The 69956-nt window shown below is 34.1% G+C and overlaps 7 protein-coding genes, 1 long non-coding RNA gene and 1 pseudogene across 10 annotated transcripts in view; 7 read left to right on the forward strand and 2 right to left on the reverse strand.

Annotated features, from left to right (window-relative positions):
- The first annotated feature begins 589 nt into the window (after positions 1 to 589).
- On the forward strand, positions 590 to 5637 carry LOC118051178 (homeobox protein knotted-1-like 3). 3 transcript variants are annotated; one of them, XM_035061745.2, is made up of 6 exons: positions 590 to 1641; positions 3563 to 3683; positions 4101 to 4294; positions 4367 to 4498; positions 4949 to 5085; positions 5169 to 5637. In XM_035061745.2, the coding sequence occupies exons 1-6, from the start codon at positions 979 to 981 to the stop codon at positions 5206 to 5208; spliced, it is 1287 nt and encodes a 428-aa protein (XP_034917636.1). In that variant the 5' UTR covers positions 590 to 978; the 3' UTR covers positions 5209 to 5637. The 3 variants fall into 3 exon arrangements, with proteins under 3 accessions (XP_034917636.1, XP_034917637.1, XP_034917638.1); XM_035061746.2 differs by having other exon boundaries at positions 5172 to 5637; XM_035061747.2 differs by having other exon boundaries at positions 5180 to 5637.
- Positions 5638 to 9269: 3632 nt separating this feature from the next.
- LOC118051272 (uncharacterized) lies at positions 9270 to 16311 on the forward strand. The gene is made up of 18 exons (XM_035061906.2): positions 9270 to 9464; positions 9532 to 9718; positions 9841 to 9997; positions 10224 to 10360; positions 10615 to 10718; positions 10876 to 10971; positions 11628 to 11721; positions 12412 to 12532; positions 12618 to 12817; positions 13151 to 13242; positions 13315 to 13370; positions 13818 to 13907; positions 14001 to 14100; positions 14878 to 14982; positions 15075 to 15147; positions 15364 to 15527; positions 15743 to 15797; positions 15943 to 16311. The coding sequence occupies exons 1-18, from the start codon at positions 9462 to 9464 to the stop codon at positions 15999 to 16001; spliced, it is 1893 nt and encodes a 630-aa protein (XP_034917797.1). The 5' UTR covers positions 9270 to 9461; the 3' UTR covers positions 16002 to 16311.
- A 2738-nt stretch (positions 16312 to 19049) lies between these two features.
- LOC118051273 (flotillin-like protein 4) lies at positions 19050 to 21070 on the forward strand. Its single transcript, XM_035061907.2, has 2 exons — positions 19050 to 20244; positions 20383 to 21070. Exons 1-2 carry the CDS (start codon positions 19318 to 19320, stop codon positions 20905 to 20907), a joined length of 1452 nt encoding a protein of 483 aa, XP_034917798.1. The 5' UTR covers positions 19050 to 19317; the 3' UTR covers positions 20908 to 21070.
- Positions 21071 to 23999: 2929 nt separating this feature from the next.
- On the forward strand, positions 24000 to 36144 carry LOC118051271 (uncharacterized). Its single transcript, XM_035061905.2, has 19 exons — positions 24000 to 24452; positions 25137 to 25803; positions 25897 to 25985; positions 26114 to 26212; positions 27225 to 27936; positions 28064 to 29107; positions 29246 to 29366; positions 29880 to 31714; positions 32008 to 32146; positions 32292 to 32412; positions 32500 to 32583; positions 33014 to 33481; positions 33873 to 33968; positions 34244 to 34408; positions 34505 to 34681; positions 35238 to 35351; positions 35428 to 35604; positions 35707 to 35751; positions 35946 to 36144. The coding sequence occupies exons 1-19, from the start codon at positions 24351 to 24353 to the stop codon at positions 36078 to 36080; spliced, it is 6390 nt and encodes a 2129-aa protein (XP_034917796.1). The 5' UTR covers positions 24000 to 24350; the 3' UTR covers positions 36081 to 36144.
- Positions 30057 to 34247, reverse strand: LOC140954972 (uncharacterized). The gene is made up of 2 exons (XR_012168669.1): positions 33634 to 34247; positions 30057 to 33523 (listed from the first exon to the last, which is right to left on the reverse strand). It is a non-coding gene; the product is annotated as an uncharacterized lncRNA (long non-coding RNA).
- Positions 36145 to 36998: 854 nt separating the features above from the next.
- LOC118051274 (hydroxyproline O-arabinosyltransferase 1-like) lies at positions 36999 to 40238 on the reverse strand (annotated as a pseudogene).
- Positions 40239 to 41701: 1463 nt separating this feature from the next.
- Positions 41702 to 46934, forward strand: LOC118051179 (uncharacterized). Its single transcript, XM_035061748.2, has 9 exons — positions 41702 to 42383; positions 42735 to 42940; positions 43797 to 43978; positions 44105 to 44389; positions 44468 to 44526; positions 44633 to 44669; positions 44782 to 44853; positions 45747 to 46071; positions 46303 to 46934. Exons 1-9 carry the CDS (start codon positions 42251 to 42253, stop codon positions 46678 to 46680), a joined length of 1677 nt encoding a protein of 558 aa, XP_034917639.1. The 5' UTR covers positions 41702 to 42250; the 3' UTR covers positions 46681 to 46934.
- An 8833-nt stretch (positions 46935 to 55767) lies between these two features.
- On the forward strand, positions 55768 to 56791 carry LOC118051184 (uncharacterized). The gene has a single exon (XM_035061752.2). The coding sequence runs from the start codon at positions 55901 to 55903 to the stop codon at positions 56522 to 56524; it is 624 nt and encodes a 207-aa protein (XP_034917643.1). The 5' UTR covers positions 55768 to 55900; the 3' UTR covers positions 56525 to 56791.
- A 9028-nt stretch (positions 56792 to 65819) lies between these two features.
- LOC118051177 (calcium uptake protein, mitochondrial) overlaps positions 65820 to 69956 on the forward strand; it is a 4220-nt gene continuing 83 nt past the window's right edge. The window contains exons 1-7 of the mRNA XM_035061744.2: positions 65820 to 66284; positions 66372 to 66439; positions 66538 to 66761; positions 66908 to 66991; positions 67212 to 67425; positions 68398 to 68694; positions 69497 to 69956. The exon at positions 69497 to 69956 is cut by the window's right edge and continues 83 nt beyond it. Of these exons, the coding sequence (XP_034917635.1) occupies positions 65921 to 66284; positions 66372 to 66439; positions 66538 to 66761; positions 66908 to 66991; positions 67212 to 67425; positions 68398 to 68694; positions 69497 to 69712 (1467 nt within the window). The 5' untranslated portion in view covers positions 65820 to 65920 and the 3' untranslated portion in view covers positions 69713 to 69956. The remainder of the gene's footprint in view (positions 66285 to 66371; positions 66440 to 66537; positions 66762 to 66907; positions 66992 to 67211; positions 67426 to 68397; positions 68695 to 69496) is intronic.

Genomic DNA, 69956 nt, shown 5'->3' on the forward strand with positions numbered 1-69956 from the left:
TTCTAGCCCATTCCACAAGGTATTTGATATTATCTATCATGCAATTGTAGCCACACTTGCGTTGAGAAAGGTCAAGACAAGAAATAATACAAAAACAAAAACCAGACCAATTTTGTTTGAATTGTATTAATTATTTACAGTAATAAAATTATTGATCTCATGACCAATCAAAAACTATTTCCATATATAAAAATCCAATCTACACAAAATTTTACACAGCAAATCCACAAACAACCAGAGGAGAATTATTTTTCTTTTGAAACCCAATGTGATATATTTCTTCATCTCATGGAAAAAAACATTAAAATGCCAAAAATTCTAGCCATGGCACTAGTAATATCAACCATCCTTGTTTTTAATTCTCTGAAACATTTGCCAGTGACAAATAGAAATAATAACGAATGCATCAATTTAGACGTGGGTAAATGTCTTTAAAATCGTAACTAGATTGAAGAAATCGAAGGAAAAAAGGTTTAATATATAGAAAATTATAGCATAAATACCGTGAACATTGAAATAATAATAATAATAATAATAATCTCCAGATATAAAGTCCCATTTCTTTGATTGCAAGCAGTTTTCTTCACCTGAAAACCACTACAAACAAACCCAAAATCACTCTCACCTACAGCCTCTCTTGACACTCCCATCTCCCTCTTCTTCAACTTGGACGTTTATAGTAACCCCACATATCATCACCATCATCTCTCATCACCTTCCCTCCCTCCCTCTCTCTCTCAAAGACCACAATCTCTCTGTCTCTACACTTTCAAAATTCACCGTGTTCTCGCTTCTCCTTAGAGTACTTGCATCACACCTGCCTCTGCATCTCTCTCTTTCTTTCTTGCACATATACACATATCCCATGTTGTAATAAGACTCTTTCTTTCCTGCACATGTACACATCCCATGTTGTAATAGACTCACAATCTTCTCTTCTCTTCTCTTCTGGCTGTCTCCAAGACTTGCGCAAAGAACATGGCCTTTCACCATAACTTGTCATCACAAGACCTCCCTCTTCACCACTTCACAGACCAACAAGCAACAGAGAACCACACAGCACCACCGAATTGGCTGAACACTGCCCTCCTCCGCTCTCAACAACCACCACAACAACAAACTCACCACCACTTCACTGATAACAACAACACAAACAATTTCTTGAACCTCCACACCACCACCACTACCGCCACCGCCACCACTTCTGACTCAGCCTCTCATAACCCAGTTCAATGGCTCTCCCGGTCCTCCTCCTCCCTCCTAAACCGCAACCACAGTGACGTCATCGACGACGTCGCCGCCGGCGGGGACCACGCCATCATAACTAGTCTATCGCAAGAATCGTCGGAATTGAAGAATATGAATAAGAGTGAAGGTGAAGCCATGGTGGCGGATAGTGGTGGAGGAGAGGCGGTGGTGAATTGGCAAAATGCAAGGTATAAAGCGGACATATTGACGCATCCGTTGTACGATCAATTGCTGTCGGCACACGTGGCGTGTTTAAGGATTGCCACGCCAGTTGATCAGTTGCCGAGGATTGATGCACAGTTGGCTCAGTCACAACAAGTAGTAACTAAGTACTCTGCTCTTGGAAGTCACCAAGGATTGGTTCCTGATGATAAAGAGCTTGATCAGTTTATGGTATGCTACCATGTTAGTTAATCATGTTTGTGTTTCTTTGAAATCTGAAAAAAAGCTCCTTTTTTTTCAATTTGGACCAATTTTTTGCTTTCTCTATGTTGTTTTTGGTGCAAAGATTATGTTTTTGAATGCCTTGGATTGTGATTTGAAATGGGTGTGATTCATTTTGGTGTGTTTTTGGTTTGATTCACAAACATGTTTCTTAGACCACTTGTGTTTTCCCGTGCAAAAAAGTTTGAATTTTTCAATATCTTGGATCATGAACTGAAATGGGCTTGATTAATTATTATTTTTTGAATGAATTTGGTTTGATTAATTATGACCACAGGCATTATTCAAATCACCCCAAAGTTTATAGTTTTTAATTAAATTGGCTTAGTTTTTGTTAATTGGAATGAATTTTGGTTTGGTTGATTATAGTTAGGGGGGTTTGTTGAGTTAGTGATTTTATGTGGGTTTCTTTTTTGAGATTGAAGGGTGGTGGATGCACCGACAGGGGTTTTATTTGGTGGGATAATTATAAGAGGAAGTTTGGTGGTGGCCTTTTTGGATGGCTGTTAGGTGCTTAGTTAGCAGATATATTGTTGATGATTTAGGGAAAGGTGTTAGCTCATTGTGACAATAAAAGAGGAGGAGATCTATCTTTGGTTGCAAGCGAGTTTGTTTACAGCCAAAACTAGCAGGGCTTTTGTGGCAAGAAGCTGGAATTTGAATTTGAATGGGATCGGACGTATGTAATGGTATAGGACGAATGGTTATAATGCCATAACTGTAAGTTTCTGAATTTGGAGTGCCACTGGTAGACTGTAGTTACAGCTGTAATCTTCAATTCTTGACGTGTAAAGACTGGAAAATTTGGATACTAACTGTGCTTGCAAAACTCAAGCGGCCAAGTCCAACATGAAGAACGATAGTGGTTCACAGTGCAGCAGAGCTTTATGAGGGACCGATCTGAGTTTGATCGCCAGTCTTGGAGATTGAAGTGATTGAGGTCATTTGAAGTTAATTCAATGAAATATCAGACAGGGGGGAAGATGAGAAGAGATTAAGAGATGTGCATGGTAAAGTACTGTATGACAGACTCTTTTAACGATCTCGGGGCCCCTTAATTTCTCAACAACTCTAATGTCAGGGATGAAATGAAATTAAATGTGGTTAGGAATAATTTCTATCTAGGTCTAATAGCTTTCCTGCCATGGCTGATGGCATGTTTTCAGAAACAAAGAATCTGATTTAGCTTATTCTGAAATTTGATTTTTCAAGTGGGTATAGGGTAGATACCAAGCCATTAAATTGAGTTTTTGGATACTTTGATTTTAGTCATGATCTTCAAGTTCTGTGACAAACTCTTTGAGATATCGTCCTTGACCTAAATTCTTTGCACTGCTTGATTGAATGGAAATACGTTCTTCATCCCACAAGTTTTTGGATCTGTCTCGGCTATTGATGCTTTCAGGTCTGATTGCCCCAAGCATAGATGCTTGCTTGAAATTCTATTAGTTAGTTTTTAAGTGAAGTGTGCAACTAGAATATTTTTCACTATGGTGTTTGATATGTTATAACCTAATACTACAACGAGTATGTGCATATTTGGTAACCTATAGTTCCAGAGTTAAGTTCTGTAGGAGAAATTTTCAGTGAAAATGACTTCAAAGCGTGTACAATCCACACATTCTAAAAGAAAATATCACTAAGTCATAGTGAATTTCTCTTGATTTGGTGTTGCTAAGAGATTGCTGTAGTTTCTGATTCTTTTGATTCTGCCAGGACTAGCAGACAATTAATTCAGATCGTTTGTCTTATTTTCCCTATGTAATTGGAATACATAGTGCGTGTTCAATGACAATTTTCGGAGTTGCTTTGAAGCTGAAGCATGAAAAAAGAATCAAAATGTTGATCCTTTCATTTTTTGATGCCGCAGACACATTATTTTCTATTGCTCTGTTCCTTCAAAGAACAATTGCAACAACATGTTCGAGTTCATGCAATGGAAGCAGTGATGGCATGCTGGGAGATAGAGCAATCCCTACAAAGTTTAACGGGTAATACTTCATTATCTTATATCACCTAAATCTGTTTATAAGCCTCTAAGCTGCTAGATTCTTGCAGAGGCATGATTCTTGTTGTTTTTCTGTGCAATGGTTCATCCGGTGGAGGAAGCAGGGCAAAAGCTAAAGAATTAAGGGAATTTTATTGCCTTTTTTACAAGACTCTCTCCTGCTCTTTGGAGAGTTTTGGGATCTTATGCTTTCCCATTTGTAACCTGTTGAAACTAGCAAACCATAAACACGACTGACATTATAGGCTGATTTTGTTTCAAGTTTTTCTTGCCTTCCCTGATAAATGTTTATGTCTCTGCCGCATTAGAATTCTATCACTTTCATACTTTGAGCAAAAAGATACCGGGACAAGTATTCATGACGTGAAGCTTTAATATTTTCCTTTTGCTACATGAACAGGAGTTTCTCCAGGTGAAGGTACAGGTGCAACAATGTCCGATGACGACGACGACCAAGTTGACAGTGATGCCAATTTGTTCGTTGGAAGTTTGGAGGGTGCAGATACACTAGGGTTTGGTCCCTTGGTCCCTACAGAGAGTGAGAGATCTTTGATGGAGCGTGTGAGACAAGAATTGAAGCATGAATTAAAACAGGTAATGGCCAAAGTTATCTAATCTGAAGGATTCGACATTTTCATTGCAACCAATTTTCTTTACGTTTTGCAGGGTTACAAAGAAAAAATTGTTGACATTAGAGAGGAAATTCTGCGAAAGAGAAGAGCAGGAAAGCTTCCTGGGGACACAACCTCAGTCTTAAAAGCTTGGTGGCAATCACATTCCAAGTGGCCATATCCTACCGTAAGTGTTACTGTTACTGCTCCATCTCTTTAACAAGATTCGATGCTGTCATTTAGCAGCATCCAATGAGTTCTAGTTTGAAATGAGATTGATTTAAGCTACGGTTACCCCCATATGCATGCATTAGTCCTGTTCATTGGAACCCCACCTGCTGGCACGCTGTGTTAGGACAAGTCAAAAAACGTGTGCTTTTAGTTTTGTACAGCCTTGAGCCTTGAGGGTCCAAGAATGACAAAACCAGCGAAATTTCCTTCCTTAAAGGACTGAAAAGATGTCGATACACCCTCACACACTACGCAAACGAGCAGAATTTGGAGGCAACAGGCTGATACTTCTTCTGACATGACGTTAGTGGGTGACCAGATTGGGGGGCAGTTTAAGCCCAAATCATCAGTCTCTCTGATTTGGCTGTTTATTAACTGTAGAAATTGAACCTCCATGACTTTTCAGGAGGAAGACAAGGCAAGATTGGTGCAGGAAACGGGCTTGCAATTAAAGCAGATAAATAACTGGTTCATCAATCAAAGGAAGAGGAACTGGCACAGTAATCCTTCGACCTCAACAGTCTTGAAAAGCAAACGCAAAAGGTATTTTTATTGTTTCATTAAACCACATATCTTCACATAATTCAGTGCCTTGCGAGCTTTGAACCAACCTTGATTTTGAAAAGAAGCAATGCAGGTGATAACAATGGCGATCGATTTGTGTAAATTCCAATATAAAGTTTCCACCCTAGCAAGTATATTGAACATACTACTACATAGCAATGGAGCTGCAAAGGGTTTGACGATGGTCCACAGATATATATATGACCACAGTTTGCTTCTAGAGGAAAGAAAGACTAACATAGACGATGATCGTGGGTTGTCCAGGGCACGCAGATGGTAGAATGAATGCAGTACAGTCTTATTCAGAGTTTCAAATTAGTTACGAATTCTATTAGCAAAAATAGCAGTGTGGATTAGCATGTTTTATGAATTTTTGTCTACTTCTCTCTATATATGAATAATAATGGCGAGGGGTGATGGATGTACAGTGAAATAATATTTGCTTGGTTTCCTTACAGTCACTGTAGATTATACCTTCTCTTGTTCCTCTCGTTGCTTTGTGATATATGATAAAGGATTAAATTTGCAGCAGATATTCAATTTAATATGAAATATTTCAGAAAAACATACTGAACCTGGGCAAGGAAAAAGAAGCCCTAACGATCAATACAGAAGTTGAAGCAGCCAGCCCCCTTGAAGAGGCTTTGAACCTTTTCGTTTCTTGAAAGATCAACACAGAGATGGGTTTTCATATCCATTATTAGCCGAGGCTGAATCAAGTTCTTAACAAGAACAAAATTGGAACTCAATGAGAATGGCAATCAGACAGCAAGCCATCATCGTTTTTATCATGATGGAGATTTAACAAGTAGTCAATCTGTTTTAAGAAAACGGAAATCGATTCAAAAAGCTTTTGGAGCAGCTGGAAATCTTGTACAAAATGGAAGAAAAATCAAGAAAAAAGATTAAAACAAAAACTAGCAGGATCGTATGTTAACTCTCCTTTGTTAATTCCACCTGGGGTTGCCCCAGCAACGATTCAAGGCTGACTTTTTATTTTCTTTTTCTTTTCTTTTAATTATGTGATGATTAAAATAAACATGACTCAACTATAGTACAGGACTTGGAAACTTGGGTGTCATTTGAAATTCCAATCAAAATGATATTTTTAAGAAAATTGAAAATTATTTTTTATTAAAATCATTTTTTTGTTTATATATTTAGATTGTTTTATGATGTTATAAATAATTTTAAAAACATAATTAAAAAATTATTATTTTAATATATTTTTAAATAAAAAATACTTAAAAAAAATATCTATTACAACACTCTCAGATGCTCTCATATGGCTATTTTTTAAAATAAACTAAAAGCTTGCAAATATGGTTGATAGGTGCAATTGATGTCATAATTTTTATAAACATAGATATTTAGACTAGTTTATGCGTACCTCGATTAATTTTACGGGCTCTAAAATTACTAACCATATAAACTTTTAATAATTTTAAAATTTATAAAACTCGAACCAATAATTTTTAAAAAATAAATCTAGAACCAAGTTAAATTATACTCGTAATTTGACGTAACCTTTCTTGCCATTATTCGGCAGTAAAACTATCTACTATTAGACAAATGATTGACAAACAATGTTTTTTGTCTTGAATTTTTTATCTGAGTGTATTTTAGTAACACGAGTAATAATGACATTCTGGGGTGAAACTGGGGATGGGAAAGATATTCTCGCACATTCTGAGTGCTTCACTTGCGATATTTTGGATGAACTAGATATTGGTTGTTGCATGTTACATAATTTTGTTCAGATAAAAAATAGAACGGACCGATTATTTATATAATATAGTAGAAAAGGATTGAAATTTCTAGATGCTAGAAGACATTCAAGTAAATGTACCTAAATAACAACAAATTAGCTTGGTTAGGGAAGCCCTTGAAGATATTTTGTATAATGATTTAAATATACCTAGATTTATTGTATAACTTTATGGCATGATTAATTAGTCAAGATGTGTGGAAACTAGTTTGAAAACTGACATTAATAAAATAAATATATATATATATTCAACCACCAGCTGGAAGATACCTCCTCAAACAAGTGATCATGGAGAGCAGTGCAGTGAGTTTCTTGCTTTCAACAATGAGGTTTCTTACAGCTCACCCATGGTAAATAAAATTATTTACCAGGTAGCTCGTAAACCTTTCACCTGGTCACGCTTCAACTGAATTATGTGTCGGTACTGGTCGCCATCCAAGTACTGTATCTCCTAGAGACTCCGCAACCTTCACCGTAAGAAACAAATACATCAAAAAACAAAAAATCAATGAAATTCAACTTGAATTTCAATCCAGACAAACGGGGCTCAAAATTACAGAATAATATTGTTATAATCTGAATATACAGAATTTAAATAAAATTCAGTAAAAAAAATCCATTCAAAATTCAATAAAGATATTAAATTTAGAGGGGGTTTAGAAATATAGTAGTGGTTAGTTTATAAATTATTTTTTACTTAATATTTTTTATTTTTAAAAAATTATTTTTGATATTATAATATTAAAATAATTTAAAAATAAAATTAATTTTAATTTTAATAAAATAAAATTTAAATTCTAAAACACTATTCAACCACGTACTGAAACACACGCGTGTTTGGAAGTATAATAACATTTACTTTTTAAAGTGTTTTTTTACTAAAAAATTATATTAAAATAATATTTTTAAAAATTATTTTTAATATTAGTATCTTAAAGTGTTTAAAAATATTAAAAATAAATAAAAATTAATTTTTTTATATAAACACTTCTATGTAAAAAAAAATTAGATAACACTTGCTTCAGAAAACACGCTTCTCCTCTCGTTTAGTGTTTAATGATTCTTTTTAGCAAAACTATCCTTATACTTTTCAACTAATACCGGGCATATCCTATATAGACGCACTTCTTTCTCATCGGTTTCATTCTACACAAAAGAGAAAGCAGTTGAGAAGCTGCTAGTTGTTGTTCATCAAAAGGAGAAGAGATCAAAGGTGTGCCCAACTTCTTATTATCTCTTACTTGCCAATGGTAAATCACTCACCTCATGTTTTGAATACTACCTGTAAAATAATGCTGTAAGTAAAATTATGAATATATAATATTATAGAGAAATACAAAATTATTAAAAACTGAAAAAGATTAGATCTTTAAGTAATAAATCTTTAAATAAATTTAAATCAATTTAACAGAATCCTGAAGACTACCAAGCAATTTTATTTTATAATTTTTGGTACGTATATGGTGCTTGGAAACCCAACCGTTAGATAGCCTAACATTCTTGATTGTTTAGCTCCATGTCATTATAATCGCTGTCATTTTAATAAATTTTGTTATCAAAGTGGAAGAATAGAAAGAAAATATGAATATTTTTTTTATATTAACGTTGGTATATGAACTAATTTGCACATAACTTAACTAGTACACAAGCTCTGAAATTAATAATTATATAAAACTTCAATGCCCCTGAGATTTGTGAAATTCGAATTAATAATATCCGTGGAGTAAATTCAGGATCTAATCATTTGAGATATATCCCTCGTGATTAAAAATATGAACTTTTTAATGTTATTGGAAAGTGTTTTGGTGTATATTTAACATTTTAAATGTTATTTCAAGTTATCCACTATAAATATAAAATTAATTTCAATTTATTGTTGCATTTTACATTATTTTATTCTAATAAAAGATAGAGTAAATCATTTATTTACATAATATAATAGAGAAATACTGAAATTTCTAAACGAGGACGATACTAATATGATTCATGGGTTTAAAAATTTTTGTATTTTAATTTAATTAATATTCTTCATGGGTTTAAAAATTTATTATTAATATACTCGGGAAAATATTATATTATTATTTTTTATTTCTGTATCTCAAAAAATTTCTCTCAAATTAATAATAATAATAATAATGGATATTTGTGTATGTTAAAATGTTAGGAATATCATAATAAATAGGTTTAAATTTAACACAATTTTTCTCATTTTTCTCGAAATGGAAAAGAGTATAACATGGACCTATTTTTTTAAAAAAAATTCCAGGCTGAAAAAATGTTTTTAAATTTTAAAAAATTAACATATTTTCTGTTTTTTTATTGGTGAAGAAAATTTGGGGGGGAAAAAAGGAAAATTATTTTGTTTTACTGAAAAGGGACTGAGGAGAATTCCTGGAGTGAACTCGTAATTTTATTCAAAGCTTTAGAGAGTCTGTTAGTATGGAGTAAGGACCCCTCTAGAAAGAAGCCTCCGACCAACTCTCATTAGTCATTCCTGCTTTGATTTTGAAGGCCTCTCTCTAAGCATTTGAGCAGCGCGACTCCTCAAGTCAAGCAGCTAATCAATCTAAAAATTTCCGAATACCTAATGGTAAAAATCTCCCTCACTCACAAAATCTTGCAAAATTTCCGAGTCTCTAACTCTTCTCTTATCGCAGGAACAACAGCAGCAGCAAACCCCGTCTTTGGACGATTGCTTGAAGCTATTGAAAGGTGAAAGAGATGAGCAACGCCTTGCCGGTTTACTCCTAGTTACCAAATTTTGTAATGGAGACGACCTCGTTTCTCTCCGAAAAGTTTACAACGCAGTCGGTGTCCACTTTCTTGACCGACTCTTAAGAACCGGTAACGCTTCTTCTTCGTCTTTTTTAATAATTTAATTACTGGTTTTTTTCTTTATTATGCTGAAATTAAAAGTGTTAATTTAGGAGTTTTTACCTTGTATGTTTTTTTATTTACTTGGTTAGGTACGGGTAAAGGAAGTGTTACTGGAGGAGATAATAGGGATATGTATCTGCAGTTATCAGTTACAGTTCTGGCTGCATTCTGTCGCGTGCCGGATATTGCTGAATCGAAAGAAATGGTTTCGAAGATTCCTTTGATTTTGGAAATAATGCCGGAAGTGTAAGCTTCATTTCCTTAACTTAATTGGAAACAGTGCTGGAAAATCTGCCCCATTTCCTGATTTTGCTAATGATTTGTTCTACGTTCTCACAAACTACCTATCTTACAATGGCCTCTCATGAAATATTGCCCAGGATTTTGTTTTTTCGGTTGCCTTAATTATCACTAATTTTGCGATTTTGATTATTTTCGGTTGCTGACCGAGTGCTTGTTTTTCGAATCATAGATCAGGTTCACCTGTTCTTGAAGAGTGCTATGAATTTTTATATCTGGTAACAACTTCATATGAAGATGGAGCCACAGCGTTTTATGAATCTGGAGGCATGAAAGTGCTAGCTTCTCAGATGAGTTCTTTGCCTGATGGTAATTAATTTTATTCTTTAATGTCTTTCATTGGCAAGCCTTTGAGATATCGTAGTTGTTAATTTTGAATGAAAAAAAATTATGCGATTCCTTTAGCTGCAACCTGGTTATGTGGGTAAACTGTTGTTCCTCGGTTTAAATTGTTATAGCATCTTTGCTTCTATTCTAATGAAAGTAGAGGTATTTTTTCATGTGAAATAGAGGATTTTCTTCCAAAATTTCTTATTCTGAATGAGTCATGCGAAATCCTGCAGGCTCTCATATGATGGAGCTGGCGATGAAAATTGTACAGTCTATACTAAGCAGGCTATCTCAGGATGTTGTTACCAATACCTATGTGTCAGAGCTATCAATGATGGTAAGCTAAAGGCTAATATTGGCATCTGGTATATCCTTTTCATGACTTTAAGTTCTTTATCTGCTAAATTTTCTTAGTCTTTGAAGACTGGACCTTAACCTCCAGCTATTTTGTTTTAGATTCAAATGTGTAAAGATTGTTTGCCTTTCTCTTGCAGGTGGCCACAGTAGCAAGACAATTTGCTTTGTTGCACAATTCTCTTAAATTTGAAGCACTTCATCTACTATCCGAGATTTTCTCATCAAAGTATTCAGTAAGTTATCATGTTTCGTAATTGTTAATGTTTCAGGAAGGAGTCATTTAGCCAAACTGTATAATTGATACTAGATAGTTACCAATGCAGCTAATTTTTCATGCTTGGATGGGGAAAAAATTAGTAGAGGAAACTAGAGCCTAGATTGAATGGCCAAACTCAACATGCAAACAACTTTAAAAAATGGCCAAACTCAACATGCAAACAACTCTCAATAATCTGTCTTGGCATTCAAATTTATGTGACTCTTAGAAATCCTTATCAAAATAGGATTAGCAAATATTTTTTAGAACTAAAGATTGAATGGCAGAATGTTGATGACAGTGGTAATTGACAGGTTGGAGTTCATATCATAGATGGTGTCTTACTTCATTGTTTTGTCTGTTGGTCCCTTGTTTCTGCATTATTTGTTCTTTGAAGGTCCAAATTTCCTTTTGTCTTGTAGAAACTTTGGAGAATTCTTGGTTTGATTAGTGCACTCTGGAATTGAAATAACTAATGTCTGCTGTTGATATTTGAAACTCAATCATTTTCAATCACCAACATGCATTGAGATTTTCTGTTTTGGTGTTTGGCTGGTTTGGAGAAAGTTGGGGGGGTTGATAGTTCCTTATTCCAATTCTAAAGCTGTTTGTGTCATTTTCTTGCTGTTTCAGAAACCACTTTGTGATGCATTGTGTGCAATGGCTGGCAACAAATGGCCAGATCATATGCGTGCTGGGATTGTGGCTATTTTACAGAATCGTGTAGGTACTGTACTTGTTCTCCTTTTACATGATTTCTCTTTTAAATTACCAACTATCTTACATTCTAGGTGACTTGAAAACTTATCTGTGCTTGGACAAATGTGAAGGGGCATAGCTTTCTCTTTGAGTGACCTTTTCCTTTAACCAGCTTGGCATGTATTTTTGGAATGGGATTTATTTCATCTGCTAACTTTTTGTGAGGGATCTCTAACATTGGCATTTTTGTTTCCCTTTGATTCTCCCTTTTCTCTTTGGACTAGAAATGGTATACCTGAATCTATGGGTGTATTTTAAATAATCACCTGATGCATGGGTGGGTTTGGCATCAGTGACAAATTGCTAGGGAACACCTTGAAACTTGTCGTGGAGTTTTTGGGAACATCTTTGAGCATTTGAAATGGGATTGTAAATTAAAATAATCATTGCTAAGCTCATGACCACTCTGCTTTCAATCTTTTATAAGGGAATTGTGCATAATACCCTCTTTACAGTGATACTCTATAGTTTAGATAGGATCTAGATATTGTATGAACTCTGCTCAAGTTAAATGGGCCTTTTCCCCCATGTATCTTATGATCGTTGATTGATGAGTGAGCATAATGAAAAATTGAATTCAATTTTTTCTATTCAATATGCTTAGAACATGCAATTTTAATTTTAGATTATAAATTCACTTGTGCCATTTAATGTGCAGAACCTGCTGAAAAGCTCCATGCCCTTATTTTGGCTGAATCTGTGATATCTATAATGGGGGAAGGCTGGCTGCTTGGTCAGCCAAACTTACCTGATTTACCAGATTCCATACCCGCTGACCGGTATGTTATGTTTAAATTGCATTGCTTCTTTTACAAGTAATTTGTTATGGAATATGCCATAATACTTCAACCATTTTGTTTTTAGGTGTTTTCTGCTTGTCTTGGAGTCTGCAAGGGTTGAGGTTGCTGTTTTGCTGAATGATCTGGCCTATTTGAAATATGAAGCTTCCAAGGATACGTCAACAACTGTTGAAACTATTCTCTTAAAGCAAAGAAATGTGGCTATTGCCTTTTCCTTGGTTGAGAGGGTAATCAAATTGACGTCAACCATGGATGAAGTTGAAGGTAAACAAAAGTTAATATGCTAGCATGTGAGTTATAATGCTCTAATTGACGTGGAGAGTTTGCAAATATCAAGTATATTTGGCATATGCTTAGCGGGTTGGGAAATCATAACAAATACAAGTGAATTTTGCATCAGCTTCTCATTGATGGATGTTATTTTTGCTTTGACTACATTATTTTTGAACAGCATGTATGCTTATTTGATGACACTCTCATATTCCCATTCCTAAACTCGCATTAGCTTTTGTCGGTCATCTTATTCCAAGAGTCATATTTTCACCATGTGCTTTTTGTCCATGTGGAATTTAATCTTCTTGCTTTAACTTTGTCTAGGTAGTGTTATTGGTGAAAGAACTTTAATAAAGGTGATCAATGGGCTTAACGAGACAATTAATGTAGTTCTAGAGTATCTAGAAGATGCCAAGGTAATGATTTTTTTGGTTCTTAAAACCTGTCATCTTCATCCTACCCTTGCTTTAACAATTGTTATTCTTCAGGAGCATGGGCTAAAGAAAGGAAATGATCTTCTTGCATCTGTACGGGTAGTTGGGAGGTATGTTGTATGCCACTAACTTTCTGGCATCAGAAACATGGACAATGTTAGTTTTGTTGCAATTGGTGGTGTGAAGAATAAAATGCAATAGTAAGAAATGATTGCTACCATTATTAATGCTTTAATTAATGTCCTGCTACACTGATACCATGAACTGGTGAACTGATAATATCCATGTTAAAATAATCCTCAACCGTCCTAGTGGTGTCAACACACTGTTTTCCATGAATATTGAATGTGAGATAGTTCCAGAGCTAGGTGGTACTGCCTTGTCTCCAATCACAACTCCAAGTTATCATTCAATTATATGGATGCTAAATACTTGTGGACAGGTTTTCTTAATACATGATGTTCAGTACCTATTTTCTGATGACAAATTCTGCTAGTGCATTTACTAAAGGAGCTGTTTTTATGCTATATGTGGACTAATGTTTTTGTTTGTTATAGCTATCTTGCAGAAACACCCAATGCATGCAAAGAGAAAGTTAGAGAGCTTTTGGACTATATGCTGACAATTGAAGGTGAAGATGAACCAAGGTTTGTGAATATATTTTTGTAGTAGGCTGTGAGATTACTTTTCTCAATATTGTACTCTGATAATAACTTTGCCCACATTATTTTGAATGACAGCCCTTTTCACTCTATATCTTTTCTACTTCCAATGATGTGTCAAATTACAATGGATATTGAAGGGTGTGAAGCTTTGATTTCTTCTGGAGGTTACAAAGCTGTAAGTTGGTCTAGTTTTCAGCTAAATGTATTTTCTTGGTCAACTTTTTGTTGGAATATATAATGACATTGATTAATGTAGCTGCTCTTTCTTCCATTAATAATTTGTTCTTAGTTCCTTATATAAAGACCATTTGGAGGGTATGATTTCTTGGACATGTATCATTGAGCAATGTAATGTATTCACTAATACCCTACTCCATTCTAAACCATTTTATTAACCTGTAATATTCTCTACCCCTTCTCCATTCAATTGGATGCACCATCCAGTCGTACAGCAGCATTCCTTGAGTTGATGAATTTTTTTTTTTTTTTTTGTAAATAAGCCTCTTACAAAATTTTCTTCCTGTAGTCTTATCCCATTGTCTTTCCATTCTTGGATGTATGGTCAAGGGAACAAACAATGGCACAACACGCAAAAGCCCGTTTGCATTAGCTTGGAGTTTTTTTCTCGTCCTACTTTCCACTTTAAAACAAAGTCAGCGCTGGGACAAGGGTGATAGAGGGCAGCAAGTGAGGGTGGCAGTTCCTTTAGTGGCTAGTCCTTGGCAAAACTGGTCCAATCTGTGGTGTACTAAAAACAAATATGAAAGCTTGAGTTTAGCCTTTCGCCCCTCTCTTAAGCAAATAACATTTTTTGTGGGTTGAATAGTCATTCATAACAGGCTTCAAGCTGCTGTCCATGATTCAACCATAACTTTTCACCTGCAGACAATTTCTTTTTCTCGTGGAAAAAGAGTTGTAAGTTCAAAAATAACATTATTGATTCATTTTTCAGGTTGCAGAATGCCTTGTAAAGTTGATTGGACCACGTGGCAACATGGTTGGAGATGATGGCTGCACCTTCTTGGCATGTGATACAGTATTGAATTTGCTGTTGAAGGTAGTGCTATCTTTATAGCAACCTGAGTTTTTTTATTGTTGTTGTGCATTATTGGCAACTTTTTTCTGACCTTATGTTTTTTTCATTAATAGAAAGAACAAATGCGATTTCGAATGGATGAATCAACCTTCATTGATCTTTTGAAGGCCATAGGATATTGGGCAGGTAAATAATAAAGCTTTGATTAGAAATTGTCATCTTCTTGTATTTAATGAAAGTCAGAATTTCATTCTTTCACGTGTTTGCATGCATGCATGTGTGCATGTAGATGACTTGGGAGGGGGGGGGTCATATATCCTTTGGTGTGCTCTCTTTTCACAAGTATTATGATCTCGATGCATCATTATTCCTTGACCTGAGGTTCTGATCTTGATTGTTCAGGGAATGCAAATGACCTTTCTGTTATTATCATGGCTTCAAGCATTTGTGCTCTGATATTTGATTATACATCAGAGGAAGCTCTTCTAAATCATCCCAACTTCGACAACAGCTCCCTCCATAATCTATATAAAATCATTGCAAGAAGTTTGGCTTCTTGTAAGCAGGTAAAATCGATGTTTAAAAGCGTTACAGTGTATTTTTAATGCTTCTTGAAGGGCTTAATTAGGCTCGCATTTTCCTTCCTAGAGGAAACACCTTTCATTATATCAGTGTTCAGGTGGCCTTGGCCCCACCCGCTCCTCTCCGAAAAGCAACACCTTTCACTATATCACTGCTTGATGAGACTAACCTACAAGTTTGTCAATTGAATTCATTTCAGGATATGTCTGATATAGTTAGAGAAGAAACAGATCTTCTCGAGATTGTTACTTCAGGTCTGTCTTTGAAACTTGAAAGCATCAGATAGTTTCAACCATTTGCTTGTTATGCCTTCCTGCCTTTAACTCGTTGCAGATTTCATTTTTCCGAACTTGTTCATAGTTAAATTTTCAGATTTCATATGTTGAACCTTTTTTGCAGGATTTACACGGTGGGCACATCGGTTCCCTCGTCTACGAGAGGCGGTTGAGAGTGCTTAACAGCCAGGTGTTGATTTTTGATGTAATTATGTGAATGTGTTCCCGCTGGCTTATGTATGATCTTTTGTAGTCGATTTTGTTTTGTAAAGAATTTCAGTTTCTCCTTGAAAGTTTCCCATCTACTGGGAATCCTTTTCAATTTTGGAAAGTTTAGTTATTAAACCTGACTTGTCTAATGACTTGCTGTCATGGAACTTAGCCAATTTGAACTGATTTACACATTGACTGGCTGGTTAGTCTATAATCTGGTTTATCTTGTCCAACCCAGATTAACCTAGTTAAGGGATTTCTTGTTTAATTTTTGTCCAAAGTATTATTTCAAATTTTTTAATATATATATGAATAATGTCATTTGATTTTAAAAAAAAGCACTGTATTGAGGTTGACTTTCCAACCTAATGATTTGGGCTTTTAACCAAGTTATTTTGTCGCCTTTTTAGCATCTTAGTGGCTGGTTGTTCTTCTCGTTCGTAGTCTTTTGTTCTCTTTAATCAAGAAATATCCTTCACAGATGATTTTTTGAGCAGCATCGTTCATTCTTGAATGGTATCAATCATTTGAAAATGTGGTTATAATTATTTTTTATATGAAAATGTGTTTTTAATTTTTAAAAATTATTTTAAGATTAGCTTATTAAAATTAAAATGATCTAAAACATATAAAAAATAATGAATTTTTTATATAAAAAAAAATTAATGGAATGTCAATAAATTTTTCATACAAAAATCAATCATTGATGGAGTCTCCTTGTAAATGAAATGGTTGGCTAAGATTAGCCAAGCTCCAGCCCTTTTGAGAAGAAATATTAAACCATGTGGGTACTGGGCGTGGTTTTATTTGCATGGCTTCTGCCCATTGGAGGAATGATTTCTCGTGAAAAACTATAGTCACCACCGAGGTTTTTTTATTTGGCACTCTCTAGTCTTGTGTTTGCTTTCTGTCATCGCATCTACTCGTTTAAATTATGGGCCTGCTCGTTTTGTTTCATGATGGGCCTTCTTTGGGCTGGTAGGCCAGGCTTTTAGCTTTCTAGGCATGACCCAGAATATATTTTAGGGCTTCAAAGACGCGATCAAACTACTTGTATCGCTTTCTTTGATTAGGGCTTCGAGAAAGATTGTGTTGCGTGTAGCTTTATTTTTTTTTTTTTTTAAATAGAACACTAAAAGCCAGAAGTCAATTATTGTTAAGAGATAGATTACTTTGAATTACAATAGTAGAACGGTCATTTTTCCTTTCTCAGACAAAATCACAATCCTCGCTAGCAGGGGTGAAATTAGTGTGACTGATTGATCATTTCAACAAAGGCTTTGACAATTATGTCCTATCATTTTTTATTTGGTGCGACTGATTGATCATTTCAATAAAGGCTTTGACAATTATTTTCTATCTTTTTTTTTTGTTTTCACTGTAAAAAAATAATTTAAATATTTTTAAAAACAAAATAAATTAAATTTTATTATTTTAACAACCAACATAACAATTATTATTGTCGTTGTTATCGATAATATTATTATTCTCACCATTGTTTTAATAATTTTTTTTTGTTGTTGTTATTGTCGTTATTACCATTGCTATTTCAATGTTGCTGTTTTGTAACTAGTATTACAATTATTATTATTTTTATTAGTATTATCATTATTATTAATATTATCATGATTGTTATTACAATTATTATTGTTATTATAATCACTATTATTATTATTGTTGTTGTTGTTATTAAAAAAAAAACGAACTTCATTTGAAAAATAGAATTAAAAATAATCAAAACTTAGATAAAAGAACCAAGAAAAACAATAAAAAATATTAAAAAAATAGATTAAATTAAAATCATTATTATTATTAAAAAACAAAAATCATAAATTTGATTTAAGAATGAAATTGAAAGTCATAAAAACTTTAACAAAAAAAAAAACAAAGGAAAAAAAATACAAAATTAAAAGTAAAAGACTGGATTAAAATACTTTATGTATATAAATTAATAACCAAAAAAGAATGTCAACAAAAGAGAAAATGACTAAAAACCAATGATTAAAAGTTTGAATTAAAATAACAAGAAAAATAAGAACCATAGTGTCTTTTAGAGATTAATGAGGACTACAATGATTTATTATTTATTTATTTATTTAATATATTAATATTAAAAATAAATTATCTTAATATATATATTTTTTAAATAATATCCGGTGAACTGGCAAACACTATCAAACAAAGGTTGATGATATATAATATGGTTGATGATATATAATAGAGGCTGGTTCTTTAAGTGGATTGATAGCGTGAGATGACAAGACAAGAAAAAGGAGAACATGGCCAAAGTACAAGTGGAATTCATGAAGAAATAAATGTATCTCTACCGTGTGGGCCCCTCCAGAGCCTGTGCTCTGTCCTGGAAACAATTCTATCTTATCCTCGATACACCTGGAATCAAATCCCATGGACTATTTCTTTGATATAACCCCAATCATTATTATTATTTTTTTTCCCCATCATGCATCATTTATTATTGGTTTTTTCATGCCTGTAGAACCTCGATATCGATTTGGTCAACATAACTGTAGTTTTTAGAGGAAATTTACTTGTAATATAATAATTTATTTATATTTTTCTATATTAATTGCTTCATGCTACTTTAATTATTAGAATTAAAAAAAATATTACACAGTATGAATATTTTTACAAATTTTATAAAATTAATACAGAAAATCAAGATGAGAAAAAAAAAAAAAAAAAAGAACTATATTCTTTTAATAAAAAAAACTTCTTATTTTTATATGAGTTATGTACTTATATATATATAATTTTTTTTTAAGAACCTCTTTAAATATTTGAACTCATCTCTCATGACGGAAGAAACCTAACCTAATAACCAATAACCAATAACCAGAAATTTCAATTGTATTATTTTTTCCCAAGTAAGCTCGTTGATCTACTGTGACAAATTGCTTGCAGGCTGGCTAAAAGTCAACAAGACGAAAAACAAGATGATGAAAATGGTGTGCAACTACGTGGAATCATACACCAACCAGAAAATATATACAAAACTATTCAAACAACGATAACAATTGAGAAGTCTATGGCTTGATGCCTCGCAAAACTATGGAAACCGCTTTGTAAATTCCATGTTAATGTCAATAATATTCGTTGTGCGGGAAAAATATTTCTCAATGATATTCTTTCTCCACTGATCATATGATATTATTCACTTGTATATATTCATCTTTCTGAAGTTCATCACAGCATTCTCTTTCACCCCTTTCCTTCCCTGATTGTTTGCCTACTTCTGTGCTTATTCGAGTTCATACACTTGACAACCATGTATAAAGTTGCTAGCCCGTCCGAGTTTTTGGTGATAACCGGGGTTGGTATCTCAGATATTAAGCTAGCCAAAAAGGGATGGATCCTTCCCGGCCAGTCATGTACTGTCTTCGACGTTTCACCGGTCAACTACACCTTCGAAGTCCAAGCCATGAGTGCAGAGAAGCTCCCTTTTGTTCTTCCTGCTGTCTTCACTATTGGCCCTCGTGTGGACGACGAACAAAGCCTCCTTAAATATGCAAAGCTCATCTCTCGACATGACAAGCTCTCTAACCATGTTAAAGAGCTTGTTCAGGGTATCATCGAGGGTGAGACCAGAGTACTCGCTGCTTCCATGACCATGGAAGAGGTTTTTAAAGGAACTAAAGAGTTTAAACAGGAAGTTTTTGAGAAAGTCCAGCTTGAACTTAATCAATTTGGATTGTTAATATACAATGCTAATGTTAAACAACTTGTCGATGTTCCTGGGCACGAGTACTTCTCTTACTTGGGTCAAAAGACTCAGATGGAGGCTGCAAATCAAGCCAGAGTTGATGTAGCAGAAGCGAAAATGAAGGGAGAGGTAGGATCAAAGCAAAGGGAGGGTCAAACTCTGCAAAATGCGGCGAGAATCGATGCTGAAACGAAGATTATTGCGACGCAAAGGCAAGGAGATGGGAAGAAGGAGGAGATAAAGGTGAAGACTGAGGTTAAGATTTATGAGAACCATAGAGAGGCAGAGGTGGCAGAGGCCAATGCTGATTTGGCAAAGAAGAAGGCTGGCTGGTCCAAAGAAGCGCAGGTGGCAGAGGTGGAAGCAACAAAGGCCGTGTCCCTGAGGGAGGCTGAGCTGCAAAGGGAGGTGGAGAGAATGAACGCTTTGACCAGAACTGAGAAGCTCAAGGCTGAGTTTCTGAGTCAGGCTAGCGTGGAGTACGAAACCAAGGTAATTAATTAATATACTATTCGTTACCATATAATTAATTTCTGAAAAGATAACTTGTAACTAAACCAATTTAAACTTATATTTATACGTAAATCAAACTCAGAAACGATTTCCAATCCAATTTGTTTGACTTGACAGGTTCAAGAAGCAAACTGGGAGCTGTATAAGAAACAGAAAGCAGCAGAGGCAATTCTCTATGAAAAGCAGAAAGATGCTGATGCACAAAAAGCAACAGCAGATGCAACATTTTATGCTCGCCAACAAGTTGCTGATGGGGAGCTATACGCAAAGCAAAAGGAAGCTGAAGGACTCGTGGCACTTGCACAGGCACAGGGAGTCTATATACGCACCGTTTTAGACGCATTAGGCGGCAATTATGCAGCGTTAAGAGATTACTTAATGATCAACAGCGGAATGTTTCAAGAGATTGCTAGGATTAACGCGGATGCAGTTCATGGGTTGCAGCCTAAAATCAGCATCTGGACTAATGGAAGCAGCGGCGAGGCTAACGACGGAGCTGGGGGAGGCAATGCAATGAAGGAGGTTGCCGGGGTTTATAAGATGTTACCACCTTTGTTCAAGACTGTTCAAGACCAAACTGGAATGCTACCGCCGGCATGGATGGGCACATTGACAGACTCTAGCCACTCTAATGTGAACTGAGTCACGGTGAGCTTGTGTGGTTCTGTTGCTCGAGTTTGCTGATATGAATACTCCCTGTGGTCTCCCGTTGATTGTGCGTGTGCGTGTGTTCTTTTTTTCTTGTATCGCAAGTAATTTCGTAATAATAAGATGAATGGAACACTCATATTTCCTTTATTTTCTTCGAAGATCAAGCCTGATTTAAATGTAAACGCAAGCTATAAATTGGTGGAAGGGGAGAAGATCTTGAATTATCAAATTTTGGCACTCTTCTGGTGTGTTTGTTTAAGCTGCGTGTCCCCGCATTTTAAAAAATTAAATTTTTTTTGTTTTAAATTATTTTTTTAATACATTAATATCAAAAATAAATTTTAAAAAATAAAAAATATATTATATTAATATATTTCAAAGTTAAAAATATTTTAAAATATAATAATTATAACAATAATAAATTCTACCTTCACGCCACCAAGTAACCATGATAGTTGGTGTATTTTAGTGCGTGTGTTTGGAGTGTATAATGTTTTTTAAAATTAATTTTTGTATGCAAATGTTTTAAAATGAGTTTTTACAATTTTTTTAATATTAGCATGACAAACATTTTAAAAAAATTGATTTAATATTTTGTAAAAAATAAATATATTTTTTGAAAACATATTAAAAGTAAAAGTTCGGACACCCGAGATGATTTCGTAAGCCCGCTTTTGCTAGTGGTTTAGATTCCCACCCTGTTTGATTCTGCCACTATCAGATGCTCGATGCCCAATTGACTAAAAAAACTGTGCTGTGATCCTTTCCGACATAAGCACAAATACCACACCCTTGCCCTTGCCCTGAAAAAAAAAAAGAAAAAAGAGTAGAGGTGAAATTGGGTAAAAAAATCCCATCCATTTTTTAAATTTTAAGATAATTTACCATGCAATAAAAAAAATCCATCTAATTATTATTGACTCTTAAAATATCAAGATTTATTTATTTATTTTTATTTATTTATTAACATGGGTGTTCGGATCAGTTTGAGCGTACCTCGACTAATCCCACGAGCTCTGAAGTTAACGACCATATAAGTTTTCAGTGGCTATTATATTAGCAACCATGTAGCTCAAATCTAAAATCACATGGGGAGCAAACCCGTTAGTCCCAGACTCTCATCAAATATCAAGATTTTATTAATATTACCAATTCAAGCATGAGCATTCCATATTGGACTGAGGTTTTATTAATTAATTAAAGTTTTTATAATTAAAGTTGATTTGGATTGGTTGATATCTCCTCCCAATCAAGCATGAAAAAAAAAAACCAATCAATCATCAAAGTAACAGTTAATTAATTGTCAAAGTCCAAAATTGGCTACTGTAATTGTATTCAGTTGGAAATGATATTTTTTTAAAAAAATCTCAATTTCCTTTATTAGTTTACACATGAATTGATAATAAAATTACACAACTACCAATGCAGAATTTTTTTTTTAATTAATTATAAAAAAGACAAATTCATAAGCTAAATTACTTCATAAAATTTTATAAATTAAAAATTCTCAATAAATATAATTTCTTAACACAAAATTTACATATATCGTTCATATAATATATATATACTGCATAAAAACAATATTAAAAATCATGACTTTGAATACCAATGTAGATCGGAAATGGAAACTTACTTATGAGAATTTTTTTTTATTTTCGAATCAATTATTTTAGTGTCATTTCAATTACTATAACTAAAGTGATATTTTACTGTACGGATATTTTTGTAAATCTTGTCAAGTTAATACATAAAGAATTCAAGATGAGAGGAGAATAAAAAACTATGCTCTTTCAATAATGAAAAGCTAACATTCTATAGGTTATGTCTCTTTATATATAATTAAAAATATAATTATTTTTTTATTAACTTCTTTAAAATCTTAGATACGTCCATTCATTGTAGATAAATCATACTTAATCCAATAACCAACAGTAGGCATGGAATATTAGAATATACTAAAATATTTGCACTTACTCCCAATTTTACTTTTAACTGCTCCCAATTTTACTTTTAACTGCGAACTTCCTCCTCTTTTCTTTTATTCAATGATGAGCTTCTACTGATCCTGAAGGGCCCAGGTCCCAGACAATCATAAAGGTCAATTAACTATCCGGGACGAGGATAGTTCCTCCTCCTCAATTGTGGGGATAAACCTCACCGTACTTGGAATAGAACCATGCCTCCCATTATCCAAACACAAACTTTAGGTGGAGCCCACCCCTTTCCTACCATCACTGTCTCGCTAATAATCTCCCAACACGTGTCCTACTCATATTCATCCCTGTCGTTTTTGCCCCACGCCAATTTTCGCGCTCGCGTGCCCTGACCATCTTGGAGCCTCGTGAGAGTTCTTCCAGGTGTTCCAGTTATTTAATTGAGTGATCCGTGAAGTACATCTTAATACCTACAGTTTACTGCGTGTTTCACTTTGCTACTGAATTGTAACACCTCCAGACCGTTTTGGTACATGTTTAAGGTGGTGTGGTTTAATTGTGTTTTTAAAAAAATTTAATTTTTTTTTAGTTTTAATTTTTTTATATATTTTTAGATTGTTTTGATGTGTTGATATTAAAAATAAAATTTAAAAAATAAAAAAAAATATTATTTTGATGCATTTTAAAATTAAAAACACTTTAAAAAACAATCTTTATGTAGTTTATAAAAATTAAATTTAATACAAATAAACACATAAAATAAAAAATTTGAAAATTGAATATAATTTCAACAATGGACATTAATTTTTTTTAATATAAAATTCATTAAATTTTGTTCATGCTTCTAGCTCTATCCCATTTACAATAAAAATATATAAATTAAATTATTCCATCTTAAACATTTTCAACACTAATTATAAACAACTCAATCAATGGTGAACTACAAGGTGTCAACATCACAGCAATGTCAAGAATGTTATCTTGATAATGAGAAATTCAATTCAATAGAAACTGAAACGAACAAGTTTATAAACTACAAGGATTAAAATACACTTTACCATAGTTCCTTATCCCTTTACACCCTTAAAAACCAAAGAGTGAAAGAACACAGCTGTATCCACAATCAACGGTCCAAACTCACCCCATCAGAAAATCCAACTCCAAATCCCAAAATCCAACAGCCCATATTTACTTAAACTGTCCAGTCAACCCTGCCTTGAAATAATAACTGCACATCAGATGACACAGTCATCTCTCCGCCCCCCCGTCCCTCTGTGCTAAAGCTTCACCCCCCCTTTTTCTTTTCAGCTCCTTCACTTTTCTAGAAAAAGAAGAATAAGAAAAATCGTCTCTAGTTTAGTGTTTTCTCAGCTGGATTTTGATGTTATTCTATCTATAGAAGCTTCCTGTAATGGAGGTTTGAGAGGACATTTTGGTAATTAGTTACCGTTGAGAGGCGTTGTTGATGGTTTTGAGGAAGGAGAGTTAGGGTTTTGAGAGATGGATGACTCTTCGTGGAAGGTCAAATGTAGCTCTGCTACACTGCAGCAGCCTTTAATGGCTACTCCTTCTTCAACAACGCCTCAAGAAGCTCGAAATCAGGTTTGTTTTTTGTATTGCGTGAGGGCTTTGTAGTCTTCTTGTAGTTTAGGGTTTCACGCATTGATTATTTCTTGCTTGTTACAGTTCTCTTTCACTGCTCTTCGTGTTTGTGTGCTAGTTCCTTCACTGCACTCTTGAAGTTTTTTTTCTTTTTATATCTTAATTTTTTGTATTTGATTTTGTGAATTATTTTCTGTCTCGAAGAAATTGTGATACAGATTGTAAATATATTTGACATTTGCTACTGCTTAGTGCTGAGAAAGATAATTTTGAATTTGTTTGAAATGTTGGAGGTGATATGCTTAGGTTGGCAAATGGCCGCTGAGGTTTGGTGATGAGAGGGTTGAGTGTTTTTCAGCAGAGGGCGAGTGTAAAAGGAGAATGAGGGAGGACGAGGAGAGAGTTTTTTGGGGTGAGAGATGTTGGAATGCTATGAACATTCAAATCGCAGAAGGAGAGTTAGACTACAGCAGTGAATTGTGTGACCTTGTTGTTTTTGTTAATATTATTAGTGGGTTTCTGTGTTTATGTTTTTTTTTCCCTGTTGGTTGCTAGGAATTTACATGTGAATGATGTGATCTTTTTATTGTTTGAAATTTTGATTCAAGGTCCTGCATGCTAGAAGGTGTGGTTTTGATTATTGTTGTTATTCTTATTTAACGTTTCTCTTCTGGTTAAATGCAGCTGGAGGTTAACTCAGGTCAATATTTTTATCCTCATGCTGGACATGATTTGAGATCACAAGGGTGTGGAAGGATGCCGGATTCCATGGTTTCCAATATTCCCAATTTAAGTTCCTATTCAGGCAATTGTGACCTTGGAAATTCATTTCTGGCTCTCCTATCTGGCCCAGCATCATTTTCCCCATGTGATTTCCATGAATTACCACATCCTAAACAATTTAGTGCCTCTAGTAGGGTTCCTTCTGAAGACACTGGTTCATTGTTTAATGCTTTTGGAAGTCAGGCTCCATTGATGTCAAGTAGGATACCATCAGAAAATTTAAGCTATCAAAACCAGAGAAATGGAGCAAATCCAGTTGTTTCATCCAAGTGTGCATCTACTTCCAAATCTGTTCTGCAACATTGTCTCCAGGGTGCGAACTTTGCTATGCATAGCTCAGACCTGGCTAAGGCAGTCATCCATTATAAGGTTTCTGATAATGAGAAGGTAAAAGATTCCTCTTCTCTGAGAGGGGAGTGGCGGAGTACTAACCCTGCAAATGCTGTAAAGCTCCCAGATACAAACTGTCAAATGCCAGGAAAATTAGCATTAGAACCAGAGCTTTCTGTTTCTAAGAATTCATCTGCTCTTTCTAACCAGAACCCTCGTGTATTTTGTTTGGGTAAAAGTGAGTGCTAGATACATGTTGCTCCTTGTTTTTAGTTGATTAATATTATGTTGCAAGCTTTCACCTGGAATCTAATTTCAATCAACCTGAAAGGTGGAGAGCTACTTCTGAGCAGTACAGGACTCCTAGGCATTCTTTGCTCATGTCACTGCTTCCACATGTCTGTATCCAAGTTTTGTGAGGTAGGTTCTTTCAACCTTGTATCACGTTCATGTTTTGTACATTATGTTATGTATTGCTGTCTTGTCAACCACATTTGATAGCTTTTGGCATTTATTCCTGCTTTGATCTAACTGCTTTTATTACACAGCATTCAGGATTATGGAATGTTAACCCTGGAATTGCTGTTCATATGGAGAATGGAGAGACCATTGCTCAGTGGCGAAAGCTCTACTTCCAGAAATTTGGGGTATGATGTTTATGCTGCTTTTAATTATTGTTTCTTGTAAGGAATTGATTTTTTGCCTAAATTGTCCACACACACTTGTGTCCCTGTATCTCTCCGGACATGTGCTGTGTATAAAATGCAGGGAAATGCTAAATTTGTATGAATAGAAAATTAGGCTTGTGATTGCATTAAACCTACTATGTTAGTGCATTTGTTCTGGAACTTATCATCTTAAATCTGCCAGTCAATTAGACCAATACTGCACTGCAAGTTTGCCACAAGTACCATATATGAGAATTTTGATGGTTAGTGTAGATATGAAATCAATAACATTCTCTTAGGAGTGTCTAATTTCTTTGTCTACAAGTTCTGTAGGAGGATTCCTCTCTATGTGCTCAGTGTTGATATCGAGTTCATTCCTTTTCACAAAAGAAGATTTTTTATAATGCAATTGGTGGAAATATGAATTCTTAAAATATCAGTGATTTTAAATAAAAAAAAAATCATGTTTTTGCCTGACTGCCAACAACCTGGTCATGGAAAAGAAGCCTAGGTGAATGTCATAGACTGAACAGGCTTGGTATTGCTGGAGTGATTATTAAATATTTCAAGGACAATAACATGCTTGGGAAAAAAACTGTTTTACCATTAAAAGTGATCTATGGGGGGTTTGGACCCTTTTGATATCAAGGTAGGTGAAAACAGCATGTAAAGATGGTTTGGCCTTTCGTGATTCCAGTGTCATGATGCAGACTGTTGTCATGAGATGCGTTTGCAATTGCCCTTGAACGTTGCCATAATTGCTTTAATTCATGTTGCCATACATACATACATACATACATATATATATTTATACATATTTATATATATTACAGACACAAGTGCAGGTTGGCTTCCCATTATATTGATGCCTTTCAACCATAATGTTTATTCTAACATTGTAGTTTGTCATAGACTGGATGGTGATATTTCTTATTGGCATGTGTTTGAAGCAACGAGAACACTGGATGGTGATGTTTTTATGGTGCTTTAGATCAGGGTTCCAGAAGATCAGAGTGGGTGGGACTGGCCTGAAGGATTACCCTTGACTGCTAGTTTGGTGCAATCCAGTGTGCCTCTTCCTCTGTCCAAGCATTCTGACTGCAATCATCTGGTTGGGTCTTCTGAAGGTTTAGTGAGGTCTGGACAGCCTATTGACAGTGTTGTTTTTCCAAAGAATCCCCTTGCAGACCATAACTTAAACCAGAATCCAGTTTTTGACGTTTTAGACAAACAAAAGAGAAATGGTCAAGGTGGTAACAATTTTCTTGGGTTGGCTGGCACCTTGCTCAGCAATTTACATGGTGTGGGGAATAACACACCACATGGTGTGACAGATAGCACTATCTCTAGGTGTACACTTATGCCTACTTTTGTTGGCAAAGGACCTGAGAATGGTAGCCAGTCCATATCTGCATATATTGACAATGTTGTGAAGAGTGGGAGTTTTTCAACTTCCAATTCTGCGCCGCAAAATGCAAGAACTCTTTTTAGATGTTCTGATGTCAGCAGAGCTAAAGATGAAAAGGATTGTGTAATTATAGACAAGGATGCTGCTTCTTCAAGCATAGAGTTGAGGCTTGGGCAACCAAATGAGCAGAATTGGTCTTCAGGAAATCCAGTTCTATCAGCAGTTGGGCCACCATCATGCAACTCTCTTGTGAATTCACATAAGCCAAGTACCAGAGAGCAGATGATTCATTATGGTGTGTTGTAACAATCTTTCTACTTAACTCGTTATCTATAGTGTATGTGTTAGTCCATTATTGTCATACATCATTTTTACCATTATGGATTAGTAACCGATTCACTATTATTCACTGAATTATACAGTGACCAGTTGTGGGGGAGATGGGGGATCCAGACAAGGTCTTCCTCATGTAGCTGGCTTGTTAAATTCTGCAAGGGAACAAGACCAGTTGAACTATGGACGCTGTGCAATCAAGAATACGATTAATGTTGGAAAAATAGAAAATTTTAAAGGCGAGGTGGCTAAGAGCGGAGTGTTTTTACCATTTAAATACTTTAATAGTCCACTCGAGGGTACCTCATACTCCAGATCTACTAGTAATGTTGTCAATAGCACTGAGCATATTGTGCATGAAACATTACATAGTGAATCTCATGCTGTCAAGTACCCAGGCAATGTCCCCTTGAATGGTGGAAATGGTATAGAAAGGCAAAGGACTGACCCTGAGTTTGGTTTCTCCAGACCTAGAGACAAGGGTAAAGGCGTGGGGTGTCTTGCTGGTAACTCTTTCGATGAAACAAATTTGGTGTCTAAAATGCATAATTGGAAGAAAAATCCAAGCTCTTTTTCTGAAGTCATAAATGGAAACATTTGTGCTGCTTTTCCCATGATGCATGAAAAGAATCACTTTCCAAATCACTTGTCTAGCATACCACTGGAAGCATCTGATGCTGGGAGCTTGTCTAACTATCTTGATAGGGTTCCTTCCTTTGGTACTGTTGATCGTGTCTTCCCTGGATCCTTGGGTTCGTCTATGGTTTCTGGGCAAAGTTTTCCATCACAAGCAGTTCCAATGGGTTCAGGGCTGACTCCGGCCATGTTGAAACAAGATGGAGTTGGTGCAAGCCCTTATTTGCTTGATGATAATCTAAGATTGCTTGCATTTAGGCAGATATTGGAATTATCCAAGCAGCAACATGAGATGTCTCCCCTTGGAAAGAACCCAGAACAAGATAGATGTGTCAAACTACAGCATTCTCTGTTTGAACCAGCAGCATCTGGATTAAAACGACATGAGACTAATTTTATCAGTAAACAGAATGTTTCAGAAGTTTACATGAAATCAACCCAATCTACTCCTGCTGTTAAGATGGGTGATGATGTTGCTAAATTTGCTCATGTGACAGGCAAGTGTGAAACTTTGGTGTGTATTCATGTAACATGTTTGTATTATCTGCCTCTAATTCTTCAATATTGTTGTAACGTTGAAGTTTTTCTGCCATGATGGGGACTCTTGATGCTAAAAAGCTTTTCTGCTCATATAGGTTTGAGCAACTGGTGCAATTTCTCAACATTGACACAAGGAAGGCCATTTTATAGTCAAGAAAATGACAAGCAGTGTCAACTTTCTCATGGTCATCTTCAAAATGAACAGCCCTCATTGAGGTTAGTTTATGTTTTTGTTGTAGGGATTAAAGTTGCAAGTAACCATTTTATTCTTTAAGATTGCCATTCATTTGATTATCAAGATTTTGAACGTTCTAGCAACTTTTAATGTCTTTTTGGGGTTTTAGTCTCATCCACAGATATTACTCTCCCACAGTTTGCTGGCAATATCAATAATTTTTTTGTTGTCAGTGTTTAGTGAACATTTCAAGTGACAAGGTGGATCAAATATTTGATATCATAGTAGTAAGGATCATTACTAGGGTGTGATTGTTGGGTCTGGTGATTGACCAAAAAACTTGCTCCAAATGTGTTACCCCCATTCTTTCACATCAGTTCTGCTCTCATCAATTTTGTCTTGCTGCTCTAACTTCACATATAGCTCAGTAGTTGTGACTTCACGCAGTTTTTTGTGTGCACTTGCTGGCTTTTCTATATCTGCTGTGCGGATTTCACTGGTATCTTTGATTTAATGCCAGGATACTAATAGTACTATGTATTCAAATGTCACAGACTTGGCAGGAATGAACACAACATCACTGATTCAAATGAGCCTGAAAGCTGCTGTCAGATAAAGCAATATTTTCAAACTTGCTGCAGATGTGCAGCGCATACAAAATGTTTAGGAGGGAAATGTGGAGGTGGTAATCATCCTAATTCCTTCAGAGAACCTATGCGAGGTGTTGGTGGAAAAATCCCTACTTTGATGGCTTCACAAATTGCTAAAGATAACTTCATTCCACGTGAAAATACTATTTCCTTAGATCACTGTGGAAAATTGAAGGGGCAAGCACCGAAGAATATCAGTTGCACCTCTCAGTGGAAGGATGTGCCAAGCAAGAAAAAAAAAGCCTGCCAGGAGGCTCGTGTAGACCAATCAGCTGGCAACTTGGACAGACGACAACATGAACCAGGTCATCTTGGAGACACAGCTGCTAAGTGTTCCAGTGGAGCAGTGCACATGGTTGACTCCTTCAGAGAGCAAGAAATATCTAATATATCTTCTGGATGTTCTACCCCTGCTGTTACTCAGGCATCAAATGAGGTTAACAAAGTGGATTCTTCAATTGCTGTTACTGGAAATGCTAGCTGCATGAAACATGTTATAGTTGATGAAGGATCAGGCATTGATAAATGCTGGTCATCAGACGATGCTGTTGAAAGTGACAGAAGTGCTGGCTTCTGTGGCTCTACTTGTAAGACAAGACTGTGGAAAGATGGATCTTCAAAAGTCGTTAACAATCAATCATCTCGAAGTCTTCTTGATGAGGTTAAGCTCATGGATTCCTTGACATGGAAGAGAGGCCGAAATCAAATCCAGGCTGAGGTTGCTGTTCTTGAGAAAACTAATCATCCTCCTGAACCTGATAGGGGCTTTAAAACTGCAAAGAGGAAGAGAGAAACAAAACCAGAGATGCTGGATGCATCACGAGGCACCACTGGTCATGCAGTGCAGGATAAATATCCTGAGTGCGATGAAACTGCCAATCAGCGCTGTTTATCCAAAGATGCCCACATTGTTTCGTCTGGCCTAGAAATGCCTTACACTTCTCGTGTATCCTCTATAAAACCTAATTCCAATGGAAAGTCTATAACGTCCCTATCCAAACCAATTTCTCGTAAGAGAGATTTACAAGAACTTTATAATGGAAGGGATGGAGAGGATGAGGACGGGGAAGAATTAATTGATAATGCTTCTTCATGTAAAATCATTGAGGTTTCAGGCAGAAATAAATTCAGAAAAAGCAGGACTTCTGATGGTTGCGCAGAGTCTCAGACAATAGAGCCAGCTTGTGCTGTTGGTGAAAAACCTTTGAGGTGTGCTCCAGTGAGTCATCTGAAGGTGTCTTTGAGTCAACAGTCGAGTGTTTGTTACAGGAAGCCAAGGCCAGTGGTGTGTGGGAAGTATGGTGAGATATCTAATGGAGAAATGGTTGGAGATCTACCAAAATCAGCCAAAATTGTTTCTCTTGATACGATACTTGGAACTGCAAAAAAATGCACACCTCCCAAAAACAAAAAACCTACAATAACTTCCACGAGGGAGTTGAAAAAGACAAGCTTTGGTTGGACTAATGCATGCAGATCCTCCCATATGAAGAAAGAAAGTGGAGGCAATGATGCTTCAGGTTTTGACGAGATGATTTTTTGCAATTCTGTCAAAAAGAGGGAGACTGCATCTGTTGGACAGGACAAGCGTTTTGCTGATGAGTTGTTGGTGTTAGAGAAAGAGGGAGACGGCAAAACTGAGGGAGGTTGTGGTATTTTAGGCAGTAGTGCTCACACTCAGTCAAAGCCAAAGTTCAAGGAAATTCGTAGACGCAGCCTTAATGAACTTACTTTGAAAGGTAATTTTGATTTTTTTTTTTCCTTTATAACGTTCAACTGATATATGTTTCCATCTATTCAATGGAAGAATAAGTAGACTAGAAGTAAGAAGGATTACTGTACTCTGAAAATTAAGCCACGAACCAGAAATTTCAATGGCTGTCTTAGAGTAGAAATCCAGTTCATGTGTCTTGCGAGCATGCATGTTTGTTGGTATTCAATCTAGAGTTGTATTTTAGTCCATGTTTGAGAGCTCCTTTCAGTAAACAAAATCTCCTGTTTTTTTTACTCCATTGATGTTGTTCTTTTCCAGGAATGAGTTCCTGTTCTGTGAAGATTTCACATAAGAAGATTTTGAAATGTGGACAAAAGATGAAAGATGGGAAAATTATAAAGAGTTCTGAAGATTCTAATAGTCGCACACATGAATCAGGCGAAGTCAATGCCAAAAGGTGAGCAAGTAAATTAATACTCAGAGTTAATAAATCTAACCTTTCTTCTATTTAGTGCAGCTTCAGATTTTAGTAATATTTAATTTGGGACATTGCTTAGAAACTATAACTCTTTTATTTTTTATGTTAATTGGTTGTGTTTCAGAAATATTCTAGAGCGAGAGCACTTGTCTGCTACGGATTCAGATTCATTCTGCTGTGTCTGTGGGAGCTCAAATAAAGATGAAGTTAATTGCTTACTAGAGTGTGACCAATGTTTAATCAAAGTATGTAGCTGTTAAATTATTTCAGATCAATTTCTTCTGTGTTTCTCCTAACTATTCTGTCACACTTATGAGTTTCTTGATATGTAGGTACACCAGGCTTGCTATGGCATTTCCAGAGTGCCTAAAGGTCACTGGTATTGCAGACCTTGCCGAACTGGTGCAAAATATACTGTAAGAAATATGGTTCTTGGTTAAACTCTCAATTAACTATCAGCTACGCTTTTATGTTCGTTGTTCTGTCCAAAGTTTTCCTTATCCTTGCCATTTTCTGCACTCTACACTTCTTCCTTGTTTCATGTGTTGCTTCCCAGTTTTTCACATGTTATGTTAATGATAAATGAGATTTTGCTCTTGCCCGCTTTCCCCTTTCAACCATCTGTTGAGAGCATCTGAGAACAATGATTTAGTCCCTGTTGCTTTTGTTTGTTAGTGAATGACATTATAATAAAAAAACCTTTTAAATTATATTTGTCATGGAGTTTTGTACTCATGCACCCCATTTTCTCTAGCCAGTTTTATTACTTATTGTGTGTTTATCAGCATTGTTCTTCTATGTTGTATCTTGTGATTTTCTAATGCCTTCTAATTTGTTATAATCCAGGTTTGTGTTCTTTGTGGTTATGGAGGTGGGGCTTTGACCCAGGCACTTCGGAGTCATGCAATAGCGAAGAGCCTTTTGAAAGCTTGGAGCTTTGAAACAGAAAGCAGGCCTAAGAATTCAGATTCTTCTGCCATAACATTGCAGGATGAATTTAGCAAGTTGCACGCCTCGGGATTTGTGCATGGAAATAACTCTTATCCAGTTTTAAGACCTGAAAATATCGAGTCATCCACTCCATCTGTTTGGAGTATTGATATGCAGAAGCAATTGAATAATTTACGGAATTCCTTGTCTTGTGTTAGTAATCTGAAGGTACATAACAGCATTACAGCTGGAGTACTTGATTCCACTGTTAAGCAGTGGGTTCACATGGTTTGTGGCCTTTGGACTCCTGGGACACGATGCCCAAATGTTGATACCATGAGTGCTTTTGATGTGTCAGGTGCTTCACACCCTAGAGCAAACACGGTAAACATTGAAATTGAACTTGTAGGATGTATGTTTAATAGCCTGCAGTTCCAAAGTTGCAATTGTTAGGATAAATTGTACAGATAATCACACTTTGAACCATATTTTTCCTAACTGGGAAATTTAAGCTCGTAAAAATGCAAGCTCATTACCTCCTGAGATAGAGCCCATGGTGATGCCACATGGTTATCAAATGAGCCAGTGGGCTTGTTAAGTTCCTTGGTATATGAATACACTTTGCTTACCTGCATCTTTTTTTCATAATGATTCAAGTTTATTTAGATGCGAGAAAACAAACTCCATATGTAGGATTAAAAAATTTCCACCACATTCTATTCATTTAAAATATCAATTGATGTATTCATTTCCATGTTTATCATTTCTTTCCTAGGTTTGCTCCATGTGTAATCGACCTGGTGGCTCATGCATACAATGCAGGGTTGCGAACTGCTCTGTTCAATTTCATCCTTGGTGTGCTCATCAGAAGGTACTCTACTTTATTCGGTTTATGCATTAAAAATTATTGCCCATTATATATAATTGGCTAGGGTTGTGATCCCATGGGGGAGCTGAACCCCAAAAATCCATCCTTGGCTTGGATTGCGGGCTTGGTCCTGCCAGTGGTCATTTTCTTTCTTGCATTTAGTTGTATTCCCATTCAAATTTCCTTGAATTTAGCAGTTTCCATTTAAAACTGCTATGGCCTGTTTTTTTGCTGTTGGAGGTTCTATGTGCTCTTTAAAATTTCTTTATGGACCACAGGGCCTGTTGCAAAGTGAGGTTGAAGGTGTAGACAATGAAAATGTTGGCTTTTATGGGAGATGTGCACTTCATGCCAGGTACGCAGCAGATGAATATGCATGTGATGCTGCCAACAATAAAACAGGTTGTGTCGGAGAAAAGGAAGAGAGTTGTGCCAGGACTGAGGTATTTTTTCTTTTCTTTCTTTGTGGGTGTAGGTGGGTGTTCCACAGGACTCTTTTGACTCTCAATGATTTTATTCCTTTCTGTCTGTCATTCAAGGGCTACAAGGGACGGAAACGAGATGGCTTTTGGCATAATCTTCATGGTCATTCAAAAGGGAAGGGTGGATGCCTTGTTCCCCAGGAGCAGCTTAATGCTTGGTTGCACATTAATGGACAGAAGTCATGCACTGGGCTTTCCAAGTTGCCAATGTCAGATGTGGAGCATGATTGTCGGGTATGTTCCATCTGCTGACAACCAAATATTTTTTTTCCAGTTATTTCACCTAAAGTTTTTAACTGCATTAACATACAGTTGGCATTTGAATCAAAACTGATTCACTCTGTTATCAAACCCATGTTGCTTCTTTCAATGATAAGCATGCAAGGCTCAGAAAATATTATATATATGAAGTTTGTGATGTTTCCAAGTTATTTGCAAATCAGGGATGTACACAAGATGCTCATCCCTACAAAGGAGGTTTTGCAGTTGAGCATGATCTTGCTGACTTTTCATGTTTTCTCGAGTTAAAGTATACCATGTTATTCTGCTAAACATAAATGATTTTTGCATTACTGCGGTGCTAAAAATCTTACCCCTCACATTTGCATCACCGGGAATTATTTAATGGCCCATCCTCTAGTTTTCTCCCTTGTTTCCTCCTTTCTATATCTCTTCAATTCTTTCTTCTTTGCTTGTTAATTGATCTTATATCATTTGGAGTTTTGCAACATTATTAGACAATTGTGGTGCAACGTATGTGATATTATATGTGTTATCCCCATGCTTGCAGAAAGAATATGCTCGTTATAAACAAGCTGAGGGTTGGAAATATTTGATTGTTTATAAGTCTGGCATTCATGCCCTTGGACTTTACACATCCAGATTCATCTATCGCGGTGCAATGGTTTGACTCTTTACCCTAAAGTAATGGAACCCCACTCTGTCAATCGCACAACATGATGCATTGTGATGATTCTTAGGTGGTGGAGTATGTGGGTGAGATTGTTGGGCAACGTGTGGCTGATAAAAGAGAGTACGAGTATGGAAGAAAGCTGCAATACAAGAGTGCTTGCTACTTCTTCAGGATTGACAAAGAGCATATAATTGATGCAACACGTAAAGGGGGCATTGCTCGTTTTGTCAACCATTCGTGTCTGGTAAATGTCTAGTTTTTTGATATTATATATATATATATATATATATTTTTTTTTCTACTGTTTGCTTTCTCTTAGATTTTCTTTTTTAATTTGCATGACCAGCCAAATTGTGTCGCCAAAGTGATTTCTGTGAGGAATGAAAAGAAGGTAAAGCAAAATGCCGTTCTAGTATCATTCTTCATGATCATTATTTACTTGTATTAGCTTGGACAAGATGAGATTCTGAATTACACAACTTAGCCACTTTCATCCAAATCATACATTGTAAATTCATTACATTGTGCTCAGAAAACTTGGTATAGTTAGGGCACGAGCTTCACTGTTTATTTCTGGATTTGCAGGTGGTTTTTTTCGCTGAGAGAGATATATGTCCAGGAGAAGAGATAACATATGACTACCATTTTAACAATGAAGATGAAGGTAAGAAGATCCCTTGTTTTTGCAATTCAAAAAACTGCAGACGATATTTGAATTGATAATCAATTCTTGTAAATACAACATTTTTCTAACCCCCTCAATGAAGCCAGTTGTTAATATCTAGCCTCTGAAAATGAAAGCATTGCCATTCTCTGGTGGTCACCATGATAATCTCCATAAAAGTATCTTATGTATGCCCTGATATGCTTGGAGAGAGCAAGGCTTTCCTACCTGAACATAATTGGATGATGTGGAATTTTATGGTTTTGAAAACGAAAGCAACATTGTTGTTCTGGTTTTTTTTTTTTTTTTTGGGTTCATCCGGAGTTCCAGTGAGTCTGATTTACACAATGAGATGTAATCCTCCCTTGTTCTTAAATCCCAACCTATCCATTCCCATTTAGGATTTTAACTTCTATGCATGGCAAGTTGGAGCACATTATGTTTTACATTCAAAAGCCAACTCTTTTTTTCTCCCTTATTTTTCATGTTTTGGTACCGCCTTTTAAATCCGATCTGTCCCTCGTTGTGTTTGAACTTGTACCAAGCTTTTAGGTCTCAATCTTCCCTACCAAACTTCTATGGCTACTTGAGCACACACTCAAAGCTCAGGCATGGTATACATGGTCCCTAGTTATCAATGGTGAGGAAAACGAGTGACCACAAGCCAGCCTTGACATCTATGGTGCTGCTGACCATGGATGTCAAGAGCGGGCCTTACATACTAGCTTGGCCACCGTTCTGTACTGTAATTGAGAGTTTAACATTTATGGTAGTGTTAGAACAGCATTATTAACCAGTTGTCTTGGCAAATGTTTTGCTCCGAAATCCTGCGCGTTATATCTGCTTTTGCCAACTGCATCAATAAAAAATATGTGCAATCGACGGAAGCAGTGTTACAGAGCCTTTTTTAGAATTACAATATTACTGTTTTTTTTTTTTTTTTTTCCCGTTCTCCATGCGAGGAGACTATCCTCTGTTTAAAAGTAATAAAAAATTACGGAAAAAAGAATCATGCCTGTAACAATAGATAATAATACATAAAACTAATCAGGTGCAGATGAAGGCTAGTGTTTAGGAATACTCAGGTAATACTGTAAGTGTACATCGACCAATAGTGTTAGCCTGATCTGAATTTATTCGTGTAGGTTACTATTACATCGAGCACATTGCAGTCTGCTAGCTCCCAACGATTGCCAAGGGTTGCATGAGATTCAAATGCTCACAATCTTTTTCGCATAACATATATATCCTCTTTAGGATCCCCAATTTGGAATGTTTGCAGTAGCTTCATTCACCATTTTCACCAGAGTAACCTGCCATGTTATATTTGCTTAAATAACATGAACTTGAACTGATGACGGGACATCACTCTACAGCAAAGCTTCGATCTTAGAGCTTAATAGTGATTACTCTCCGGGGGGTGTCAATTTCATAGTTTACCCCAAAGTCTCCTTCCATAAAGACTGGCAATATGCTCAGATGGGTAAAGAGAACCAAGAATTTGTCTAAACTTGGTTGCTATACCTAAAGCTGACTATTGCAGTAGCTTAATTTCAATACATCCAACAATTTACTAAACATTTTTAACGTGCCCATTTGACCTTTCAGCATGACCAAGATATTAATTACCAAAAACTTAAATGTACTCTTTAATCCAGCACTGAATATGATACTTGAAGGGAGCTTGAGTTTATTCTGCATGGGTATGCTCCCAGGAAATTGCTGTTCACACCTGGGATGTTGGGTTGCATAAATTTCCCGTGCTCTACTTAATGGTAAAAGTAGCAAAATCTTGAATTTTAGGACAGAATTAGTTCCCCGTGTGAAATGAGAAAAAAATGAGCAAGAACGGAAAACTCCAAGGGCCAAAAAGCTTGTTAAATTGTTTGTTAAAGCTTTTCGTGCATCATAATCATGCAGCAACAAGTTAGGACTATAAGGTGAAATGAAACATACCACACTCTCTGGAACACCCGGTGGAGGCAAGGGAAGGTTTCTTGGGGGTATAGCGTTATCATAAGATCTCTTGTCAAACCTCCATTCTCCAATCTTTCCGTAGGTTAATTTACCCTGCAATCAAAGAAACAAAAACCAAAATCTTGTTGAACCAGCCTTGATAATAGCAAATGAATGTAATTACAATAAACCAAGAAGTCAGAAGCTGTTCCTCTTTATCTTTTCTTCATACTTGAACAGCTCAGAACATAAAATTGTATCAGTCTATATCAACAGTAGACTACCTTCATATCATAGTCACATCCGTAAGTGTAATGAATTATGAACTTCTTGCCAACTTCTGTATCCCAAGGAGGCTGTTAAAAGATGCAAAATGGGCAACTACTAGTAAAAGGCAAGCCCTAAAATTTGAAATAAAAAAAAATGGCACATCGTTATGATTTCAGGAAATGAGAGATTTTGCAATGAACTCGAGGGAATTTTCTACATTTTCTACATTTTTTCAGACTGGTGTATGACAGCAAGGAAGTGCTACTCTAATCAAACCTGGATCATGAAGTCCTTGTACAGGATGTTGCCAACACCATGTAGAGCAGATGAAACAGCATAACCATACCTGTATTTAGCAAAGAGCAAGGGGAAACAGAAAAGGTCAGTTGCCTACAATAAGGTCTTCGCAAAAATGGAGTTAACCACGAAAGTCTCACATTTCAAGCACCCAGCCAAAAGCTTTATCTGTTTCGGGATCCTTTTTCATTGCCAAGGAGACATTCATCCAAGTGGGAGCAATCTTCTTAAGAGATTCCTAACAATGTTGCACAGACAATCAAGAAAAGGCCACTTTTTGGAAGAATAATACAGTCAGAAAGAGCATATTAAAACACAAACCTTCCCAATAATGACAGAAGAATTTCCTATGGGGTCGATGTTTGTTATTGGTCCCTTGTCCTCAGGGAAGTACTTTCGGAGGACAGACTCATACTTTCTTGGTTCAATGTAAAAGAAAGGAAATGCAGCTCCAAGGCCATCTTTAGATAGGTTCGGGATGGGCTTGACAATAATATGATCTGGCTCTGCCATCAATATGTAACTGAGTACAAAGTAAAACAACATGGATAAAGTCAAATCTACTGAAATAAAGATCAAACTCGTCACAGAAGCTGGGGATTTTAACGTTTCGTACTCTTCTTTTATGTCTGCTTTCTGAAGCCATTGCACAAATGCCCAAGGTCTGTTGAGAACTATATAGCCCTGTGATTGTGTAAGATTTGAGATAAGCAAATAATGGAAATTTAACCAATAGTAACGCCGAAAACAAGGAAAATCTTCAAATACGACCAGTTTCTCCCAATTTTCCCCATTGAAGCATGAGGGGAACATCATTCGGATTTTTTTTTTGGCTGGGTTGACTTGTCATTCTCAAAAAGAAGCCAGCAGGAAGCCATCTGCTTCAAGCCAGAGTCTCTATACAATCAACAACTTCTACTATAACAACATCAATCAATTTACATCGAGACAATTTATATCCAAATTCAGGCCTGAATCGTGACAATGTTCAATAATCCAGATTTTAACAATCATGATACTCTCAAATTCAGTTAACCAAGCTAAAGACTTTGACCAACTCTCAAAGTGAGTGCAACTTCAACTAATTCTAAAAGTAAACTACCTAAATCAAAAAACTAAAACAGACCCAAATTTCAAAAGAACACAAACCTGATCCATCCCAGCAGGCAAGGGCTGTGCTATAAAAGTTGGGATTTCCTCCATAAACTTATCAGGCTTTCCAGAATGCAAGATCCTAGTGAACCCTCCCATCTCACTATTGGGTCCATCTTTATGCTTCTTGTACCAATAATACATTACCCTACATTGCCAAGTATTATACACAGAATCAGAAGCTGTCACAGCTGTATGAAACAGTCTCTTTTTTACCAAAACTCGATCTTCTTGATCTTTCTAATGGCATCTTGATTACTGGGTCAACCAAAAGTGTTGATCTTGATGATGGACCTGGTAAGTCTTGTTTAAGTGGTGCGTTTGCAGATATAAGGATGTTGTATGTTATAAGGGCTACTGAGAAGGTTATTAGTACTATAAAGAAGAAATTCCCACAACCCATTTTTTGTTTCTCTCTCTAAAGTCTAAAGATCTCTCTCTGTGTTATATAAGCGTCTATGGCTGCTAGAAAGGGAGGGAAGGAGGCTGTGGCCGTTGCAGGGGAAAAAAAAAAAAAAAAAAAAAAAAAAAAAACAGTTTTCTTGGTAGTGGCTGGAAGAAGTCACTGACAAACTGAGCTGTTACTGTTATTTTAGAATTTTTTTACCTAGGCGACATGTCAGTTGTGCGTCACCTCTTACCATGATTTTTTTTATCTGTACAGGTTTGAGTATTGTGATGCATGGAGTATTTCTAAAGTGATTTTTTATTGAAATATTTAAATCATAAAAAGAAAAATTAAAAAAATAATTTAATATTTTTTCTTATAAAGCATGTTTTTAAAATACATAAAAAAATTGAAATTATGGTACCCTGAAATACTTGAAACAATTCCATCAATCTTAAAGAGAGATATGAACAATTTTTAAATTTAAAAAGGGTTTAGAAATATGATTGTATTAGTATTTTTAAAAAATTTAAAAAAAAATTAAAATTATTTTTTTTATATTTGTTTTGGATTATTTTGATGCGCTGGTCTTTAAAATAATTTTAAAAAAATAAAAAAAATATATTATTTTAATATATTTTAGCACAAAAAATACTTTAAAAAACAACTATAAGCACTTTAAAAATAATTGTAAGTTGGGTCTCCTTATTCCTGTTATTTAAAAAGAATATTTCTTGTTGTACATTAGACTTATTTTGATCATTTAGTTATCTAATTCTATCTTCTTATAATTCTCAAAATAATAATTCTCAAAATAAAATGTGAAGCATTGTATTATTTGTTCTAAGTGTGCGACATTCTAATCATGGTATAGGACATAATAAGCTATATGTATATAATGTAATGTTTGTTATCATAGAGACATATTTGTTATCATGAAAATGGTGGCTCTTTTTTAAAACATTTTTGTTTAAATTTTTTTTATTATTGTTTAAAATTTATTTTTAATATTATCTTATTAAACAAATAAAAAAATATATTATAGTGCCTCGATACTACACACTATAATTTTGATTGGCTTGGAACCTTCGGAGATAATCAACGAAAAGGGACATTTTGCTTCATCTCTAGCAACTCTAAACTGTAGAGATGCAAATACTTATGTCTGTGAAGTTTCGGTAGAGAGTACTTCACTCTTAAAACATGAAAAAAAAAAAAAAACTTAAGGCTGTGTTCATTTTTACAAAATATTTTTTTGTTTGTATTTCTAGTTTTATTTATTTATTATGAAAATATTTCTCGATGGATTATTGTTTCTTACGGTGGAAATTTTGAGAGATAATTATTTTGATTTTCTTTAATTTTCTAGATGATCGGAGAAACAGAAAAAATCCATTTAAAACAAAAAAAAAATTCAATTAATAAACTCGTTTTCTCTGATTTTATACGAAAATACCTCGAACAATTCTTTTTGCACACGCATCAATAATTGCTGATGATGGATTTTAAAAATCGAGTTGAAAACCATGTGGTAAAGGCCCGCACAGGATGCCTGGAGAGCCCAGTTACCCATCTCTCTGCTCTAGCCATAGGCTGCGAGGCGGGAAGGCAAGAAAACATTGAAAGCCATGAAAATGGCCGGAAATTGTGGACCTCAGAAAACAATTTCCGGTTTCGAAGACAAAAAAGGGACGACAAAGGTCGTAATTTTTTGGGAAACTCGCCCCCTCCGGGACCCATCCAGTTGGTTTCCATTTTGCATTGGAACCCTTTTCCCATCATTGCACCCCATAATACATAAGCTCTCCACCTCCCTACTTTTCCACTCCATCTGCTACTGAACAATTAATCGTTTATTATTTTGAGTTTTATTAATATAAAAATACCATATTCCGTTGTAGTTTTAAATTTTTTAATATTTTTTAAGTTTTAGATTAATTAATTCACTCACCTTATGAAGCTGGGATTAATTAAGAATAATAGGGAAAGGAAAGATAGAAAGAAGAAAATTAAGATTGTTTACATGTCCAATGGGAAAGGAAGAAAAGAACCAACAGATTTTCTGTGTCTTTATCTGAAAAGCTTGCATCAAACAACCCAGTAAAGAAAAACAGAGAGCCTCTTTCTTTCCCTCCCTCCCCCTCTCTGTGACCGTGTGCCATCATGTTATGTCACGGGTTACTGTCATCTACTCTTCTTCTGCTTACCTTTGTCTTCTTTACTTCTTCAGCATCCGTTCCCCACTCACATGGTGCTTCTGTTCCCTTCCCTTCCTTCCTCGCTCTACCCCCTGCTGGTACACTTCTTCTCTCTTAACTTTTCTGTTAAGTTCCGCTGTTTCATCAACTTCTGTTTGGTTACTGAGAAAATGTAGCAAGAAAAAAGAGGACTGGAGAGTTATACTTTAGTGTTTCAACACTTTTATGTGACCCCACTAAAATGCGCATGTTGAAACTTTTTTACTTGATTATTGCAAGTTTTCATGCTTCTTGGAAGCCTAAACTAACACACTTAGCTTTGCAAAATTTTGTTTTTTTTCTTTTGTTTTTCTGAATTTTCTAAGCTACCAAGCAGAAAATCTTTACTTTACTCACCTTTGATGTTTGCATATAAAGTTGTATCATTTTGTGTTGATTTTGCAATGCAGTGGCAGGGAGAGCAGATGAAGCTAAGTATGAAGTGGAGTTCTCATGGGGGACAAGGAGGCCTGTGGTGGAGGCACCCATCGGTGAACCTGTTGATAACTCACCAGTACTGTTGTTAGCTCCAAAGAGGACTTACAGAAAAGACCCTCTTAATGATTTCAAAAGATACACTGGAGGATGGAATATCAGTGATCGTCATTACTGGGCTGTAAGTTTATTCATCAACGGTCACACCCCGCTAGCATTCATCTTTCTTTGTCTTTTTAGGTTGTTCATTGATGATTATGTACTGTTGTTGTTGTAGACGTGTAGGGTTTCAATCTTTCTTAATTACCAGTTGACAATTACTAGATTGGATCTTACATTTGTAACATGTTGTCAGCATGCCGATATGCTATGCAGAGAAAGAAGTAAATGTAATGTACTAGTTTATGGTCAGGGTGCTTTAGAGACTATGTATGAAATGAATGTCATAATTGTTTGTGATGGAGGAAAGATCCCAATTTGCATTCATTAATAGAACTGGAAAAAATATGCAGAGTTTAGCAACATTCAATCATTAATTGCTGATTTCTCTAATCTTTTAATCAAGAAAAATACCAATAATCTTAGAATCTTGTTGAAATCAGTATAAATACTTTTCATTACAGTTTGTTGAAGATAACAAATTGCTAGTTCTGATATCCGATATCGTTATGAGAATGATTGTGACGAGGCAGGCTGTTGATATGGTTTGATATCAAGCAGAGTTTAATGCTACTTGCTTGAAATGTGCCTTGCATGTTATCTAAATTCTTGAACCAGAATAATAGTCTTGTCTAGGCAAATGATTCAAGTTAATCAAAATAAAATAACAGCATTAATCAATAATCTACCTTCTAGCAGGTGATGAAAAGTTATTGGTGGATGTTGTAATCGAGGAAAACAATGTAGAGTTATTGAATGGACATTCTGTGTTGGATTTTACTTGTTTGATACTAACCACATTCTAATTGTGTGTTTAGGCTGGATTTTCAGATTTCTTCGAGAGTTCTCTGGTAACTGAAAATTTTGTTTGAATGCAGTCTGTAGGTTTCACTGCAGCTCCTCTGTTTGCTATTGCTGCAGTCTGGTTCCTGGTATTTGGGCTGTGCTTACTCATTGGTTGTCTTTGTCATTTCTGTTGCAAAAGGCAGCGCTATGGCTACTCTCAAACAGCTTATGCTCTCTCCCTCGTTTTCCTCATTCTCTTCAGCATTTGTGCTATGTAGATGCCTCTCTCTCTCTCTCTCTCTCTCACACACACACACACATGCATACATATGTGCATGCACCTGTGTATACATGCATCAATCTATTATGAAGAAACTAATGCTTAATTTTTTGGCCACAGGATTGGATGTGTTGTTCTATATACTGCTCAGGAAAGATTTCACAAAAGCACAACAGAAACTTTGGAGTATGTTGTGAATCAGGCAGACACCACAGTCGATAAACTAAGGGCTGTTTCAGATTTTATTGCTTCAGCCAAGCTAGTTGGAGTTGATGAAGTTTTTCTACCTTCTAATGTCCAAACTGATATTGACCAGATTGGAACAAGAATTAATTCTTCTGCTAGTGTCCTTGCTGACAAAACGGTGGATAATTCAGAAGACATAAAAGATCTCCTGGATTCTGTGTAAGTTGAAGGATACCGAAGCTTATTGTATCTGATTGAGTAGGTCACCTTGATCATATAATGAGCATGTTCATGCAGGAGAGTGGCACTGATTACTACTGCTGCTATTATGCTTCTCCTAACATTTCTTGGATTCTGTAAGGCCTCTTCTTTTTTTCTTGATAAGATAAAGTGTGAATGATTCCAATGTTTAAAAGTTGTTGCAAAGCGCATGTAATGATGTTTTGAGTTTTTGTGTTCTAGTGTTCTCGATTTTCGGCATGCAGTTCCTGGTGTACATGTAAGTGATTTTCTATATCTCAACATTCATGCCCCGTTGTCTAGTAGTCTCAGTATCATTGCATTTAATTGTTACCTGCTCTCGATTGATGAACCTCGTAAAATTGTTGCAGCCTGGTCATCGTTGGATGGATTCTTGTTGCTGGAACATTCATTTTGTGTGGCACATTCCTTCTTCTCCACAAGTAAGTTATATGCTGCTGACTATGCTTATTGGTCCAGTTGCAGATGTCTCCTGCAAGTCTATTTGGTCCACTGAACTAAATTTTTTTGCTGACATTTATCATCTAGTGGGTTGAAACTCACTAGAATACTTTGATTAGTCCTTGTGGTGAGAAATGTGAAGATCATCTTCTTACAGCCTTCTGGTTGGTATTATTTGTAAAGAGAAGACTGATCTGTAGTTACTGTCAACAATTTTCCAAACAGTGAATCTGTCCTGCCATCTGAAACTTAAATATTCTTAGTCCGAAATAATTCTAGTGATCATGTTCGAAACAAGGATCAAACTGTTTGTACCGCATTGGATATCACACCACACATAACATTCATCTCTTTGTTTCAACTATCTCCAAAATGATTCACCTAAATCATGTTCTCATTCATCTTTCATATTCAATTCTGTAACTTCTTTCCCCTCTACTGTTTTGTTTCTGCTTCTATGGTTTCTTTGTCTAATTGTTGAGCCTGTTCACCGTGCTCACTTCAACTGGAAGCATCCTTTTATAGGAGGTGATCACTCTATGAATCCCTTAATAGACTCGAAGTTAAAAGGATCTTAAAGGGTGGTGGATTAATAGAATGCTGTCACGTCATGACACGGATATAGTCTCCAAAATGGACATCGTTAGAATGATGGGGTTGGGATAACAAACACACTGCAAGTGCACTGCCTTTACTTGGTCTTGGAGTGCTATTGTTTCTTAACCTGCAAGCTAGTATGCTTAAGAGAAACTAAAAGTAGTCCTTTTAGATTCCTTATTTCCTTTATAATTCTTCATTTTTCTCTTATTTTTTTTTTTTTTTAATTTCTGATTCCCTCGCCAAATTTCTAATTATTCTTTCTTTTACATGCTAGCGTGGCTGGAGATACTTGTGTCGCTATGGATCATTGGGTGCACAACCCCACTGCTCATACAGCTTTAGACGATATTCTGCCCTGTGTGGACCAAGCAACTACCCAAGATACCTTGATAAAGAGCAAGGAAATCACTTCCCAGCTTGTAGAAGTTGTCAACCAGGTCATCACTAATGTTTCTAATCTCAACTTCTCCCCCAACTTCAAACCAATGTACATCAACCAATCTGGTCCATTGGTGCCAATACTCTGCAACCCGTTTTATGCCGACTTGACGATTCGGCCTTGCAGTGCTGGTGAGGTGGACTTGACCAATGCTACACAGGTAATTAATAGAAGCCAGAAACAATTGAAGTTTTAAGATGCATATGTACTGAAGGAACCATTACTAGGCTATAAAGTAAAGGCAGGATTCGACGAACTCTTGCCAGCCCTTTCATTCTGCCTAAGATTTCCCTTAATAACATTACATCAGCAAAGAAACTGGAGAGTTTTACAAACTCCCTCATGCAAAAAATTGGAAGAATTACTCAACGTTTTTGCTCAACTTGTTCAGGTATGGAGTAGCTATGTGTGTCAGGTTTCACCGACCGGGATATGTGCTACGACAGGACGTTTGACCCCTGCATTCTTCAGCCAGATGTCAGCTGCAATAAATGTGAGCTATGGATTGAATAATTATGCTCCTTTCCTGATGGAGCTAGGAGACTGCACTTTTGCAAGGGAAACATTCAGTGACATATACAAGGATCATTGTCCAGGTCTCAGGAGATACAGTAGATGGATCTACATAGGTTTAGTGATGGTCTCGACTGCAGTTATGCTTTCTCTAATCTTCTGGGTCATATATGGTAGAGAAAGGCGGCACCGTGTGTATTCCAAGCAGCTAGTGTCTGAATCAGCACAGGGGTCGGAAAGGGCAAAAAATTCCTGAGAAATGAAAGTTTAGATCACTTCATCATATTGTTGGCATTTGGTTGAAGAGGTTTTTTCTTCTTCGGTTTGATTTGCTGTTTTGTATACGTGCATTAACGTCTTTTGGTACTTTATCCAATTTATGCTGGAATTGTTGTCAAGTGTAACCTCCATCAACATGTGCTTTAAGCCTGTTTGTGACATTGTTTCAAGCTTTCTAAGAAGAGCAAGGACAAAAATTTGAACAGAGAACGATGATTCGATTTTCTCTCATATCGGTCAAATTCTCAGTGTGAACTGAGGAGACCATTTGCTTGGTCTTGAAAGTTGAAAATGGTAGACGTATGGAACCAGGCAATCTTAAGAACACATTTCTAATACTAATCAGATGCATTCTAGTAAATAAATTACCCTAATGTTGAAACCAGAGAATTTAGAAATTAAAAAAACAAAACGGAAGAAAGAAAGAAAGAAAAGAAAAAACCTAGATGAATTTTCTTCCAAAAAATTTAAAAAAGAATAGAACACCTTGTGTTTCAAAAGCCGCAGTCGACTTTCAACTAATTGCGCTGCTGCCATTTTTTGAGAAAAGATATCATTCAATCCATTATACTATTCTCTCTCGCTGCTTTCTGCAGAGCTCGATGCAAGGTTTTCACACAAGTACACGGGAAAAAATGAAATGGGATGCTGGTCGCATTTATCAGTGGAGCAAAAGCAAAAGTTAGCAGCAGCAACGTTTAAAAACCTCACATGCTCGGTCTTTTGGATCGAGAAGAGTCAAGATTTATCATCTATGTTTTGATTTTTTGGATGTTGTTATATGTATTCATTTAATTTATGAGATATTTAATTGTTGGGGTATTTATGTAGGACGTTAAGTGTATCTATTTAATTTTTACTTGTGATTTTTTTATTTTTAACAGAGTTGTGGAATGTTTACTTTTGTTTTTAATAGTTCCTGGAACATGACCGTCATCATAAATAAATAAATAAATAAAAATTTATTATACATGCTAAAACATTTAATTTTTTTATAGAATAAAATCCAAGAAAATACTGCTTCAACAAAGTTATGTAATTTTATTACTAATAGGTTGAACCAATTTTATTTAATTACGTGATAAAGTTATATTTTTAGAGTATTTTTTTAAATATATTTTTATATTTTTTCTCTTTAAAAATATATTTATTTAAGTTGGATATCAATCACAAGTTACATTGACCTACTAAGCATCCAATATAAGCTATTGATTTCATTGACTAGAAAGAATGAATGAGATTATTATGACTAATTAATTAATTAATTATTCAATCCGAGAGATTTATTTTTAAATTATTTTGATTTTTAGATTTCATCGATAAGGCTTTCTATTTATACTTTGATTTTTATATATATATAAATATATTGAAATAATCTATTTAGTAGAGGGTTTTTCTTTAAAAAATAAAAAGTTACAGCATGCGCGAGTTAGACATCTAGTAATATTAAATAACATGCAAGTTTCACAAGTTTCCTTGTGAAATATCAAAATAGTACAATGTGTGTTAGTGTATATATATAAACCGCTGATAAGTTATAAAAAAAACACATTATAGTATATGATAAAATCTAAAATAAGAAATTATCTTTATATAGTTTAATCATGATTTTTTGATGGATTATTTTTTGGTAATTTTTTAAGGAAAAATACGTATCTTGCAATGTGATATTTAATGACTAAATTGAATTGAATATAACATAATAAATGTCAACAAAAACACGGTATACGTTTCATAGGGATAGTGGCAGCTTCCAAGTGCGACCTTTACAGGAACCTTGGGACGGGGTTCTGCAAAGCGGAGAACTATTCTCATTGACTTTTCTACAAAAATTTAAGCAATGGAGGCAGATGATACGTGTAACATTGTTGACTCAGCTGCCCCAAAAAAAAAAAATCCGTCAAAGAACACTAATTTTCATAGTTTTAATACCTGGACCTGATAATTGGCTTGGTCCAAGACTTGAATTTTGGGTTTTAACCGGTTGTCAGGTTATTTTTTTAAAAAAAAATTAAAATAATATTGTTTTAGTAAAAAAAATAAAAATCAACGGGTTTGTGACCGGGTCTTGACCGGGTCAATCGGCTCTCAGGTCAATCTACCAGGTCAGCCGAGTCACACCGAGTTTTTTTTATTATTATTTTTTCTTCAACTCGTTTCGGTTTCAGCCCCGGATGAGTCGAATCCCGGGTCGACCTGCCGGACCGGATTTCAAAACTATTATCAAGAAAGGGCTAAAACAAAAATCATAATCAAGGAAAGGCTACAATAAATATCACCTTGGGACGGGGTCCTGCAAAGCGGAGAACTATTCTCTTTGACTTTTCTACATAATCTTTCCAGATGGCCCCTTCAACAAGCAACAGCGACTTGGTGGGCTACGAGGCCGACTTTTGACTGCCCTCCATTTCTTTGAAAAACAAGGGGGTCCCATTCCTCGGTTACTTAACTTGCCAGCTTTGGACCCACCGTAAATACTAGAGGCTCAGCTTTTCTTATCTTTTAGACTACGCATTTAGGAAATCAATTTATTCGCCTCTCCTTTTCAATTCAGCCACATCATTTCTCACGCGCTTTGCCTGCGGGGTCTATCAGATTTTTTAACATAAAAAATATTTAAGTATTATTAATAACTTTTTTTAATTAAAATAAAAACAGTATAAAAATTGATTTAACATGAACATGATTCAGTAACCAAGAAAAAGTAAAAATATAATTTAATTCACAATAAATATTTAATATAAGGTTTTTTAATAAATATCGAGAAAATAATATATTGAATTAATTTTGATCAACCCATCAATTTACATATCAAATCATAAAATCATGATAACCTTGTGAAAAACAAATCGAAAAAAATTATAAAGTTTAATTTTCAATAAACTAAATATTGAATGATAAAATTAAAAAAAATAATTAAAAAATGGACCTAGAAAATAACTCGTGTCAACTCATGTTAACCTGTCAAGTCTACAATCTAGGTTTCGAGATTGGGATACCCGGATTAAAATAAATTATGAAATGCAGTTCTCAATTAACCGATATTGAAAGAAAAAATAAAAAATAATCAATTAAAAAAATCTCATAAAAAATAACTTGAGTCAATCAGGATTAATACATCAAATCCTTGACTTATGACCCAGGTTATGAGATAAAAATAACCTCATAGAAAATAAACTGAAATAAATCGCAAAGTGTAATTCTTAATTAATTCAATATTGAATAATAAAATTAAAAAAAAAAACTTAAATAATCTGTCAAATCTGCAGTTTAGGTCATGAGTATGAGATACACCCGTAAAAGTAAATTAAAAAAAGATAAGCAAAATCCCCTATAAATGTAATATTAAAAAAATAAATAAAAAATATTATAATTAATAGTATAATGTGAGGAGATGTATAGTTTTTGTTTTTTTTTTGTTGTTAACTATTCATATCGCCTTTTAATTATTTTTTACTGTAGATATGTGGAATTTCTAAGACCTTCACGTCTTTGATATAGTAAAATAAAAAAATTTATAAATTTATTTTTAAGATTTATAAAAAAATTATTTTATTGTCTAAATTGAAATTTTAATGTTCACTACTAGAAAGAAAGTGTAATTTATATATGTCACATAGGATTTTTTTTTTAAAAAAAAAATTCTATATACAATACAATTTTATTTTCAAACGCTACTTACCAATTATGAGAATTTGACATGATAATAAATAAATAAAAACTAGAAAAATCTTATTTCGAGACCTGAAGTTTATATCAAATTGATATATTTACTATATACAGACAATTATAAGAGACAATTCAATCCAACAACCTTCAGTTCTCGAAAAACACGAACCTTGTCGAAGTGGAAAATATTAGCCACATGTCAAACACCCCATGCCTCGCAAGCTCGCTCCCACTTTTCAAATTAACCATATGAGAGATCGAGGAATCGAGCCCCGTGATGCCACAGTATAGAGCTAAGATCTTGAATTTAATATATAAATAATTTACGTGGTAACCTCATTTTTATGCAAAAATAAAAAAATTTGTATGCAACCCTGCAATAAAAATTACATAAATAATAATTCAAGGGTGTAACTTAATTAATCAGACTCTAAATTTATTATCTAAATATCACTAGTTCGAATCTCATAAATTTCAGAGTCATTAAAAACTTATGTGATATTTTAAGGTTCGTGGGATTAATCGAGATGTACGCAAGTTAACCCGAATATCTACATTAATAAATAAATAAATAAGACTTGAATGGAAGGTTAATAGCTTGAAGATGAAGCACTAAGCATAGTCGTGATGCATTATAAAAATGGACTGGAATCACATAGATGGACTTTCGAGAAAAGGTAAGCATCAATATACATTTTCTTTTTTCTCATTATGAAGTTTAAGATTCCATTCTAAACAACATTTCATAAAAAAAGTTATTTATTTTTAAATTATTTTGTGAATTTTTGGGCCAATGATGCATTATTGCGCTCCGAAAACTCCATGTCTCCCGCCACATAACAATGCAACTAATTTCAACCAACCTTTCTCCATTTCCCCAACCGCAAACCACCATGTGAGGGGAGGGCATCTCTCTTTTCCCAACTGTCACGCATCTTTTTTTTCTTTAAATCAATGATCTATAATGTAGAATCCAGCCACTCAGATCTCCTTTCGTGATTGGCGGAGAGTGCCTGCCACCATTCCACCACCTTCTTTTCACGGTCGAATATTTTAGAGCTAATTTCTTGCTATTTTATATTATACTAGTTCTTCATCTTGTCAATTCATAATGATTGGATCGAGAAGCACAATAATCACGGGCCCTTCAATTTGTCATTATATTTACCTCAAAAAATATTAAATTCATATTTTAAAAAAATATATTTGGTGTACTAATATTATAAATAAAAAATTAAAAAATATATTTTTAACTAAAAAAACATGTTTAAAAACATATTGCATCACAATATTAAATATGCATTAAATCTAAAATAAAATAAATCATTTTCAATAAAACTTTTTGTATTTTTTCTTAGACCTCGTTTGTTTGCTGGAAAATAATTTTATTTTCAAAAATAAATTCCGGAAAAGTGAACTATTTTTTGATATTTGATAGTGTAATGGAAAATAAGTTGGAAAACACTTTCTATTGTTTGATTATGTTATCAAAAATGAGTTAGAAAATAACTTATTAATATTTTATTTTTTTTCAAGTTTATTAAAATAATAAAGAACAAATCTTACAAATTAAAAAGTTTAAATGATAATGAAATTGAAAAAAAAATATAATTTTATAAATTATCTCAAATAAAATAAATAATAATTAAAATAATAGATATCAAATCTAACAAATAAAAAAATTAAAAGATAAAAAAATTAAAATAATAATAATAATCATTTTATAAATTATTTCAAATAAAATAAGTAACAATCAAAAAAATAAGAATAAAATTTGATATATAAAAAATTTCAATTAAAAAATAATAAGAGAAATGCAAATAACAATTAAAAAAATAAGGACCAAAGTTAATATAAAAATTAAATTTAAAGAGATAAAATTAAAAAAAAATTCAAAAAAAAAAATATATAGCAATTAAAATATGATATAATTAGTAAATAATATGATATTTTTTTTTTTTTTTAACAACTTTTATAAAGTGTTTTCCGCCAAAATAAAAGGAAAATACTTTTTTTGAAACCAAGTCAAATTTGTTTTTGACTGAAAAGTATTTTTGTGAACCAACTTTTATAATGATAGATAAAAATTTAAAAAATAATTTTAAAAAAACCATTTTTCATCGAACAGGCCCCCAAAATCTCCTTTTGAATCTCAAATTGAAATGATACCAATGGTGACAAAAATAAACCGACTACCGGAGAGATAATCAGATAGTTTCAGACTTTCAGTTCCACCTAACTCGCATTAGAAACCACAACTGCAATTCTACGTTAACTGCTTGGATTTTTGGCTTCGCCATCTGCCTTCTTTTCAGACTGCCTCGTTAAAAAGGGACGCCAATTTTATTTTTTATTATTTTTATCAAATGGCTTCAAGCCCGTCTGTCTGTAAAATGTTCATGGGACGTTGGATCCTCTCCAAGATATGGATACACTGACCACCGGCGGCTAGTAGCATGAACATTAGCCGGCTATACATATAATATTATTAACGTCGTTGATATCTAGTAAACAAGGTTTATAAAGACAGCTAATGTGCTTAATCATGGTACAAAACTTAGCCGAAACTTCATTAAAATTTAAATTATGCAGATCGGACAAAAGTTTTGTCTGGTTGTATTATTTTTCCTACACTAATACCACAAGGATTAATCTATGATCTTTATTTTTATCTTTGATACTATGGCATGCTATCGTGGTTATAACACCTGTTCCCTGTCTAGTTGGCTAATTAAGTAATTTATTAATATAAAATATAGTTTGGGTTGAGTTTTGTTTAAAATTACTCTAAGCTGACCTAAACCTAATTAAACAAGAATAAAATTATTTAAAACGATGTTATTTTATTTAAAAATAAATTAAAATAATATTATTTTAGAATTAACCTGTTAAATTTATATTCCGAGATAGATTAAGTCAAGTTTTACTACGGGAGAATACTGTTAGGGTTTATGAAAATGTAAACTACCTTGCTCTTATCTTTCAAGGCTGGCAAATAAACTTAAAAATTCATGATCTCCGACAATTTGGCAATACTAAAATAAAGGTCAAGTTCAATCATTTTCAATTACAATCACTTTGTATACAAAATATCCCCAAATACTTGGTATTTAAAAATCTGTCTACTCAATATCATTGTCTCAGAGGGTTTAACAATTTTACAACATTATTTATTTTCACCTTGGAATTTTCAATAGCTTAGGATAACGTCCCTTGTAGATCATAATATTATATAAAGTTTCGAGCCTTATCCACCCAAGAGACCGCTGAAACCACGAGAAGGCTGAGGCGAGGCCGTGAGGAATCAAGAAGAAATAAAATACTAGCGGTGCTAGCTGTTAACCTCCTCAGGCGAGCCAAGGAAACGTTAAAGAAAAGGGAGGAGGGCATTGATATGGATCTGTTTTGATATTTTGAAGGAGGTATGTTTATTTTTATGTTTTAAAAATGTTTTTTTTTAAATTTAATTTATTTTTTATTTTTTATTAACTTTAAAATAATATATTTTTAATGTTATCAAATCATTTTAATATGTTAATGTTAAAAATAATTTTTTAAAAATAAAAAAATATCATTATATATTGTAACATTAAAAAATTTATTTAAAAAAACTAGAATAACCGCAAAACAAGCTTTAAAGTTCAAACAATTTCATAATTGAAACTTGCTGTTTCTGTGGGAATATTGTCTGCAGAGTTAAAACAACTCTAATTACGACAAGGTTAAGGACACGTACAGGGTGGATGCCATTTTAAAAAACCTGAGCGGCTGAGCCCTCAGTTTCTCCGGTTTATTTTTCTCACAGCCAATGTAGCTTGGACAGGTGGTATTGACAGCTTACGACCGGTGATCCAACAATGCACCGGACAAGTTGGTGGCGAGGGCCCAAGGAGTGGCTAGGGTTTTAAAGGTGGGAGTTAAAAATTAATTATGATAAACTTAAATAACATTGATGTAGTTTTTTATTTTTACACTTTAAAAATATTTTAAAAAAAATAATTTTTTTATTTGAAATTAATATTTTTTAATATTTTTAAATCATTTTAATGTACTGATTTTAAAAATAATTTTTTTAAAAATAAAAAAAATTATTTTAATATATTTTCAAGCAAAAATAATTTTAAAAAAACAACTATTATCATACTCATAAACATAACTACAAGTAGTGTTTGCAACTGAAATTTATGTTGTTTTGTTTGTATTTATGTTTTTTAAAAATTATTTTATTATTTTAAATTATTTTTTATATTTTTAAATCATTTTGATGAGTTAATATTAAATATAAATTTTTAAAAAATAAAATATATTTTAAAAAATAACTACAATTATATTTCTAATAAAAAAAAAAATTATCTTTCGGAGTAATTACGTGGGCCGCTAGTTCTGCGGAATCTTGACTGTTTGACTGTCAGGTAATAAAAGGTAACAAAATCTGAGTAGATAAAAGTTGAAACCATGGTTGTAAAACAGATCAAGGGCAGGTTGAGCTACATTCCAGATTACGGGTCAGAGTCAACTAAAAAATTATTTTAAAAAATAAAAATAGCATCCTCTTTAATCAATTTTTTTAAAATCAATTAATTTTTTATTGTATCAAGAGTAGATCAATAAGTCAATCTGATTTTTTTCCTTTTTATTTTTTTAATCCAAATCAATTCAAATCTCAAATCAAAGTGAATCCGAGATAAATCACTGTATTAATCTAAGTTTTACAATTTAAAACTTGAAAATAAATTATGTCTAAACTGGCAATGCAGTTGATTCAAAATATAGAAAACAAATCCTGAGGGATTAGTTAAATCTTAAGTTTGTTCATGTAGAAAATAAAATGCTATTTAGAATATAATTTCAAACCGCATCATAAACTCATTTACAAAATTCTTTTTTTTTACATCTCGCATTAATACAAATTATTTTAAAAAAACAAAAAAAAAAACATCTAACATCGATTCAACACATTTCAAAAAATAAAGTTTCAGGACAACGCCCCGTTTGGGAAAAATGGAAAGGAAAGGGACAGTTTAAGAGTTACCCATAAAACTCCTCTAACAATGGCATCGATGGGTAATTTCGAAGAAACTAGGAAACCACCACTAAATTCTCGTACTTACAAAACTGACCGTTTCCCAAAACTTTACACATGGCAGCTTTAGCAGTTGCCCAGAAACGCAGGTATCTAAACGGCTCCTTTTCTCGTTGCCTTGCTGTTCACATCGCAAAATCCTAACCGTCAGATCAGAATCGACACCCCCTTACTCCACCCTTAGTTAGACTCACCGCATCTTAACCATAGTTAACTCAACAGACACAAACTTAAATCCCTAAGAAGACCCCTCCAACACCCATTATTTTCACCCATACCCTCCTCCCTCCTACCTATAAATACAACCTTGGAGACTCGCAAGGTTTGCTGAACCAATTCCCCAAAACCCCCCTTTAAAAAAGAAAAGAAAATCTCCTTGTTCTTCTTCTACTTCCTCTGTCTCCTCAACTAAGAAAAAAATACTGCAAGCTTTTATTCTTCAACAATGGCGACCTCTTCTTCACAGTCGAGAAGATCAAGCGGTCCTGTCTTACGATCTCTATCACCCCGTGGAAAATTACCAACACACTATAATAACAGTTTGTCTTCTTCATCAGCTTCTGCTTTTGCTTCCTCCACAAGTTCGAGTTTTTATTCTCCACCATCCACATTTTTTCAGAATTCTCATCAACGATCAGCGTCCCCGACTCGTGTCAATCTTTGCTCAACATCTCTCTCGCCTTCTTTTCGTTTTTCTATTGACCGATCCATCTCTCCTAATCGGTCAATATCCGTTTCGAAAAAGAATCATAGCCATCCGATCTCGGCTCCGAAGAGAACCTGCATGTGCTCGCCGACAACTCATCGAGGCTCGTTTCGGTGTAGTCTGCATAAAAACACTCGGAGCTCAACCAATCGGGCCCCGTTTACTCCAAACCGGTTGAATATGCGGCGGTCTGCGATGACGAATTCGCTGGTTAGAATCGGTGGCGTTGAAGGCGAATGGGTGAAGAGAGCGTTGACGGCTTTGATAAGGCCTTCATCGCATCAGCAACGGAGGAGAGGCGCCTTCCAGCCGCGGCCTAGTCGGTTATCAATCATATCAAACGCCGATGATGACATTTGTTGATTTTGACGGTTTCAGTTACAGGTTGGTGTTCTTGGTTTCTTTCATATTTTTTGCGGCCATGGTGTGCATAGCTGAGTCAACTCGCTCTGGACGGTGTCGGATCTGCGCGAGGTGGACACATGAGATCCACAATGAGTCGTAACTGGCGGCCGAGCTAGAGACTGAGTGTGCTCGGAAGAGTTAGATTTAGTGTTGGACTTTAGATTGGAAGGGAATCCTTTTCATTGTACATATCAATTGCTATGGAAGGAGATTTTGGGACTTCAATTTCTAAATATTAAATTAAAAATAAGATTAAAATTAAGGGATAGAATTTAATTTTTTAATCCCTATAATCATGGATTAAATCAATTTGATTCCAAAATTTCCCAAAGAGTGATTTCAGATGCGTTCGTGGTGATTGCAGCGTTATGCTTGCCGTTTACCACCGTACCATCACTCGTCGTCCGTTACGTGTGCCGTTACCGTTCATCAGATCGTCGTGTTTGGTGCGAGGTACTTCCTTTCTGTTTCCTTTTTATGGTTATTTTTTATATATATATATTATTAATCATGTTTTTGTTAATTGGTGCAGGAATGTATTTGCCGTAGCGTATTGGTTAGGATTTGGAATCCAAATTTTGTGAACCGATTGGAGATTTGAGAGTTAATTTTCCTCTTGCTTAGCGGGGAGACTAGGGAACCGATCTCGAAGATTTCAACGATAATTAAGCAAGTAATGATGGGCTTAATATTAAATTACAATAATTATGGCAATTTTCGAGGAAAAAATATAATAAGTAAAACAAAAATGGCCTTAAATTGCAAGGAATAATATGGGGAAAAATTATTTGTGAAAGAAAGATTCGATAGCTTGAGACAGCTGGCGCAATGTGTCTGGAGAAAATTCAGGAAAAAATCAACGAATTTTTAAATTTAAAAAGAATCAAATTTGAGAATTTTGAGGAAATAAGAAATAATATCTGTAGGTGCTGTGGAATTGAGAGATGATAATCGGACGAGTGGAAAAATCATTTTGAACAGAAAAAATATTCTGAAGAAATATTTGAAATTAATAAAAAAATTATTTTTATTTTTATTTTTTCCATATTGAAGAATATACCTTGGGCCGAAATCAACAAATAAATTATGAATTTGAAACAGAAGCAGTGGAACGTGCGCCTCGTACGTAAAAGTCAACATTGAGTTGGTCAAATAATCATCCGTGCTCATGAATAAACAGTAAGTTTATATTTTTAGCCAATTTTCATAAATGAAATTTTGTTTACTTTTTGGCTAACCTTTAAACTGGTTTGTAGCCCAAGTTACAGAGTAATACTAGGAGTGGACCCGCGCCATGCCGCTTACTCACGCTATTTAAAAAAAAAAAGATAGTAAAATTTAGGAGCTGTAAACGTATTTTAAATACAAAAGAAAAATTTGTGATCGGTTTAAATTAAATAAGTTATTTTTATTTTAATTATATGATACAAAATATACATCAACAATAAATGAATTAATTTAAATATTTTTTTAGGAAATAAGAGATAATATAGTTTATTCTCAATCTATTAAATACAAAATGTCAAAATTTGATAAAAAAAAATAGACTTTGATCAACTTGACTTAACATAAAAACTTGTAATTCTAATAATTTGGGTTGAGCCTAATTTAGGTTATTCCACCACACTTATGATCAAATCATGAGCTTGAGATAACCAGATAGAGAAAAAAAATCACAAAGTCCATTAAAAAAAATATTAAACGATGAAAGCATAAAAAAAAAAGTCAGCCTATATTAACTTTTCAAACTTGTGATGCAGGTTATTAGATTAGAAACATATTATCTAGAAAAATCATGATAAAGGATGGAATTTTTTTCAAAAAACCTTCAATTATATAAATAAGAACTCAAAATAAAAAATAGCAGTACAAAGAAGATCAAATCTAAATACAAAATAAATCTTACTTTTTATGGAATGATGGGATTAAAAAGAAAAATTATTTTATCAAAAGGACAAAAAAATCAAAAGAATAAAGATCAAAATTAAAATTAAAAATTAAAATAAAAATTTTTGAAGGGTGACATTAAAAAGAAATATCAATTTAACAATAAGAACAACGAAAATCAAAAGAATAATTACCAAATTGAAAAAAATAACACATCACAAATTGGGATTGAATAATGATTTTACAAAACGGTCAGGAACAAAAATTAAAAATAAAAAAAACAAGGGTCAACGTGAATATTTTTGTATATGTTAAAATTTTTCCATTTATAAAGACTTATTTTCGTTTGTTTTTTTTTGCTTGCAAAAATTCATCTCGTAATAGCTAAATTTTATTTTTTTAGGCCTACTTTTTTTTTTCCTAACTGTAATCGTAAAAGCTACTATGATACCAGGCACACACCAAGTAGGGGTGTTCATGGATATAGCTGGGTCGGATTTGAGTTAATAACTGTATTAAATCCAACTTCTAATATTTTATCAATTATAAACTAACTCATTTAATTATGTACATTTCTTGGACCCTAAGAACACCGTTTCTATACCAGACTCTTAACTATAGTGGAATGCTCAACACTATTAGTTTTCTTATCGGATCAAGAGATCAATCTCATCCTTCAACCTGCATTTTTATTTTCACTTTCAAGACAATTTTATCTGACCTGATATCCTTTATAAAAGTTATAGTACTGTATGGGTAGATGATTTTGGACTCTTTAATCCATGATTTTGATGTTCGAGACTTAAAATATGTCTATTAAAGAATCCTGGTGCAGTCAAAATATATGTATATTTTGCATTCATCACTCGTCTTTATATGCATAACCGCCTTTTATTCTCTTGATCTATTTTCCTTTAATTCTCTTCATCAAAATATGCTTAATTACTTATTGATTTTTTATCTCGTACCCGTAGAACCAATGTTCTTGGCAAGTAATGAACTTTGAGTTTCTTCTAGAGTTTGATATACAATTCCAATTTTTATGTTTTGTCAGGAGATCATGAAATAAAAAATAAAAATTTCAAGAATCCAGATTGAACTTTTATTTTTTTAAAAAAATCACAAACCTATGTGTATATATAATATTCATAAAATTTTTATCTTGACTTTATATATGTTCATAAAAATTAAAAAGATCAAGTTTGTATTTTGTAAAATATCAAAAGTTAGATTGAATATAATTATGGTTTAAAACTCGACCCATTATATCTATGAACACTCTAGGTGCCATAACACCCCCAATATTAGGTATAATATGTATACCTTATAACACCATTAATTCTAGTGATATCCCCTCCACTCTTTATAGTAAAAAGATAAGTTATTTTTTGTTATATTAAATAAATATAATAAAAAGCTTTCAAAAGAACTTTAAAGAAGAATTTTTTTAAAATAAAATAAAAATAAAAAATTGGATGCCTAACCATTTAATATAAAAACAAATAAAATGTAAAGTAAACAATATAATTTTAAAATCCAGCTTGGTAGTTAACTCTCAAAGAAATTCAACTAGTTAAACCATGGCAACCCACTAGGGTCAAACCAGGACCCCGATGGCCTTGTCAAACCAGGCAAGAACTTTTTTTTTTTAAAATCACAATTCCTAATTTCTTGGTTTGTTTGTTTCTGTGTTTCAAAAGCATTTTGAAAAAAAATTAAATTTATTTTTAATTTTTTACTAACCTCAAATTAATATGTTTTTAGTATTTTTAAAATTTTGATGTGCTGATGTTAAAAATAATTTTTTTAAAATTAAAAAAAAAACTATTGACATACATTTTGATATAAAAAATTATTTGAAAAACAACCACAATTACAATTTTAAATAAACTCGAATTCACCGATTCAATCTTCCCTTCAATTCAAGTTTCTTCTTTCTAATCCACATGTAGAAGATTTCTATATTTTAATTCAAAACCCAGCCCGAGGGCATTCACATAAAAGAATGGAAAGCTAAACAAATGTACAAAAGAAAAGGATATCAGTGGCTGGTGGTGACGTGCTAGAGAAAGTGATAGATGCTCATGGTTGTGGTGGGGTAGGGGGGCGGTTGCATTTTGGGTGGAGAGAAAGAGGAAGGGGAAGAAGGTTGTGATGTGGCGGATGGCTGGTGGCGGATGTATATTTGACGGGAGAAAGGCAAATCCATCGGTAGGTAGACGGGTGGGTGGCCGTTTGGAGGTGCTGGATAGAAGAGATGGCTTGTGGCGACAACATTATCATTAAAACTCAGCTTGGCGACAAACTTGCTCCTTAATCTGCTTGGGTGTTAAGAAAATCAACATACAGATAATTTGATTTAACTTGATTGATGACGTAAAAAACCCGATTGATTTTAATTTTATTTTAATTTTGAAGTTCATGAGTGACTTGAATTGAAGTGAATGAGTAAGTATGACCAATTTTCAAAACTCGAGGGACCACATAAAATGTTTTTTTACTCTTTAATAGACTGGTGAAGGCAGCAGCCTCCCTCCGATTTTACATTTTTTCACGGCACATTCATTTAAGTTCCTATAATCTATACATTATTCAATTTCATCCCTACATTTCAAAATTAAGCTGTGATTAGATCCTTCATTTATAATCTTTCTTCTTTTTGAAAGCTAAATCCTCTCCACACGCGTGGAATGTATAATATATACACATATTTAAAAAAAAACAATAAAACACACGTAAACAAATTAAACCGAGTTTTTGCCGGATATTAAAGTCGTGGTTATGCATTGAACGCGATTCCAAATTAATTCTTTAACACCAACACGGGACAGACAGCGTACTGGTCGGCCCGTTTTGTAATGGTCACCTAGCCAAGACAAAGTTGACACGTGTTGATGTTTGTCTTCTCTCTCTGCCCCCCTAACTTTTGGCTCCTTGGACAGGTGGTAGGCTCAGCTTCGAAGTAAAAAAAACCAAGGAAAACTATCTTCTTCCAAAAAACCGAAAGATTCTTCCTATATTTCTGACCAGTAGTCTATATTGTCCTTTTTTACCTGCCTCCTCCGCCCTTGTGAGTGGGACCATCCTCCACGATTGGATGTCTCTCCTGATTTTCTGTTCAGAAGACAAGGTACGTGATTCTTGTTTTTTCATTTTAAAAGTTATTTTAAGAAAAAGTTATGTTGTAAAATCAACTTTTTTTAATATTTGTACGTTGATATTAAAATTAATTTTTTAAAAAATAAAAAATATATTTTTTAATATAATTTTAAATAAAAAATATTTTAAAAACATTATTATGACGGTTAAAAAAATATATAACTTTAAGCTATTGAATTATAAGCTGTGAAGTGCTTGCAGATATTTGAAGCTGGATAAAAATTGAATAAAAGATGTATCACTCCTGTGTTTTTGGGACCTCGAAATGTTAATGAGTAATTAAAGTTTATTGTTTGATATTCGGTTTCAATTTGTTTTTTAATAAAAAAAATTTATTTTAAATTATTTTTTAATATTTTTAATGATATTGATATGCTAATGTAATAAATGAATTTTAAAAAATAAAATTATTTTAATGTATTTTAGAATGAAAAAAAAACACTTTGAAAAAAATATCTACCACACTCTTTGCATACACTCCTTTGTTATTGTTTTTTTACATCTTTAAAATAAAAAAAAATAATTTTTTTATGTTTTTGTTAATAAATTTGGTTTTTAAAAACATAAAAATAAAAATGATACTACATGACACCTTGAAAAAATGAACCTATATTAAATTTTAATAGCTGATGGATGTTGAATTTTACACTTCTTGTGTGTTTTAGAAACTTCGGAATCTAGTTAAATAACTAGATTTGTTGCCTACGGGGCTGGATATGATTTTTATTTGATGTAAAATAAATGCTAGGGCAAAAAAAATTCAGTCTCGAATCAGTGGTTAAATTAATAATTTAAATAATATAAAAAATATAACAACACTAAATAGAAATGACAAAAAACAACAAAAAAAAAAAAAGAATTATACTTAAGTCTGTACAGGTTATCAAATAACCCATTACTATAAGGTGAACCTCTAAAAAAAAAAACAATTTTTTATAAGAAAAAAAACTCTGAACTCAAAAACGACAATGAAATATAATATCAAGATAATTTCATTAAAAAAAAAAGCGGGTAAAAAATTTGAAGGATAAAACAGGAAAAAAAAATCAAATTTAAAAAAAAAACATAAAAGCTACATTAACCTTTGAAACTAGTGATCTTGGTCATGAACCCGAGGCTAGCATAGAAGACAAACCATAAAAAAATAAAAAAAATATCAGCTTAGAAAAAAGAAAAAGAAAATAAATCGAGAAGAATCTCTAAACCTAATATAATCTTAAAAACTCGCAAAATTATGGAATCCTAGATATTGTTGAATTAAGAATCTTAATTAATCAATTTAACATTGGAGAATAAAATCATGGACAATAACTTTAATTAAAAAAAAATCTTGCAAAAGCAAAAAAAAAAACAACAACAAAAAAGAAAGAGGTTAAATTTGATCGGAAAAAAAACTCAAGGAGAATATATTTTTTTTTAAAAAAAAAACAATTATAGTCTAAATAAATTGCAACTAAAAGAATAATGATTAAATTTAAAAGATTATAAAATATAAGGGTGAAGTTGAAAAATATTTGTGATTTGATAGATTAATCATATGCATTAAAAAATATATAGTACATGAGGGGTGAAATTAAAAAAAAATATAGTAATTAAAAAAAAAATCAAACATGAAAAGAAAAAAAAAAGAAATTAAAGGGACTGGTCTTGAATTTTGATTATGCAAGTTTTAAAAAAGAAGAGAGATGAAAAAAAAAAAAAAAAAAAAGAGAACCAATTTGCACATTAACTTCTCGAAGAGAATTAGATTGTTTTCTTAATTTAATTAAATGAACCAATTTCATGCGTATGAGCTTCTTCTTTAGGGTAGAGTTCATCTATAAAACGTGAAGATCGAATGATACTATTCAATCCCCTTTTTGCAGCATTAAAGCTCGAACTGGCCCTTTGCCTGAATCAAAAGATGACAACAAAGAGAAGAAGAAGAAAAAAACTATTTCTATTACACGCATTTACAAACGCATACGAAATGAAACCATGAAAACGAGGATGCCGGATAGTATAGTTTTTAGATCCAGCTCCATGATTGGTTTAGATTTCAAATTTTAACTGGTTATTGGGTTTGATTTTTTTTTAAAAAAAAAATAACATTGTTTAGTAAAAAAAAAAAATAAAAATTAACGGGATTGCAACCTAGATTTTTGATCGGTCAACTAAATCGGTCACATCAGGTTTTTTTTCTTTGTTTTTTTTTCAACCCGACCTGGCCCTATTATAACCCCGAGTTGACTGGTTCCAGATCAACTTGTCATACCAAGTTTTTAACTATGATTAGAAATAACACAACCAAAGCTCACCGTTCTTCTGTATGGAGTCTGCTGTCTGAATTTATTGCTAGTTTTTTTAAACATGTTTTAGAAAAAAAAAATAATATAAAAAAAACAAAAAAAATTAAATTTTTTAAATGTACTCTTAAAATATAAAAATAAATAGGATATGATGGACATGATGTTTGTAAGCACGGCCTGAATAATTTTTATTATCTGAATAATATGTAATATATTTTTTTAAATAAAATAAAAATTATTTAGATATATTTTTAAATAAAAAATATTTAAAAAAAGAAATGCAAAGCATATGCACTGCCTTGCTTGCAAACACCATTACAAACAGACCAAAATGCACTTGTTCAAAATCCAAAATTCCACGGTGGTTAGCATCGGTTTTTTTTTTAAAAAACTTTGTAGGGCACCGGACAAGCATGAACAAGTCACCGTTAATTATTTGCATAACAATCACCGTTGACGAGGGGAAATCATGCTCCCCTCTTACAACGTACAGTTAATTACAAAAGTATTTTTTTTATTATATATATTTTTAATTTTAATTTCATTACTTAACTTTTTGTATTTATTATTGACTAAGCTTTATACTTTATTGTGGTTTAATTTTTACGAGGTTATTTTAATTTTATGATCTATGCTGCAAGTTTTGTGGGTTAAACTAGTTTACTCAAGTTATTATTATCCTTTTGTTGTAATTGATTTTTTTTTTTTAATTTCATCTTTCAACATTTGAGTTGATTGAAAATTAAATTTTATAATTCGTTTTAGTTTGATTTTTATGAGGTTATCATGACTTCATGACCCGAGTCAATGGTTTTACGAGTTGACCTGAATTGATTAAAGTTTTTTTTAGTAATTTTTTAATTATTTTTTTTTCAAATTTCATCCTTCAAAATTGAATTTGGTTAGGAAATGAATTCATAATTTATTTTGATTTACTTTCTATTAGGTTATCATGATCCAAATTTGATAGATTAACCTAAGTTTTTTTTTTAATATTTTTTTTAATTTTATTTTTTAACATTATGTTGATTTAAAATTAGAATTCAAAATGCTTTTTTGAATTGCATTTTACAAAGATTATCACGATCACATAAATCAGGTTACAAATTTTACATGTTAACATAAGATGATCTAGGTCGATCTAATATGTTATCGTCTTAATATTTTATAGTAAGAGTATGGTTTTTTTTTTCTTCTGGTTTAGTTAGCAGTTGTACTTAAACTTGTACGTCAGCCGAGTTAAGTCATCCTAACCTATACACAAATTTATTTTTCTCTTTTTAAAAAAAATACGATAACAATGCATAAACATTCGTAATATTATTTCAAATTGACCAAACCTCACAAGTAAATGATCATCCTATTCTTCAATCATTTTTTTTAAATGGCAGGGATAAAAAGAAAAAAAAATCAAATATATTTCCAGCTTTGATAGTCAGGTCTAGCACCAATTGACCAGAGTTTGTTTCTGGTCGGGCAATTTAGAGCTTGTCATGCTTGTATCCCAAGATCAACTTGTAATGTCAATCAAAATTAATTTTTTTATTCTAATAAGATGATATCCTCTATATTATCTTAATATATCCAAATAAATAAATAAATTCTGGAAGTAATGGCTCAAGGCTTGAATTCAAGAGGTAAATAAAGATAATATACCTTCTTGATCACTGGAATTATATATGAACTTTCCAAAATAGATCACAGGGAAGACTTTGTGTAAAATTAGCATCATTTTTGTCCACTTTTAACCTGTAATAAAAATAAAAACTGGACACCAGCCCATTAACTATACAGCCTAGATTGAAACCAGGCCCATAAAAACTTAAAATCAACTACGGCGGTCCACTCAAATATTTAAAAAATAACAAAAAAATCCTATAAATATCACGAACGACAATAACCGTCAGAATTTTAAACGACAAACCACTCGACAACAGAAACGCGTCGCGCTCACTCAACTCTTATCCTCTCCCTCTTCCTCTCCATCGCTCTTCCTCGTCTGATCACTACTCTATTCACCATGCCCACAGCCTTAACATCTCTCAAAAGATCACGACCGTCCATCAAACAACTCTACCTAATCCAACGGGTCCATTCCCGCCACCTCTCCACCCCATCGCAACCCAACACTCCTCTCCCGCTGATAACTACCTCCACGTCCAACACTGACAATCACACAAGCAAGACTCTATCTAGACTGTTCTCTGGTCTCGCTGCAGGCTCCACTTTTGTCTTACTGTACTGGTCACTCGACGATTCCAAACCGATTCAGTTTTTCTCCTTCGCTGACTGGTCAACGGACTCGAAGGTCAATGATCGGCGTTTGATTTCTTTATTTCCCAAACTATCCTTACCTGATCATAGCTCTAATTACATTTTTGGAGGTAATTTTTTTTATCTTCCGTTAATGATTGATCACTTAATTAAGGAGTTGTTTTTTTTATTTGATTTCTTTAAATTGATTGCTGTAGACGCGTTTAGGAGAAAGATTTTCTTTAATTACGAGAAGAGAATAAGATTAAGGAGTCCTCCCGAAAAGGTAACCTCCCTAATTTAAATAATGTGATTAATGTTTGATCAACACTAATTATTTTTAGAATACGTGAAGAAACTCAAAATGATTGGTTTTTGTTGCAGGTTTTCGAGTACTTTGCGTCTTTAAGAACTCCAGATGGCGAGATGCTTATGAAACCTGAAGATTTGATGCGGGCGGTTGTTCCTGTTTTCCCTCCATCTGAATCCCATCTTGTTAGAGATGGATACTTGAAAGGGGAAAGGAATCCCGGCGAGTTAAGATGCACGTCTTCGGAATTTTTCATGCTATTTGATGTGAATAATGATGGCCTCATATCTTTCAAAGAGTGAGTTGCTGATGTTGCATGCTCCTTGCGGTGTTTTTCGTTGTAGAAAGAATTTTCAGCATGAACTATGCGTGTTTAGCTAGTACATTTTGTGTTTATTGCCGGTTGTTTGTGGAGTATGACTGATTTTTGTTTCTCTGCTACAGGTATATCTTTTTCGCTACGCTTCTCAGTATCCCAGAATCAAGTTTTTCTGTGGCTTTCAGAATGTTTGACATTAATAATAATGGGTGTGTGTTTTGAAAGCTTGGATAGTTAGAGATGTAGCTTTTGTTATGGGCATATTGTTACTGGTTTGTTTGTTGTATTCTGCGTTTATCTGCTTTTTGAAATGTGCTTTGTGTAGTTTGATAATCTGGATGCTTTTATGAGTTATGCGCATGCTGATTATGGAAAAAGGATTGTTATGATGATTCTTTTCTTGACGTTTTTTGGGGTTATTGTATATAGGGAAATAGATAAGGAGGAGTTTAAGAAAGTGATGGCATTGATGCGAGCTCAGAACAGACAAGGGGCTGTCCACAGAGATGGGCTTCGACCAGGGTTGAAAGTTCATGGTTCCGTGGAAAATGGAGGTTTGGTGGAGCACTTCTTTGGAAAAGATGGAAAGGCACGCCTCCGGCATGATAAATTTGTTCAGTTCATGAGAGATTTGAACGATGAGGTAAACCTCTACACTCCTTTTTCCTTCATAAATGTAGTGGATTGAAGTTTGTTTTCTTGAGATATATGGATCATGGTTCTGCTTTTGTTATTTTTTGTAAAAATGCAATGAACATTCTATGCAATTGTCTTGGCAGTATACTTCCATGCCCACAGCAACAATTTTCAAGTTCCTTTTATGTTGTGGCTTTCTTGAATTTTGTCAAACCTGTGGAACAACATTAAGATCTCTTATGTAATGGCTTTGTTGCAACTTTTTATGGGACTAGGGGCAGAGAGATCAAATGTGTTGGAAACCTCTAGCATGGCTGTAGTGATAATCTATGGCAGTCACTATCGTATTTGAATCAGTTGTAATTACTCGGATGGTACTGCCTTTCAGTGTTTGAAATTTCAGTAAATTTGGCTATTAGTGTGCTAGTAATGGTCATCCCAGGGAGAGGGAAAATTTTATTTTGAGGAAGTTAAATCAGATTGAAAAACGAAAAAGGACACAGGACTTCCTGCTTAGCATCTACGTTCATTTGAATCTTTCAAGCTCTTTATTTACCATAGCTGGAGTGAATAGAGATCTTCAAAGAATGTGTTCCACCTTTTAGGATGACTTAGGTGATAAATTCCAAATGGTTGTTCAAGTGGGGAAAGGAATGAGACGGGATGCGTAGGTTGGCTGTTTGATTTATGCATGTTAAAGCAAAATATGTTTCGTGCTTTGGAAGGATTTTTAGATGGTGTGCTAATTTTCTTGCATCTCATTCATGGAAATCTTGTTCACTTGTCAGGTTTGACTTGGTCAGCATGCTAGTAGTCTCCTCTCCCCAACCCCTTCAGGCACACCCTCAGCTCCTGCGGGGAATGGGGACAGGTTCATGAAAGTTTGATTTTGCGTGGTATGCCGACAAGTTAATCATGTGAGCAAAATGTGTAAATTTTATGTTGCATCCACCCTTAAGACTGTTATTGTTTTCTGCAGATATTGAGATTGGAATTTGCACACTATGATTACAAATTAAGAGGAACCATATCTGCTAAAGATTTTGCCCTGTCCATGGTTGCTTCTGCTGACATGAGTCATTTAGGCAAGTTGCTTGATCGGGTTGATGAATTAAGTGATCAGGCCAACCTTGGTGGCTTACGCATAACATTAGAGGAGTTTAAAAGTTTTGCAGAGTTGCGTAAAAAGTTGCTGCCATTTTCTATGGCTCTTTTTAGTTACGGCAAAGTAAATGGCCTGTTAATGAGGGAGGACTTCCAGCGGGCTGCATCACATGTAAGACACTTAACCTTGCCTAAATATATTTATTTGGTTTTCCTCCCCGTGACTCTGAATGAGCAGCTATTACTTTAGGGTAGGGTACTGTTGTGTTAAAAAACTTCGCATGTATGGTCATGTGGAGCGGCAGACTTTTATTAGAATGGGTAGTGCAGTGCAGTATAACAGCCTTTCAAGTAGGTGTCATTTGACAGCGTGTAAAGCTTCTACTGGTTGATGAGTTGGAAAATAATTAGGTGGAGAGTCATTTATACAGTGGCAGAACTAGGGAATCTTATGTTGGGAGGATGGATGAATATGCTAATATGAAAAAGTCATTCGCAAACACACAATACATGATTTGAAGTTGCATATAAGAGGCTAACAAGTAACTTTTTGATTTTATCTGCAGCTATTATTGTATAAAAACAACAAAATTATTTTGCAGAATTTATTAAATGTATAGAGGTTTTTTGAACTTCATTGGTGGCGAGCCCTACCAATATCCCTTGGCACTGCCTCCGCATTTGTATCACAAGATGACCTTTCTTTTTATCATAATCTTTTGTATTGGTTTATCGCGAGAATCGGTGAGCCTTGAGCTCCATGCGCATTGAAAAGTAGCCCTCCTTTCTTGTTCTCAGTGTGGGCAGGTTCAATCCCTGTCAACTTGCTTATTCTCTAATTCTTTTTCTTACCATGGTGTCACTGATGATGCTTTTCTGCCCTTCTGGGTGTTTTACATCCTTCAAATGTGTATCCCCCGTCGGATCATTTGAATTCAATTTTCTTTGCCTCATGATATCAATTCAAATATCAGGTTTGTGGAGTTTCACTCAGCGACAATGTGGTTGAAATCATTTTCCACTTGTTTGATTCAAATCATGATGGAAGTCTAAGTGCAGATGAGTTCGTAAGAGTTTTACACAGGAGGGAAAGGGACATTGCACAGCCAGTGGAATCAGGACTCGCCGGATTTTTGTGTTGCTGCTTTAACCGTGCAGCTAACAGCCCCATTGGACGGTTCATTTCCTAATCCACATTTCGGTTTATGATCCCCGAGCAGGCAGCAGGATGGTTTTGTATGTGTTGTTGCATGGTTGGCTAGAACTTTTGGATTGATTTCACAGTTGAAGAACGTGTTTAGAATTCTAACAAGCTGGGGCTGTCGATATTCTTGTTAACATGTGCAGATTAGAGAGGAGTTTTGCTGAAGATGCAGAGATTCACTTCTCTATGTTTCCGCACAAACCTTTCTGCAATATTCTCTTGTACGTCTT

This window comes from Populus alba, chromosome 18 (assembly GCF_005239225.2).
Source record: "Populus alba chromosome 18, ASM523922v2, whole genome shotgun sequence".
In the NCBI taxonomy this organism is placed as follows: Eukaryota; Viridiplantae; Streptophyta; class Magnoliopsida; order Malpighiales; family Salicaceae; genus Populus; species Populus alba.

What these genes read in the sequence shown, in the direction of transcription:
- LOC118051178 (XM_035061745.2), top strand. Translation starts at nt 979, where the DNA reads ATGGCCTTTCACCATAACTTGTCATCACAAGACCTCCCTCTTCACCAC. An exon ending in ATCCCTACAAAGTTTAACGG is followed by an intron (nt 3,684 to 4,100) that starts GTAATACTTCAT and finishes CTACATGAACAG; the next exon opens with GAGTTTCTCCAGGTGAAGGT. An exon ending in TTGAAAAGCAAACGCAAAAG is followed by an intron (nt 5,086 to 5,168) that starts GTATTTTTATTG and finishes GATTTTGAAAAG; the next exon opens with AAGCAATGCAGGTGATAACA.
- LOC118051272 (XM_035061906.2), top strand. An exon ending in GATGAGTTCTTTGCCTGATG is followed by an intron (nt 10,361 to 10,614) that starts GTAATTAATTTT and finishes GAAATCCTGCAG; the next exon opens with GCTCTCATATGATGGAGCTG. An exon ending in GATTCCATACCCGCTGACCG is followed by an intron (nt 12,533 to 12,617) that starts GTATGTTATGTT and finishes TTTTGTTTTTAG; the next exon opens with GTGTTTTCTGCTTGTCTTGG.
- LOC118051273 (XM_035061907.2), top strand. Translation starts at nt 19,318, where the DNA reads ATGTATAAAGTTGCTAGCCCGTCCGAGTTTTTGGTGATAACCGGGGTT. An exon ending in GCGTGGAGTACGAAACCAAG is followed by an intron (nt 20,245 to 20,382) that starts GTAATTAATTAA and finishes TTGACTTGACAG; the next exon opens with GTTCAAGAAGCAAACTGGGA.
- LOC118051271 (XM_035061905.2), top strand. Translation starts at nt 24,351, where the DNA reads ATGGATGACTCTTCGTGGAAGGTCAAATGTAGCTCTGCTACACTGCAG. An exon ending in TCTACTTCCAGAAATTTGGG is followed by an intron (nt 26,213 to 27,224) that starts GTATGATGTTTA and finishes ATGGTGCTTTAG; the next exon opens with ATCAGGGTTCCAGAAGATCA. An exon ending in GGCGAAGTCAATGCCAAAAG is followed by an intron (nt 32,147 to 32,291) that starts GTGAGCAAGTAA and finishes GTTGTGTTTCAG; the next exon opens with AAATATTCTAGAGCGAGAGC.
- LOC118051179 (XM_035061748.2), top strand. Translation starts at nt 42,251, where the DNA reads ATGTTATGTCACGGGTTACTGTCATCTACTCTTCTTCTGCTTACCTTT. An exon ending in AAAGATCTCCTGGATTCTGT is followed by an intron (nt 44,390 to 44,467) that starts GTAAGTTGAAGG and finishes ATGTTCATGCAG; the next exon opens with GAGAGTGGCACTGATTACTA. An exon ending in ATGCAGTTCCTGGTGTACAT is followed by an intron (nt 44,670 to 44,781) that starts GTAAGTGATTTT and finishes AAATTGTTGCAG; the next exon opens with CCTGGTCATCGTTGGATGGA.
- LOC118051184 (XM_035061752.2), top strand. Translation starts at nt 55,901, where the DNA reads ATGGCGACCTCTTCTTCACAGTCGAGAAGATCAAGCGGTCCTGTCTTA.